The 53,688-nt window shown below is 42.4% G+C and overlaps 1 protein-coding gene across 1 annotated transcript; it reads right to left on the reverse strand.

Annotated features, from left to right (window-relative positions):
* Positions 1–8,872: 8,872 nt before the first annotated feature.
* Positions 8,873–42,119, reverse strand: chst15 (carbohydrate sulfotransferase 15). The gene is made up of 8 exons (XM_083994041.1): positions 41,873–42,119; positions 23,026–23,619; positions 20,992–21,331; positions 16,990–17,133; positions 12,731–12,887; positions 11,505–11,661; positions 10,045–10,192; positions 8,873–9,321 (listed from the first exon to the last, which is right to left on the reverse strand). Exons 2-8 carry the CDS (start codon positions 23,464–23,466, stop codon positions 9,122–9,124), a joined length of 1,587 nt encoding a protein of 528 aa, XP_083850167.1. The 5' UTR covers positions 23,467–23,619; positions 41,873–42,119; the 3' UTR covers positions 8,873–9,121.
* Positions 42,120–53,688: the final 11,569 nt, after the last annotated feature.

Raw genomic sequence — 53,688 nt, forward strand, 5'->3', positions numbered from 1 at the left:
GAGAGTGATGGCTCCTGCCTCTCGCCATAATCTCTTCTGGGGAGAAAATCCCCTGCTGAATTCTCATTAATTGGACGTCAGTACCCAGAATGACAGGTTAGAGGCTCAGTGGCAAATACCTACCTGCTGCTGCTTTGGCACCTTGTAATTGATGGAAAGGGAGACCAGCTTCAGATAGCCTAGAATCTGAGTATAGGAAGAATAATGTATAGTGGTATTGTACTGTTCAGTAGGACACGGTGAGGCCAAGTTTCCCCTGACAAACAATGTGTAGTTTGTGATAACTGGGACTATTTCACACCAGACTCTCGCTTTTTAAATATAACATAAATTAAAGTTGGTAATGAACCCATAGTGGCTTGGAAATGTGGACTTACTTTTCTGTTTGCATACGAGGAGAATCTGATTAATGCGTGAAATTTCATGCTGTACACACACACAAAATGCAAACACCATTTGTGATCATCCATCAAATACAACCTTGAGTGTGTCAAACGGGCTCGCGGCCAATATTTGTCATAAATTCTGATCTTAAGAGTTCATTCAGGACAAACAGGTCGGCTTTGTGGTTGATAGGGACAAACCCGCGGCGTCTTATTTATTTATATATTTATGTCACTGTCCACCAAAATATAATATGACACATTTATGGATCCAAAACATGGCGTATTACAACCTTGGATTTACTACTTTACAGCATGTGCATTTCATTAGGGGACCGGGTGAATCTCAACTCCTGGCATCATTTATATTCCGCAAAAATCTGCAAGCAAAATCTCTGTTGCTGCAAGTCAACACAAGGATGACATTGTTGCTGTCAGTGTTTGAATTTTAAGTTGGTGCGATGTAAATTTGAGTGACATAGATAAAGAATTAGCACAGCTGCAATTTTCTTTCTATAGATTTTATCTGGGTGTGTAATTCTTTATATTTCATTACCCACCGAAAACAATCAGGGATGAGGTTTTATATTTGAAATGTTAAGATGTGTATTTTGTACATATACGTTTCCTAACTTGCAGCTATGATAACTGTATGATCCGAGAGGGTGGTAAAAGCCTGATGTTGGTTCTTATTTCTGCTGTGTCCATGGAAACTGTGTGAAACATGGCGAAGGTCATTGTGTGAGAGCAGCATGGCAAGTTTTTGTCAGCTTGTGTTTTTTGCGGTATCCTTCATGGAGCTCAGAAATGCCACCAGTCAAGAGAAAGATGCAAGACACTTTCATTGGTTTGCTTCTAGTCAATAAAAAGCGAGTGTTATAATGTGATTACGACTGCTGGGCTGCGTCACAGAACAGGTGTTGGTATTTTCTTCGTTGGCTGCTCTAACGGTCAAGCAGGCTCCAGCAGATGTTTTATGAAGAAAAGGTTAAGACCAGATATTACACTTTTTACCCTTTTCCTGAGTACTTTATTTGATTTGAAACATGTCCAGTTGATCCAGATTAATTTAGTTTTTGTAGTCATTTAAGTGCAGCACAGTGAGATGTTTTGTCTTCCCTCTGGTGACCATATACAGAATCGAAGCAACCTAAAGTTTTGTTAAATTAAAACTCTGGAGCTGTTTCTGCACAGCCAGCGATGAGTTATACGGTAATATTGAGACGGGAGATGTTTAAGTTATATGAAGTGGGACTTGGATATTCAAAGAGGCCACCGGCCCAGGGCTATTATTTTTACGCTTTGGCTTGTCCGAAATGGTAATTTTGAAGATGAATTTTATACTTTGATGTAGTGTTTGAGCAGATGAATATGAAGCAGGCTGACCTGGATGGACTGGAACTCAACTCTTATTGCCAAATATTCTACACACTACAGCTGCTGTAACCAATATTTTCACATTAACAATGGATCAAGGTATGTGGAACTGGTTGTCAAGATTAGTGACAGCTGAGAATGACTGCTTCAAATCTCCTCTCAATGCTCTGCAGCGTTGTTCCTGCTTGCAGTAGAAAGTGAGTAAAAACCCACAAAGTTAGCAACCAGCTGGTGAACGAACACAGTGGAGCGTTTAACAGCTGAGGAGTTGCAAATTCCCCTCTGGGGTTGGCGAAAAGCAAAAGAGAGATATCATCTAAGTGAATATTTGACTAAAGGTCGTCGTGCCTGAAACATGACACTAAATTATTGCTACCGGGTGCATAATTAAGCTACAGGTTTTCCATGTCAACATAGGAAGTGATAATATGTCTGTTTTGCAGTTAAAATCTGTCTCAGCTTTCCCCCAGGTGGCCATATAAATCAGTAAATGATGGTTTAAAGTCCAAAGATCAGTGAAAGTCAAATTGTTAAAGCAAATGTTTTTGTTGGTGTGTGAATAATATTTTGTCAAAGTGCACGCTAAGCTGTTTATTCAGGCCAATTGAGACATCTGTATTTTGAACTTCATGCAAACTACCTTTATGTTTTCCTACTTCTGCGCTGGCTCCCTCAAGTCATAACATTATTTTATGATTCCTGCAGAAACTATTACATTTGTCACAGTCCGACAATTGTGGACAATCTGTGGTTTTGAGAGGTTGTGCAGAATGTCTCCACTACAGAGACCCCTGAGTGATGAAAAGGCTTTCAATCTATTTATCACTACTTACTTAGATCCCAAACTGCACAGTAACATTGTCAGTTTTATCATGTGGTGGCCTGGGTCCCGCTGCTTTTCAACACAACCGCCCTCAGTTTCCTCACTAAAAATGTTCCCTTCCTGAACACCTGTGTTTCTAATTCTTTGTCCACGTTCACCACAGCTGGGACAGGTTCCAGCTGGATGTGACCGAAACAGACCAGATGTTTGCATCTAATAACAGTGACAGTTTCTAGTTTGAATGGCAAGTGAATCATGATTGAACCATTAATTTATAAAAGTTGATGCAACCTTAAGCTTTAGTTGTTTTCATGTTCTACAAGGTTTTACTTTTCCTGATTTGCAGGGGAAGTAGAAATTATCTATGAGCCTGGAACACAAAATGAAAAGCTTATCGATCTCTAAAACGCCATGGATTTCCTTAATGTGTCATCACAGATTTGGTAACACAGCTGCATGCAGGAAATTCACAGTCAAGCTGTGGTCCTGCATTGTACGGGCAACCCAAAGGACATCTGGCATTTTTTCTACTTGGAGAGGATGGTCTGCCCAGGCCCATATGTAACATTAAAATTCTGTACTGTCCGTGTTGTGAAATGCTTGGCTAGAGTCTGAGGTGAGAGCTTATGCAGAACAATGACCCTGGATCCACTGAACCTTGCTGAACAATGACACAACTACAAGGGCACAAGAGGCCTGTGAGGAGAGGAAAAACAAAGGAAAACATCTGGTTTTCAGGCAGCACATCCTCATTTGTTAATGATTTGGTATAAATAGCAGAATCTATTCATGGGGATTTACCAACGTCAAAACTGAACCATTAGGACCAATTATAGGGACACAAACACAGATCAAAAGGAGTTCTCAAGTTTTAAGACATTTCTAAAGAGATAACACACCATAAAGACAAACATGTTTTAAAAGAGCGCAAGCAACAATCTTTACAAGAGCAGGGAAAACGTTCACTGCCTGAAAACATAAAAATAACCGCAAGCTGTCTGACAATGCCATCACGATAGCGTCTCAACTAAGCAAAGCAGGGCAATCAGTAATCAGTAGCTTTGCCAGGGACCATTTCTATGTCTGCAATATGTGTCCAAAAGAGATAAAACCACATAGCAGTGTATATCATAAACAGATGTTTTAGGCTGAACCCTTAATAACCCACAAATGCTGGAAAAGACAACTGAATAGGACTTGCAGAACCATTCTGTTTAATATCCTCTGCTTACTTGTGGATTATGGTGTGAAATGTAAGAGAGAATAATCACTTTCACACTATTGACCAATCTCACCCAATAGAGAGACTATAGTTTTTGTAAAGATTTGTTTGTTTCCTGCATTCCTGGCTCACTCCATCACCAGTGGGCAAGACTGGGCCTCACACAGCCTCTTCGAATATAGCTGGCAAACTATCAGAGCACTCAATCAGCGTGATGGATTGCAAATGTTTGTTGCATAAACTTGTTTATTCAGATCTTTCTCTCTTGTTATCTCAAGAAACCCTCCATTAATCACTGACAACAATGAGACACAGATCCGTGATTCAAAGGAGGGTTTTTCAATTCGACTCAGCTCATTTGAAAGGATCATGAGAGTGTTGTGAGCGAGCTGGGGATGTTGTCCTTGTCACTTTGTTGGTGGTCTGGGGCAGCATATTCTACCCTGACTGAGATGGTCAAAGGTTTTAAACTTGAGAGACCAGTTTTTTTTTTTAAAGAGTCCCTCTCATTAAGAAGTCAGACACCGCAATGGAATTTCATTAAAGTTTAATTTGACAAGGGGCTAAAGTGCAATGAGGAGTCAGAGCACTGGAGTTGAGCGGACTTGATGAAAGTTGTGGGAGCGACATTGGAGACAGAGTCCCCTATGCTAAAGTCCTTATCCAAACCGACGAAGGAGAAACGGATCTGAGGACAAAGCTCCTTTCGATTACATCCAACATCCTGCTGTGAGTCCCATAAATGTGACCTGGAATGCCCTGCCTGCCTCCATGAAACATGTTCAGGGACTCCATCTTCAGACTCCTGGAATCTACACATGAGGTCTTCTCTTGTCTCAAACAAAGCAACATCCACATAGCAACAAGGACGAGAAAAGCAGCTCCTCTTGTTCCCAAATAAGGTGATAGCAGTGTTTCACAAACTCACAATGGTTCTAGCCTGGACCACTCAGGAACCATTTCGTCTTGAAATCAGACATTTCCATTTTTCAGCCCCTTAATTACCCCTTTTTGTCAGTAAATGGCATTAAAAGACACAGCCAAAAATATTTTAGTCTTTCTAACTATAGCGTGTCTGTACAACTCCTACTTAAGATGTACATTTAAAAGAGAAAAGAAAAGAAAAGGCCAGTTTACAGGTGGGCACTGTTTTCTTTTTCATTGCAAGGATAATGCGATTTGAGCAATGGGATTGGATATAAGCCTTATAAATCCTTTCACAGTTGGCTAGTGTCCAAAAATTAGGGTATTTTGCTCACAAACTAAAATGTGGGATCTGATAGGGGCCCCACCAATTATTTTTTAATATTTTAATAATGAAATCATCATGTGATCAAAAATTCATTATTTTTTGCTTATCTGGAGATAACAAAGCTGGTTTTCACATGATTACGGGTTATTTAATTTATCATCACAGAGATGATGTTATCACAAGAAAACAAAAGTTATTTCTTTCTTATTAGCCTACTTAGGCCTACTGTTTATGAAGAATGGGGAATACCAATAGCAGCACCTTGATAGCTGTAATTGATTAAACATGAAGGTGCCAGAGGAGTCCTACTGTACCTGTGATATCAAACAAAACTAGGCATATTAAAAACATAGAGCCTATTTATTTCTTGATTTACCTGCTGGTGAGTTATGAATCCTCCCCAACAGTCAAGACAAGGTTCTCAGATCTCGAGAAAATTTAAATAAATGTCTTTTAATCTTGAGAAACCTACCTTTTGTTTCCTGTGATAGGGAAATTATCTAAATCATGGCTAGGATGTTGTACAACCTATTAGAATCTATGTTATGTTTGGAAAACAATGCGGCCCTTGCCTCCCTCAGAGAGCCGGAGACAGTGTGGCCAATGCCATGCCCGTCATAAACAACAAGAAGAAACATGCAGGATACCCTCTATAGTAATTTCATAGTTGTATAGAGTTACTGACTAGCTATACAATCACCTCAGTGTTAGTAGCTTGTTCAAACGGACATCAGTAGCTCCGCTCACCAATAACAACCGGTAGCTCATATCGAACGCACCTTTCACAATGTGGCGGTCTATTTGAACCGCCGCTCCTCCACCACTTCTGATGAACGCCGACCATCCAGGCCGTGGAGCAGCTCTTTCCCTGACGAGTAAAACTATAATCTACATTTGAGTAAGTTTCAGTAAGCATAGCCTACTAGCCAATGCACCAAAAAGCTGGATGCCAACCGCCGTAAAACAGAAAGAAGAAGAAGAAGCAGCATACCTGCCAAATGTGTCTCTTCGAGGCGGATATGATGGAGAGACAACTTCTTTTTTGGCGTTCCCCGCCGCCGCCGCCGCCATTTTGAAATTCACCTTTGCAGGTGGACCCCCCAGGTGGCAGAAACCTCCTTTAAACAAACTCTGGAGTTTATTGGCGGGATTTATAACAGCAGAGGCCAGGACAGTCACCTCTTCTCTTCAGCAAGGTAAGTTAAATGCAAACACAACATAGCTACTGTATGGTTTCAACGTCTTTGCTCTGTTCATTTGCACTGCTGGCTGTTGAGGCTGTTGAGGCTGTTGTTTGTGGTCCCCAAGCTGCTAATTCCTGTTTTTATATTACTGTCATACTATTGTGAAGTATTTTAATTTGTTGGCTATTAATTATGAATGAATTAGTGTAGTCATTTTGGCTCAACCAGTGGTGTTTTGATTGCTGTTTGGCATTGTGATATTGTTGTGCTGCTGGTTTTTCATGCTGATGAATACTGATTTTTGTGTGTTGTTGTTAAGCAGTTTCTTGGTTGTTGGTCCAGTAAAGGATGATAATGTGTAGTGGCTGTAGGGATGTAAACATCACACAGGCCATGCATATAATTATTTCCTTAATTACTGGCCTCATGGGAACTCCTCATCCGGCTGTGTCTCACATTTTCTATACACACTTTATACACAAGTGAAATATTTCCTAACTCGAAACAAATGGTGACTATTTGATTTACTGTTCATGCTGTTATTGAATTGACCGAGCTGCTGTTTTGTGGTTTAAAGTAGATTTTCACATAGGAATAAATTTGTAATCATCTGCTGCAGATGAGTTATTGGTTGCTGCATTTAGATTTATCCAATTCAGTTACTATAACTTGGTCTGAGTGTTTTGCTGGGAGACAATGGCACGAAACTTGCTGCTTCTGCTGCAGCATTTAATAAACTCTACCTCCACCACATTATCCACCTGTACGCTTGGAGACCAAGTTCCTCAGGGGTGACGTTTATCATCATCACTCCGGTCTCTGCTATGATGAGCTTGGTGTTATCCTTGTGGGAAATGATGAGGTCAGAGTCTCGAGTAGATAGCAAATATCATCTTTGTATTACCATTTCAAATCTGTTCCTCATGAACTGGTTGACTCTGTCCAACAGACGGAGAGAATACCGCCAGCACCAGAAAAAAAAAAACACACTGTCATTTGCCATGACAACAAGTTGTATTTTTGGCAGACAAGAGGCCAAAATTCAACACAGAGGCAATGCAGAGAAATATGGACTAGCAGGATCTTTGGCTAAATGTGTTCTTTCAAAGCGTCTGTTGGGTTTCCTCCAACAGTAGCATTTGTCCATTTTCCTGTCAGTTACTGTATTCTGAGAGAGCACAGACTTGGATGAAAGACGCTTTGATAATATTTGTGAATTCCGAGGAAATTGAAGTTGGTCGGGGGCTCTCATCAAAACGGAACCTCTTCAGCCATCCAGATGGACCGTTCCAACTCCAAACAAAATATGCAAATGATTTGCAGTCACTTTTCTTTTCCTCCAGTCAGACCGTCTAGGTTTCAGTGAGAAGGAAGTAGCTGGCAGGTTTGAGACTGAGCGGTGAAAAAGCTGTATTCCCCTTCGAAAACGGCAACACGAAGAATGGCTCATCATGCCCTTCAATAAATCTTTGTAATTGCAGTTTTTCACTCAATTATAAAGGAGGGTTTTTATCAGTGGTATTTGGGTCAATTCGTCTTGATGTGTTGTTTTGGAAAGAAGCTGTAATGGTCTGCCAGAAAAGAAAGACTTAACAGGTGTTTTTGTCTTTCTCCTTGTTTAAAATCAAGGCTCCTCTTTGTTTTAAACACAAGTTCATCTGGATGTTGTTGAAACTGGAGAACTGTCCCTATTCTATTGTTGTTGCAAGTGTATATTCTTTGATACTGCCTGCCCTCTAGTGTAGAGAAGATGTATAACTGCAGCACAGACTGTAATTTCACTACGTCCTTAATTGAGATTGTTTAGAAATGTCTGACATGTATTTGAATTGAATCATAAGGTTTCGCTGTTGGTTTGTGCTGACTTGTCTCTTATCTCTGTGTGCAGCTGTGTCTCTAAGATGTTCAGTAGTTTTTGATTTAATCTGCCATCTTTGATCATATAAAATCCAATTACAAACATTTTAATTAAGCGTGTAGGAATTGTTAATTATTCGGTGCTCATGACAAACTCATGGAAAATATTATATAGGCTAGAGAAGACTTGATCAGAGTGCATGGATGCCTCCCAGAAAGCTCACACACTCAACTTCAGTCAAACACAAATGACCAGTTAGTTTTCCTTTAATCTACAGCTTCTTTTAACATCTTGATGCAGACCCTCGACTGCCCCGACTGAAGTTTATGTTTGGTGAAAGCCGTTTGATCATTTTATTTTAGTTTTTTTGGTATCTTACTGTTGGTGTCAGCAATTACTGAGGCAATTTTTTAGGGTTGCAACTACATATAACTGCCAGTAGAGGGTGGTGGTGTTTCATTGGTCACACAGATCACACACAGAGCTGCTGCTCAGCTTCTCATCACATGAAACTTTGGAGATACTGAACTTGAATTGTAAATAAACCGCAATCCATGTCTCTGTCATGTCGGATGAAAAGACAGAAACCGATGTTCCTGGTCTCATCTCCTCAGTTCTGTGAAGCAAAATATCTTCTGATGAATCCAACACAACACAGCTTTTAAAAATAACACATGACACTGTTTTTTATACCTTTGAATTCACTATTTAATTTTATACACCTGGTCACAAAAAGAATAACAATCAAGACCTGCCAACAATTCTTTCTTGCATGTATTTACTCACTCTCTCTCACTCAAACACACACACAAAATCACCACGCTCACTTGTGCTATTTTCTATCTTTGATTCATCTCTGCTTTTATAACTTAAAAAATAATTTAAATAAAAAAAAAATAACATTGATTTTTCATGGGCACTTGAGAGAGATGAAACTCAAATGAAGGGGCTGGCTGACATGTCAGTGGTTTGTTCTTTTTTTTTTTGTTTGTTTGAACTGAAATAAAAGGGAGGTGGATTGTTCAGAGTTTAGAGTTGTTCTCCCAGAGGAAGGAGTCATTTCGTAGCACTTTGGCCAGTTTGTCGTTGAATGGCGTGTAAAAGTCCCGCAGGATCTCTTTAGTGATGGGCAGCATGGGTCCCAGGTTTTTGTCAGCTGGCCTCCTGGCGTTTGATGCTGGACTTCTTGTGATATCTGACTCTATTTCCTTTGTCAGTGGCCCTGTAAAACACATACAAACACGTCTTTCACATACTGTCGTCCTTGGCCACAGTTATTTCCACAGTACTGAACAAATGGAATAAAATACAGCAAAGGACACCGAAATGTCACCATGTCTCAGCAGCGCTCTGAGCAGAAGATTTGACGGTCTGGGAGGTGATCGCACCTCGGCAGCTCTTTGAAGAGCTAAGTCTGAGCTTTGGGGCAATTAAACTGTGGGATGAATCAGTGAGACAGAACGGAAGGGGCAGACAGGGGAAAAACTGTTTTTGCACATATATACACTGGCCTGTTACTAACAGCAATCAGTTCAAGCATACCCAAAGGAAATGCTGGCACCTTTTTGATACTGAAAGTTTGGAAGAGCAGAACTGTATCTGAAGGAAATTTACCCTTCTTTTCGGAGCTGGCGGGCTCTACACAACTTGACACTTAAAAATCAGCAGAATATTCTAATGCAATACTTGCACTATATAGGCTGCCACACAAATGAAGAATAAAGACATGGTTTCTTTTTTCCGATTGATTCGCAATGCAAAGAAACTGAGCCTTCAACTTCTCAAATCTACCTTCGTATAGATTTTCAAAGCATTTAAATGGGTAAATCTCTGTTGTCTGTGTTACACATTTAACATTACGTTGAGTTTATTGATCTGTATTTGTATAGTATTAATCCAAGTCCCCACAGGAAATGACTAGAGTTGGAGTGTGTTGGTCACTCACCCAAGTTAAGGAAATCAAAGACTTTGTGCATGGTGTATTTCCTGTTAGAGGCATGGTCTTCCAACCTCAGGACCAGAATCTGTTCCCTGCCGAAGACGGTCAGCCAGTCCATTAGGTACACAATGTACAGGCCGACTTGCAATCTGACCTGAGGACACGAAACAAAGGAATCAATGAGAGGCAATCAAGGAAACTTCCTCCTATGCTGAGGGACATGATTGTAGTTGCATGCATGGTTAACTTCTTTAAGGTTGGGAGGGATGAAAAGAGGGAGGGAACAAATTCCACCAGCTTTCTTTTTCAAGCAAAAACATTTCCAAGCTCTGGTTTTTGCCAAATGTTTTATATAACTGTAAATTGAATGTATTTGGTTTTAGGAACGGTTGGTCGGAGAAAACAAGCAATTTGAAAATGTCAGCTTTCGCTCTGGGAACTTTATTTGACATTTTTGTAGATTGACCAGTCGCCCGATTCATTAAAAATATTTTTTATTTTCTGCCCCAAAAGAAAACCAGACACAGATCTTCTTGCATGAGAATTCACCAGGGCATTTGCAGGTAGCCTAATTATTGGTGAAATTGATTATTGGATTCCCCTTTGTGAGAGTTTATTACAGGGAGGTGTAAACCAGATGCCTTGATATTGGCAAATAAATGACCTGTGTCCTTTCACCTCTTTAGCAAAACCGAAAGTCCTTTCAGAGCAAATGAAACCCAAGCCAAGTAACTCTTGCTTTGTTAAATCAATTTTGGTACAACAGTGAAGGTCAGTCGTCTTCTCATGCTGGTGTTTATTCGTCTTTTCTCTCTGGACTCTCTAATCTGAGCCCTAAAACTTTTATCTATCAGCCACAGGCATGACGGACCGCTTGTAAGAACAGCTGTAATGCTTTTTCACATGGTCTAATAACTCTGAGGAGATATTAGTGGATGGACAATTAGGCCAGCGGCAGAGAGCATGCACGCTCCCGCAGGGCCATATAGCTTGTCAGTGGCAGTTGGAGAGGAGGATGTCTGAATACAAGGCAGCCTGGAGGGGAAGCCAAAAGAGGACGGGCCAGATTCCTCCTCCTCCTCCTCCTCCTCCTCCCCCTCTCTGCCAGTCTGCCTCAAGGCACTGTGGGAAAAGCTGGCCAGGGGCCCAACAGTGGGGCCCTGCACTGGCTGACACTAAGACTTAGTCTGTTTTGTGATTAAGGAGGAAGCTGGTAAACTAGGTTTTCTGGTACAAAGAGAGGCTGTGGACACTGCACTCCTCAGTGTCGCCAATCCTTTCATAAAGTCGGTTCAGCAAGCTTTAGCAGGTGTTAATGAAGTGTGGATTTCACTCCATCTGTCTTTTTCACCGCTTTTTCTATTTCTTTCTTCCCACCAGTTAATACACTGGTCACTAAATGCCTTTTTTATTTATTTATTTTTAGCAGGGCTGCAAGACAAAAGCAGGCGGGAGGGTTGACTCACTGGCATGGCATTGTTGACAGTAGTGTTGTACACACAGGAGCGCATTGTGTACTCCGTAAGGCACCCCTCGAATAACTGCAGCGACTCTGACACCTTCTCGTGGAAATCCTCTGCGGACTTATTGGCAATACCAAAGTAAAGGTAGTCAGAGTAAAGCCTGCAAGACAAAAGAGATGTTCTGTAAGCAAATTGGAACATAAGGCAGACAATGACATTTCACCTTTCATTTATACAGACTGTAACTCTGTTTTTGGTTCTTAGATACATTGTTTTGTTTTTTTAAGAAACAGACAGGTTAAAACCTATTTTTTACCCATATTTTGAATCATGAAAAAATAATGCTTCGCACAGCAACACAACAGCTATCACAACATTAAACACGGCGCAACTGCAAATGTTGACAGCTCAGAAAAATCTTTCCAGTAGTACAAAGTAGGAAAAAAAATGGGAGAAAGCACAAGTGAGTTGCTGATTATGCAACAGTGACTTGAAGGGGGGAAAAAAACAAACATGATATATTCTTTATTCCGAAAATAATGAGGCTTAAAAGTTCATGTGTTGACAGTAAACTTAGATCTCGGTGAAGTTTTTTCGTTTCTAGATCGCTAATCTCAGCTCTAATGATTTAGTAAATGCGTCTCTGCTGCCTCTTGTAACAAACCAAAGGCCAAAGCTATTTGCAAGTGTTATCTTACTGATGTCAGCCTGTATTAAAAAGGAACGCCGGAGCCCCGTGAACCATATAAAGATAGACAGTGTCTGTACCGAAAAAGATGCTAGGCTTGTAAACAAGTCCCGAGTCATAAAAATTCATTTCCCCTAGAGCGGCTGTAGGGAAAGGTTGCACAGACTGTGATTTGACAGACAAAGGCAATTATAGAGAGCATGCTCAGACATTCTCTTAAGTAAAAATCAACATTAACAGCATAAAGTAATCCCCAGTTTGAAGCAAATGCCTCGCAGGCATCCCGCAGTAAGCTCTCCACGCGTCTGATAAAGGCATCATAATGAAACTTATGTGACAGCCAGACTGAGTAAAAGGCAGCACATCTCCTGTGACCACAGGTCTTTTGTTGCCTATAAACGGGGAAAAAGTGTCTGTCTGTATCTGCACTATAAACAGTCATGATGGAGGCACAAAGGCAGCAGCGAGCATGTCAGAACCGGCAGGGTGTTTTTTTTGTTTTTTTGTTTTTTTTTAGAGCAGTGAAAAGGATCACTCCCACCTTTCAACTGGGTCCCTGAGCATAACGATGAAGCGGGCATCAGGCTGCAGGGCGTGAACAAAGTCCTGGATAAGAAAGGGAGGCTCTCCCTCTGTGGTGTTGTCGTAGAAATACACCCAGGCGTTGTTATCCCACATGGTGGACGCGCTGGCTTCTCCTGCAAAAACACACCCACAGTGGTTCAGGTTCACACACAGCCACAACCTAACAAGCACACACACACACACAATCAACACGGAGACAAAACAAAATGCACATGGAGACACATATTTTCCTCTCCTTCCCCAAACCCTTTGCTTTGCATTTGATGTGTGGAGTTAAATACACACTGTTTCCAGTTTTTATAGATTGTGTTTTCAAAGCGGAAGATTGGTTCAAACTACAACTGAAATGACTTGGATTCACAGAAGATTTTATGCAACTATTTGATAATCAACTCATTCTTTTGAAGTCATTTTTCAAGCAGAAGTGGCAAATATTTCATGATTCCCATTCGCAGCTTGTCTTCTCTTAGTCTCTTTCTTGTATATTATATTCAGGTTCAGACAAAACAGATGATTTCACTTCAAGAAAATAATCTGTGGCGATAGATGTTGATAGCTGCAGCTCCAAGTACAGTATACCAACTTTTTTTTTTCTTTCCCTAAAGGTTTCTGAAGCATGCATGAAAACAACAACAAATGGTTAACCTGTAAATATTTGCCCTACTAATATTTACCTTTTTTATTTGAATCATTGAATGTTTTGTCAGATTGTCAAACATGCAAAAAAGTCTATACAAACGGATCAATTCATCGAGTTGAAAACATTTGACAAATATTCTATAAACGTATGGAGGTTTGTTTCAACGTGCTTCAATAATTGCCTCCTCATTGACGGTGTAACTATCCGACACAGCGTGTTCTCCGCACACATGCAACAAGTCAATAAAAAAAGATTCTCGAGCAAGTGCACAAACAAAAGAAATGAGAGTAATTACATCTCCAGCTGTGAACCAAATTGTGGAACGACTACAACCCACACGATGACCGTAATGGCGCGCATAACAAGTCAGAAGACATAGTTTTTCGTCAAACAGTTTGAGAGCCGAAACTTTATCAGGCGTGTGCTGAGAAATGATATCCAGGATTCATTAGGCTGTCTGTGCCTTCATTATCCTCTTATCTGTGAAGTGAAGCTGTGATGTATTTGGAGGGAACACAACGCGGGGCCTTATCTGCCTCCTTTTTCCCAGAGAAAGGGGATGATAGCCAGGACCTATTTTGTGTCATTGACAAAGGTGAGAGAGAAACAGGATGCATGCCGGCAATGCTGTTATGCCTAAAAAATGATATGCACCGTGCTCAGGTCTATTTAAAGGTCTCCATGCCCATTAAAAGGGCTCCTTTTGCGCCACGGGGGGGAGGCCGTAATAGAGCAAACAAATGGAGGAGCCAGACCGGCGTGCCTCTGGTGTTCCTCAGCGGCTTGGTCTTGGCCGGCAGGCTGAGGAGAGTCAAAAGCCCAAGATCCTGGCCACAGGCCTGCACCTTGCTGGGCGCTCCCAGGGCATGGTGTGAATACTGAGCGGGGCATTGGCACACCACACCCCCCCCCCTTTACAAGGATTATTTATTTAAAGAGGGAAACAAAACAGGGCGGCACGCTAAGCTGCGTTCAATGCACCAACTCAGTCCAGTGTGAAAAGACTATTGTTGAAAACTTAAATCAGTTTTTCTTCGCAGCTGAGCAGTTCTTTGAGATCGCCTTCGGAGGACGGGGAAAGACAGAGACAGATGGAAGCAGAGGGGCTGGAAACAGGATATGCAGATAGAGGAAGGAGGTTTGTAAGACTTCTCCACCCCGCTGTGGATATTATTGCTATCCAGGAAAAAAAAAAAAAGACAATAATTCCTTTCTACGGCACTTCAGTGAAGTGGCTAAGTGAGGCAGAAGGAAGTCCAATATTATTAAGCTGTTCGACCTCTCTTTAGGGCTGAGTCACTGGCTCTCTTAAAAATCACCGTCACCCTCTGGAGTGAGAGAAGCTGCTACAGAGCGGCACTGTGCCTCAGCCGCGCTACCTGCTGCTTTAATAGCAGCTTTGTAATATTGGAGGCGAGATTACAAGTGAAGTTGCAGGGAAGTGTCGGGTCACCTCCGAGCCAAACGCTATTGGCTGCAGCCCGATGAGGCCACGGAGTACTGTCGGCCCGCGTTCCTCACAGATCACAGCGCTGATACATGACCTGAGTAACTAATCTGAATCAGCAGAGGGAGGAGGAGGGCTAAAGCTGCTCTCTGACATGATGTGACACTTTGACAAAACAGGAAGGCAGAAATTATGCTGAACAGGAAATATCTGTGCAGCTTAAAACCGCTGGGAGATCTGATTAGCAAAACAGCAGAGTGACAGACATAGTGTTTTACAGGCTATCATTTGTATCTTGTTCTCGTAGCTTCATACTAACGCATTTCCTAAGATAATAGATCAGTAGTGGTTCATTGAAGTAGAAATAATACGTCAGAATGTGCTACTTGGAATTTGATTGATTTGAAGTGAATTGTAGTGGGGCATTGCATGCTCAATGTGAAAAGTTGTTGATATTTTATGGTTTTATTATTTCTTATATAACCATTATTTATCCAGGGAAAAGATCCATTGAGATTAACAATCTCTTTTCCAGGGATGTCCTGCCAAGATGAGCAGCAGCACAGTGTGCAGGAATACAAACAAGTAAACATTAAACAGATGTATTAACAACAAAATAAAAATTAATTGCAATTGCCAAAACAATTCTAACTATGAAATACCAAAGCTTCAAAACTATAAAATAGATATTAACACAATGATAATCCTTCACAGCTAGGTGTCGCAGGTGCAGCTGGTGACTAAAACCAGACAAAGGGATCAACCTAGACCTGCAGGTCAGTCCAGGACCGCGGCCCAGAATAGACAGGGTCATCCTCCCTGACTCTGTCCACACAAGAGGCACCTTAAACCGCAGCCAGCTGCTGGTTCTGAGACTCTTTGTGTTCTGGATTTAAATTTATGTCAAAGTAAGGATGACAGATAATTGGAAATTGGATAGTAGACTGGAAATAGATGGAGATCAGTGAAGGGCCATTAGCATAGGGCTGGTGGAGTCCAAGGCTGTGTTCGAAACCACATACTCCATACTACATACTTCCATACTGCATACTTCCATACTCCATACTACATACTAATCGATCATACAGTATGCAGAGCGTTCACACTGCTGCGTACTATGATAACCCACAATGCATTTCGCTCCTGCCCGAGCCGAAATCAGCCGCCCTGAAGCTGATTTCACTTAAGCTCTAAACTCTGTAAATATATAACTTCAGCAACATTTGAAACATTTTCAGGCGAGAAAGTACTACTTCGTATCCCCATGGTGTTGAAAAAATGACAAAATAACACCTATTTACAATTTTAGTCGGACGAAGTCGGACTTCTCTGGCGTTAGTAAAACCAGCCGTAGTGAGCACTGTACTTCCGGTTTCTGTGTCAAAATAAAGCACCCGTTGCAATTGACCATAAAGAAAGCCGTTACAATGACGTCAGTGCTCTTACTTTATAAACAGGAAGTGAACCTGTCCCCACTGTGGCTAGCTTGCTCACATTTGTATTGCTGCCCCTCCATTTTTCCTCTCGTCCGCTCGGCTCCTCCTTCTCCGTTTTTTTTTTTTTTTTTTTTTTCGCGGCAAGGAAGAGGCGGTCCTTGACGTCACGTTGCGTTGCATCTTGGGTAGTTTGAGTATGAGTAGTGACCTCATGATGTATACTCAACATTTCGGCCGAATCTAGTATGCATCCGGGAACTTCTCGCCTACTGCAAATCGCATACTGCGCAGTGTGAACATACTGCATACTCAAATCGTTAGTATGAGTAGTACGAGTAGTAGGAGAAGTATGCGGTTTCGAACACAGCCCAAGTCTTTATTCAAAAGTTCACAAGCATTTAATGGCGTTGATGTGCCAATATTTCCGTGTTATGACAGCTGTATAGCCTTTAAATCTGACACCTTATTCCACACAAGCTACTTGATCCAAATACTGAAAGTTTAAAGGTTTATAAGCTCAGTATATGAACAAAATATTTTCAATATTAGTTCTTGTGGTCCTTTTGGATGTTAAACTCATCCATATGGACAGAAAAGTTGATAAAATTGCTGCTTGAGGGGAACAATTTCTAATGGCATGTACTGTATTATTAAATTCAACCACCAGAGTAGAGGAACTGGCTGCTGCTTACCTATGATGACGTTGGGCTGGCTGGGGCTTCCACTGGCATTTGCTGTGAGGTTGCCCTGGATTTGGTAAGCAGCCTGATCGAACAAGTCCAGGTAGTCTTCCACTGGGTATCGATCATGGAAGCCCTCGCTGAGACGAATAATACCTGGCGAGAGATGAAAGCAAAGGGTCATGGAGGCGCTTCATCGGGTCAGGTTCCGTTTCAACTACTTTCTTTTCCTGGCGAGTTATCACTTATAATATTGTGTTGGAAACGCTCCATCTCAGACATGGTTAGGAAGAGAATCTGCTGCACTGATGTCAGTGAGTATCAGTCAAGAAATGTTTTTTATTCCTGGCAGCCCTCGCCCGTTCCCCTGCTCCTGTGATCACACTAAAGACGGTTGTTAGCATTTCTGTGCTGTCCTGCCTGCAGGGTGACCTAATAAAATCAGATCCAATCCAAAATTCAGCAGGGAATACTGTCTCTGCTCAGCTTTCAGTGTTTCCAATTAAGGGCCAATGTCAAGTTAATGCTTTAAATGTAAGACTAGCAAAATGTGTTTTCCATCCAAGCTCCTGTGGTCTACAGAATAATTACAATTTACTAGGCAATTGTGGTGATTCAGTGGACTTAGTGGAGTATCCATGCAGCATAAGGATAATGAGGTAGCTCAGGCGTCTGCTACTCTCAGTGATGCTTTGATGGTGTCGCAGTAAAATACCTTTCTCTAGTTAGAAGGAAAACATGATTAGAAAACTCCAGTAAACTCTTCTCACAGCCAGCCTGCATCATTATTCATCCAGAACGGTCACACTCGTATGAGGTGTGATGGCGCTGGTGTGTCTCGCTTCAGGGCTTTTTCTTTCATTCTTTTTATTATTTTTTTTTTTTTCACACGCGTGCTTTTTGATATGAATGAAGCGTCAGACAATTTTCAAATAGCCTGTGTTTCTTGATGGGTATACTGTATGAGGCAGATGCATCTGTTTAAGATTCAAACTGTTCCTCTAAAGAAAGTTATGCAGCGCGGGTAGCATCAAATCACCTTTTCACAGCGCTGGCTGAGTGGAGCCTCGAGGGGGAATGAAATAAATAAATACAAAACAAGACCATTTGAATTTGGTGTTCTCTACGGATGTCTTAAGAGAAAAAGTGCTGATTACCAGCACAGAGCCCTGAGTGCCACACCAGAGGGGATGGAGGGAATGAAAGAAAGTGACAGCAAAGATGAAAGCATGGGGAATGAGGAGGGGTGGTGGTGGTAGTGGAGGGGGGGGGGGGGGCAATAACTGAGAGGGGGACCGATGTCCTTGGGATAGAGCTGCATTTCCTGCTCCGCAACATCACAAGGCTGCAGAAAACACAAGCGCGAGGCTGGGCGAATCAAGACGACAAACAACGCATCCACATCCCGCAGCTTTGTGAGGTCCAAATAATTATCAACTAAAACCGAATGCGGGACGGTAAAATAAGTACTGCATGCTGACTGATCAATCCACCAATTAGGGGTTTGCGAGTCTCGGAGGGATTAGGGGCATCGTCAGCAACTGGATGAACTTCAAAAGGATCGGTTCGGCTGCAACAGTTTAAGCCTCCTTTTGATATTCGCAGTGAGAATTTGGATGAAATTTCCAACAAACAACAACAACAAAAACATGTACTGTATGTCATACCTCCAACAGGTATCATGCCAAAACCCCCTTAGGTGGAATTATTATTAAAATCATTAAGTAATTTTTAGATGGGTAGCTCCAGGCAACACAAAATGTGTGTATCACTCATCGCCGAGCAGAAGAATAGTGCTCATCCATAAAGAGAAATCACCATGAAAATTGAGTCCTCATGCTGCGCTGATGCGATACTGCTGCTGCTCTTCTTAAAGAAAAATTATGAGATTATCTCCACACTGTATGTACGCATCTTTCAACTCCCTATAAAGTCATTATCTAATCTGACTTCATTGCATAAGATGAACTGACTTTGAACAGAGCCATTAGACAGATCTGTGCTCTACAGTTCACAAACCGTTGCTCTCTGCGTCACATTTTTTCTTGTTCTTGTTCCTCCTATACCTATTTGCAAATGCAGACAACCTGGAGTGATACACACACATACACACACACAGAGACTGACTCACACTGCTGATGCCTGCCTCTTGAGCTGCTGAAGATACTCCATTATTCATGAGCCTTAATGGCTGTTTCACTTATAAAAGAAACAAAACAAAAAAAAAATCGTGTAGGTATTGGGAATGATTTTCTTTCTTTTGGGAGCAAAAGCCTAAGACAAAATTAGAATCTTAGCCTACTTTTAAAACTGCTACTTGTACTCTGGACACTTAATTATCAACTACATTTCATTTTGAAAAAGATCTTTCAGATCTAAGGGGAGAACGGATTAAATTGCTTTTTTTTCTTTTTTTAGCATCAATACAGAAGTCCACCAAATCAGACTAAAGAAGTAATAACACAAAGCATACGTAGGTTAAGTGGGGGGTTGGATTTGTACGATATTCTGGGCAAATACAGTCTCTCACCCAGATCTCGCATAGCTTTTAATCCCATCTGTGGTGGTGTGGCGGCTCCTTTTTAACATCACAGATGCTCATGGTTCAGGAAACGCACAATGTGGCATCCACACATTTAGATGGCAGAACTGCCGCACAACCAGATGTCTGCTGCGAGGCGGCTTGTACCTCTCAACGCACAGGTTGAGGGTTTATCTCTTTGTTTGAGTAAATGACACACTGCCACCTGTTCAAAGGCTGACAATGAAAGCAGACAGTGAGCAAGAAAGATGGTGGGTTGCATCTTTAAAAAAAAACTGAACTGAGAAAAATGTAGTACTTAATAGATAATGTTAAAGTGTAAACCAGCTAAATACAGAATAAGACTGGAAATATGGCTCTAAGGATTTGTAAAACATGCACAGCTCCCTCATAAAATGATTTGCTGTCTAATGAAATAAATTATTGCTGTTTTAAATGAGAGTATAAAATCCATGATGTGCAAAAGGGAACGCTATAAAACGAGGCGACAGCTCGCAGCAGACGTAAGCAGTGGATCTGTGGTTTGGAGATGTGTTGCGCATGTTACCTAAGTGTTTGCTAAGCGAGCACAGGAAACAGCGCAACCAGACACTCATGCAGGTTCAAAACAAGTGAGGCTGCACCTTTTTTCTGTTGTTTCGTTTCATGTGCTCCTTGCACATTTTCAACCGCAGAGATAAATCTGTCACAGATGATGCTGATGTGTCTAAATCTATCTGCATGATAACGCAACTGCATGAGCTCAACCAACCGCCTATGTATCATATGAACACTGCAAAGCACACAGAGGAAGGAGTTTATAATGTTGACTGGAGGAGAAGAATAACTATTGTAAATACAGCACATTAGAGGTGTAAATTTGTGGCTAAGAACTCTCAGGTAGAAAATAAACAGCTTATAAGTTTATTCTCATGCGCAGCACAAGATGGGGTCTTGAAAATTCATTTCTCGGTTAATTGCATTGGGAGATTGAATTGCGTGCATCAGAGATACTTAATTCATATCACATTCAGGGCTCACATCCAGCTAGGTAGAATATTTGGAAAAAAGACGTTATTGTTACAGTTTGCAGTATATTTGATGAAGGAAAAAAATCAGTTTTACAATATGAAGCTGGCTGTCAATACCATAAAGTCTTTCCTGCCAATTAGCTAGTAAAATATGTAAAGATAATGGAATTCAATTAAGACAATTACATCACATCTCACAGCTGAACAATAGGATGATAAGTGAGAATACATGAGGTGAATTTAATTATGCTTGTGAAACAGACAGGCCTGCCTTTGAGGGTGAGACCCCTTCAAATGTTTGTCACTGCATGCGTTTCTGAGGCTCCCTGAGGTAGGATGCTGCCAAGATGATACACTGCAGAGAGTCACATTTCACACGTCTAATACTCTTGGGCTCTGTTTCATTATTGTGTAACAGCTCGGAGGCCTCCATCACCACAGATTAGAGTTTGCTTTACTCACCAAACCTCTTGCGGGTCCACCAGTGTGGCTCTTTGAAAATGGTGAACTTGACATCCGGGTGCAGCCTCAGTCTGTCGTACAGGTCCGTTGTGCCGCACTTTGGTTGGCCAATGATATAGAAATAAGGAAGGCACCGCATGCGGTAGAGTTTACCGTCACGGTGAAACAAGTGCTCTCGAAAAGTGTTCCTCAAGTGCTGAAACACGGTCCGGAAGCGCTTTGAATAGCGCGCATACAAATTTGTCCTGTATGGGTCCGAAGTGATATTCCCAGTGTAGTCCTCATACCAGCAGGGGTTCTTGATGCCAGGCAGGAATTTGCGGGGGATAACAGAAAACATCTGTAAACGGCAAAGAGAGACAGCTGAGTTAAGCCGCTGAGTCAACATACTTCCCAAATAACAAGATAAAAACATTCCAGGCAAAGCCTCCTGAGATTATCATTGCAAAGGCGGCACAACACAGGATAAATACAGTCCAGTCATTTCACACACACAGCAAAGGAAGGGGTTTGTTTGACCAATTTAAAAACTTTTTTGTGAGCGGGCCACTCACGGCGTGGGACACAAGTACACACTCAGTTTGTACAGGGGAATAGGAGTCCTTAATGGGGCTGACTTGCAGTGAAGTGGTTCTAGATACAGCACACAGCTACATTTACACGCGAGGTAGCCCCCTGTTTGAGGTTATTTACACCCAATCAGTCTAACATGCAGAGATCATGATCATTTTAATACACTGAACCTGATTAGATAATGAAATCCTTTCTGAAGAGTGCATTCAGCGGACATCAGCAATGTCTTTTCTGTTAATGCTCTGTCTGGTTTCTATTGCAGCCATTTCCTCTTTCCCCTCGTTTTGAGGGGGCTCTTTGCCTTCAGCCTGAAACAAATCATTAGTTGGATTGCACTGCTGATTCACCGTCCTGATCCATAATAAGACAACAGGTCCCTCATTGTTTGCCCAGTATGGATGTACACACCCACAACACTCAGCCTTTTGTGGTCTTCATCTGAGCTAAATAATAGAAAATTATAATTGGCCATATTTCAGTTCGAAAACTTGTGGTGTTGGACACCTGCCTCACCTCAACTTGGGTCGTATCCAAGTTATCAACATCAATTTATTCTGTTTTAAGACATTTTCATGGCCCTAAAAACACAAGAGACTGATAACCTTCAACAAAATAATGGTATTATCATTCATCGTAATAAAGGTAAAAGGCTGAGGTATAATCCTGCTCTAATACATTCAGGAAGCAGTGTAAAAGAAGCCACATTCAGTCCAGATTGAGTCCAGTGAAGCTGTTTCATATTCAGTAGAGTAGAGTAGAGGCAACACATTTCAGACTTACTTTCCTACTCCCGTTTCAAAGTGTTTCTTTGGTGATCGGATACAACAAAGCCCCTCATTGTGAGCCGCCTGTGAGACACGGCTACTTTTAAGAAAGACAATTAACGCGAGATCTGTCCACAGATGTGGTATTGATCGTCCCACGGTCACACTCTCCTATTCATTAGCTTGTTCAATAAGAAATTAGTTGTGTTGCAAATAGCCCTGGCACAAGTCATTATCATTAGGATTAACAATTAATTGAACCAGGCTTTGAGGTGAGACGGACACTAAGAGAAAGCCACGGGGGGCCAATGTGTTTGATGACTTTGAGCTTCAAATCCCCCTCTGAAAAAAAAATTAGGTAGAGACATAGGCTATATGCAATTAACTGCTGTGACATGAAGTGTTATACAAGGTTTTCAGAGCAGGTTTATCTCTTTATAAATTAAATTAGAAACTGCAGCCGGTGGGGAATTGCACTAGTGTAGCTGTATTGAACCCCCATGTAGACAGCATGTAGACACGAATACTGATCTGAATCACCTTTTCACTAAGCATTTAATTACACCGCGAGACACATCTGTGATTGTCAATTAAAACAGAGATCAATATCATGCTGGGCTTGGCTTCTATCATGATTGAAAGAAGAGAAATAACATTTACACTGGAAAACAGTTGAGTATGTTTTGGCTGTACTCACATGGGGTTCACTGTTCGCCAGCGCCTTAAACTCCGGGATCTGTCGACTGCTGCGAAACTCCACCTTGGATGTGATGGACTTGACCACTAATTTGATATGTGCATAGTCCTTCACCGAGGAGAGGTTAAAAGTGAAAGGTCCCGGGCTGACCAGGCTGCTGAAGTGGTAAGGGGAAGGGGTTAGGAGGAGGCCCTTCTTGTCTCCGGTCAGAATATACGAAGCCATGATGAGGAACGTGACGGCCAGGCCGAACAGGAAGCTGTAGAGACGGATCTTGCGAAAGCAGCCCAGGGTGCTCCAGCGCCTCGGCAGCTCCCGCTTCACCTCCAGGACGGCGAACAAGTTCATGGGCGTGTCGTCCACCTGCAGGAGCAGCGGCCTCTTGCGGTAGTCGTCGGCCGCCGAGCCCAGCAGGCTGTATTTGTAGTCCATCTGCGTCATGGTCGTCGGCTGAGTCCCCCGAGTGTCACGGCTCAGACACAGGGAGGCGGTAAGTAGCAGGAACCAGCCAGACAGGAGGTTTTGAGATGGGGCCAATAGTTGATATCCATGATGGGTTGTGGAGAACAGCCCACCTCATCCACTGACACTTTCCTGGAAAGAGGGGGGAGAAAAAAAAGAAAAAAGGAGAAATGAGAGAGATGACCCGCTGTCATGGCTGGGCTGATGCAGCAATTTCCAAGAGATTTTTTTTGAAATGGCTCTTTGTCATCACCTACGTTTTACTGTGTAGCTGAGACTCCCACATCTTCCCTATAGATGTAAGAGCGGTCAGATATTACAGAACTTCCACTGATGCAATAATGTGGCAAAGAATAGATTCTCACATCCTGTTTAAGTGCTGACTTGCACTTGGTATCTACTTCCTCTGGGAACCAGGTTAGCACCGAGGCCTGGATTACATTTTTTTTTCTCACTCTACATTTATACCTCAAGAGGACGGCATCACATCCCTTAGTCTCCGAGTAATCTGAAAGCTGCCTCGTGAAAGCGGTGAGATGATCATGCAGCTGCGTTAATTCAGTTGTCCTAATATAACCTCATGTTGTGGAAAAGAGAAATAAAATGACAGCAATGAGAAACGGTGAAAGAAATGTGTCCGCCCTGAATATTGACGACTTGGACAAACTGCTAATAAGAAGTCAAGACTAATAAAGGTGGGGGGGGGAAAATGACATTATGCGAGGATAAATTGTATCACTGACTTCCTTATGTTTCCTGTTTTAATGGGACGGCATAGCAACACCCTCCCCAACCACAGTCCATCTTCCAATCCTCCCCGTGCGTCAGAGTCACAATGTGGAGGGAGCGATAAGGAGGACGGATGCATTCAGCCTAGTAACTACCAGGCTGTATGTCAGACTCTCCTGGGGAGAGACACGAATATAAGAGATACCCGGTCCGGACTGGAGAAGGGATTATATTATCAGAAAATGGTATTCCTCACTGTGAAGTCGCATGGATCAACAGTCGCCCACAGATAAAAGAAGGGCCAATGTCTAAAGGGTGAAAGAATTGAGGATCTTTAATGATAATGCACCTGCAGTAGCAACGTCTAGTTTTATCCTTGAGGCTTTCTTTTATGTCTGGAGCCGAGCCAACACGGTGGCAGTGAAATACAATCTAGCGTAATGACAAAAAGCCAACAGAGCTGAGGGGCTATGGGGTGCCTTTCAGAAGATGAGAACACTGTTTGGGAATATGGCTGAAGCCTCCGTTAATGTTTCACACACCGTCACACTTGAGACATGCATATACAGACATGAGGTTGATGAGTGCTGTACCTGCAGCCTGCTCCAGCTTACAGCATAAGATAAGGGCACGGTGAGCCATCGCCCCTCCTCCTCACAGCTGCTGATATTGTCTGCCCCCCCCACAGCCACCGCCCCAACGCATACACCCCTCGCTCATCTCGGTATTCCTGGAGCTTGTGGCAGGGCTGATAAGATGGCAGCTGGAGAGCACCATGCATCCTACCTGTTTAAGCAGGTGTCATTTACCCTCAACAACACACCACAGCAGTGTATGAAACAGTTGGAGGATAAAAAAAACAACAAAAAAACGGCACTGCTGTGAATTATTTCTAGCTCTCGAGAAGTTTGTCCAACTGTAACTTCAGTCTGTGAAAAAGAGAGCGCTGAAGAACAAAGGATTCACTGCGAAAAAGCTGAAACTTCAGTCAGATTAATATGTTTTTTGTACGCTTTTAGCCAGAAAACGAACCTATCTTCGGCAGCAGGATTATTTTTTATCACTTTACAGAAGAGAAATATGAGAGAGAGAGAGTAATGGATTTAAATTACGATAGCTACTTCAATTAAAGTTATGCTCACACATCTTAGATGGTGCATCAGTGCTTCTCTTGCATCCAGTTCACCAGAAAAAGCATGCACTTCTTGTTATTTAAATACTCCGTAATTCCGTAATTTTCCAAAGCAGTAAGAGCTTCAAAGACGACTAAAAGCGTTTTTGCTTTTAACAGAACTGTAAATGCACAGCAGGTCAGATGTCATGTTCCATCACACAGATGGACACTGCACGGAGTAACCAAGGTGCTAAAAGTAGAATGACATTTTCAGGATTGTACTTGGGTAACAAGATGACTGTTTGCTATTGATGAATGTACGCGCTCATCTGTAGTCGTCATGCCATTAGCACTTATTGACTGTCTGCGTCCTTCATCAAGTGAAGTCAATGGGGTGCTGCTCACGCTCGAGGCTATTTAGCAAAGCAGGAAGGAAGGGGAGGACATGAGGGTTAAAGATGGAAGGAGGAGAAAAAAGAGAGAACAGGGGGATGGAGGGGGAAAATAGACTGTGTCATTGACGAGAGAATGTCACTCTCAAGGGAAGTCGCATCTAAATCAATCAGTCAGTTAACTGTAGCAGTGGGCGACTGGCAGCTTGACAGACCTTGCTCTATTCACAAAAAAGCAAATACGTTGCTCCTGTCCGTCAAATATGATGAAATAGCTTAACTCGAACAGAAATATTTGGCTGCAGGGCAGTGGACAAAGAGGACTCGGGGTTGCATCATCCAGCGTTTTCAGCTGACATGTGGATTTAAACATTTTCCTCACTGAAGAAGGATGTTTACCACATTTATTCCCACACCTCCAGCATGCGCTCAGATCAGTAGTGAGCACCGAACATTCGGGTTGCCAGGTTGTGAAAAATCCCTTTGGTTATTGCATCTCCTCCTCAGGCATATTGTGCTTTTTTTTCTTTCCCCCCATAGAGGCTTTGTATTACTATTATTGTTGAATATGAGATTGGGATTGGATTGAGAAATTGGATGCTGGTCAATATTTGTTTTTCATGAAGATCCAGTAAATGTTGCACCACGTCTGAGTGGTGATTCCAGGGATCTTACAGAAACTTCATAGCAAAAAGAAACATAGAAAACTGTTCAGAGTGAGCTAAAAGTCAAGTTGACACTCATTCATGAGCAAGCACATGGTGACTGTGGTCAGGAAAAACTCCCTCGCAACAGGAAGAAACCTGTTTGCCCTGTCATTCAGAGATAAATAAGAGCAACAGGCAATTGAGCAGATTCTTCCTTCTTCTTTGTGAGTCAGCTGCCTGCTCGGCTCCTGGCTGTCCATCTCTGCTCGGGGTAAAACCATCCAGCCTCACACACTGGAAGCTAATTGCTGTTCTCTGGTGCACTTTTTTTCTTCTTGGTTTAACAGTTCTTCTCTTTGTGTTTACCGCTGCCTGTGCGGGGTGATTGATTTACTTGAATGAAAAGCCGCAGCGTAGATGGACAGATTATCTTTTGTTGTGCTTAATAGAAGCACCAGTTGCAATCCATTGTTGTTATCCAGCATTAAGCTGTTTTCTGTTGTAAATCAACTTTCAGACAGGTTACATTTTTGTTTTTTTTGCTGTTTTGCTTCATGCTGTTTATGAAAGTGTTTTTTTTTTGGCATTGATTGATTGACGACAAAAAGGGACCAAGTGGTGGCACAAACAGACGAGTATTGTTCTGTTTTTCCTGCACTGTCCATCAACTGTGTTTATGTTCCATAATAAATGCTCTCGCAAAATAGGAATGACAAAAAACCCTCCACAGCTCTTTTAATCATTTATTCCTCAAATGACAGCAGTGAATGATTATTATACCTGGCTGGAGAAGGAGTCTGTGTTGTGCAGAGCACAATGTCCTACTTCCTTGCCTCTCTGGTATTTCAAATGGAGGAAATTAATTGCATGGCCTGCTGATGGTCTCCTGAAATACCCCTCTTTTTTGTTTTGATTCAAAGCAAAGGAGCCAGCTCTCCCGGGCTACAGAGAACACGCTGCTCCATATCACATAAAATAGTTAAAATATCTTGGTTATCCTCACAGACCTCACTGCGCTGTTGTCTCCATCTTCGACTGCTGGGGAAGATTAAAAGGCCCTTTTTACTAGTGGGCATAACCCAAAACCCATTTATAGTGGAAGTCAGAAGTTTCCTGCTCCTTTTCTCTTTGAAAAATGGAGCCAGGAGACGCTGTGTAAGATAGTTGGCCTCAGTATGTGTGTCTGCCCTCAGAGAAACCAAAGGAGGGAAGTCCTCGTAAATGTCAGAGCACCTTCTTTTTAGCCTTGGCACCTTAAGCTTCACCTATGTAAAGGTGCAACCGGCGGATCAGAGGTTGTGTTGGACACTGCATGGGACACAGTGGACTAGTATGAGGTGATAATAAGCTCAAGCAATGCAAATTCATATCAACATAAAGAATCAATTGACTAAAAACTTGCTGCCTAATTATAGTCACAAATCAGTGATGTGAGAAAGAAATCAAGATGTAACTGGACAAAAAAGAGGAAGCATGCACAATATCCAGTTCAGAGATTAGACACAGAGTTGGTTATATAATAGTGACTGATAAAGGAGAACGCAGTGTAAACAAGTGATTATCTCTGATTCATTGTAAAGTCATACCGTGTCTTTGCCGCTCTGTGCAGCCAGAAACATAGCATTTACCTGCAGACTGTTATTTATCTGAGATGCTAGTAAAAAAAAAAGAAGAAAGAAAGAAACAACAACAGATGAGCACAAGTGGAGGGTGCACGGCATAAACAACAATTTGCTGCTGGCCTGCCTGCACAGCCACAGAGCTGGAGGAGAGGAACAAAGCAAGCAAGCCAACTACTTTTGGTTCATTCATGGAAAGAGAGCGAATATAAAACATGAGCACTACATGATGGAGTGGAGTGAAAAGCCTGCGACGAAGGGACTTTGGAGACCTTGAGAATAGAATAGCACGTTCTGTCCACAGAGTCTTTGTGCGCAGCTACCCAGGAGTGCTCTCGACCTACTCTTCACAAACTGATTTCAACCACCCAGCGCTACCCTGGAGAAACAGTTTGTCATTAAGGAACATGTCCGTCCGCAAAGCGCCGTCAATCATTTTCCCCTTAAGCATCACTTACGGATCTTCAAATGCGAATCAGCAAAGAAAAGGGGGGGAAAAACAGAGAAACCGGGGAAATTGCTAATGACTCAGTTCAGACTGTAAGCAGAGTGTCAGCACTGCCTGCAGACTCAGCCAGTTTCACAATTTGTTGTTTTTTTTTTTTCTTCCTCAGAACAACTGGTTGATGAGCTGTCTGTGGGAAGCCAAAACTGAGCTGAAGGGCTGCAAACAAACCTTTTTTTTCTGTATGTTCTACTTCTGAGCAAACCTCACTCTAAACCCCGACCTCCGAAAACATCTCCGAGAGCCGGGAAGTGGATTTGTGGTTGAAGTCCAGCAACAACACAGGAAGCACTGTTAGGGCAGAGGCAGTCGGGAGGGAAGAACAAAGGGGGTGTCATCACTGCGTCAGCTGGAGGAAAAAAAAATGTTTTTCCACCAGGCCACTCACAATAATTAAAGTTCAGCGTGGGGCCGCCGCGAGGGTGATAACAGCCGTGAGACTCGGCCCGACATGTGACACTGAGGCAACCTCATGATTTGTGGAAGAGGGCTGGAGAAATACAGCTGCCCGAGCGAGCACGCTGACCCTGCCTCCTCCAGTGTCCAGGCTATTTTAATTTGCCTGGCAATCTTACAAGAACCAGAGCTCACTTTAATTATTCACTTAACTCCTTCTTAAGACCATACACTCTTTAAAAGCCATGACCTTTAAAAAATTATTGGCGTGTTTTATTTGCTGTCACCTGTGGTTACCATAGGAACAGGAAGTGTGTTTTTTTTGGGGGGGGTTGTTTTTTTACACTAAACCAAACACAGAAGCAAGTGACACAGTTTACCACACAACCAAAACAATTCACACTTTTTAATAGAAAAAAAAGACGATGGCAACAGAGATGTGATTTCACACTGCACAGGGCCTCGAGGAGTTTACTACAACAACAGCAGAGCACATTCAAAGGAGTGTGTGTATGTGTGTGTGTGTTAACGCTGGTGTGGTGAGACCTGATTTTCACCCAGTTTGTTGACTTAACTGAAATCCCATTTTTCGTCATCAGAATAAATACGGATCATAAATACGTGATAAACACAAATTATGAGCCTTAACTATGGAGTATCTGCGTAAGTGAATGAAGTCAATTAGATAACGCGTCATTGGTGGGAGTAAATGAAGCGAGAACCAAAGCGAGCTGCTGAAGCATGAAATTAATCCTTACAGTGGCTTGGGAGTACAAGAGAAACATCTGGAAATAGGATTGCATTGTGCGACATCTCGACAATGTACCACAAAGCCCCCGCTGATAATAGAGCGAGCGGGAGCCATACGACCTGTCAAAGATGTAACTTCCTCCTCCTCCAAAAAAAAAAAAAAAGGCCCTCAGGGGACCGGCAGCCCAATCCAATAATGTAAATCACAACCATGTAACACAAGCAAGACAGACACTGTGACCCGGAGCGGATTCATAGATCATACTACCCAGGGAGAGGACATCCATCACACACACACACACACCCACACACATCATACACTCTGTTGACCAAAAGATCAAAATCAAATCTCCAGGAAGCCGGCCAGTAGCCCCCACCCCTCTCACCTCCACACACACACACACACACCCCAAGGAGACCAGAGACACCAGGAACTGACCGTCACCTGACCGACGACCAGCCCGCCAGGTCAGATTATCAACACAGCCCTCAGACGCTCTCGCTGCAGAGGAGGGCGAGAAACGTGACCTCTGCCCTGGATTCATAACTGCTGCTCAGCCGGGATCTCGCAGGCAGAGTCCCAGTTCAGCACTTTCTTCTGTCTTATCTTTTATTCATTATTTTAATTTCGCTGGCAGCCTCCCCAACCCCACCACCACCGCCGCCTGCACGGGCTCCTTTTGTGAGGCGGATAAGTGCTTATGACGGTGTCATTAAAAAGTGCAGAAAAACAATGGCTGCCATTTAAATTATTGATTTTTTGTAAATGGATATGTTGTGAAGAGCACCGTGTGTTCCGGTCTCCACACAGAACACACACAATGCAGCTAAATTAGCAGCGAAATTTTTCAAAATTCAGACCGAGGCGAGGTGAAAGGTTATCTGTCTGCTCTCTAATGGGAGAACACTTTACATGAAATTATGAATAAACGATGGCGATTTCATTGGAGGAGCCGCGTCTCTCAACACAATAAACAATCAAGGATTTCTTGTGTGAATGAAACAGCCTCAGATTTGAGGTGCATATGCAAAACAGTGCTGTGTTCGCAGATCAGCTCGCAATGAATAATTTATCAGGGTGAACTTAAATGTGATGTGTGTGTAACTTATTATTTAACTTTAGAAAATGTATACCCTGATGAATTCAAATCACCCGTTGTGTATTTTAATACTGTTCCCATTCTAGTTGTAGACTGTTATTTTATTTTTTAAGCATAAGATCTTTCCATCAGTGATCTTTCAGTTACTTTAACTCTGCTCCATTTTATCTCTTGTCTGGTGTTTCATGATGCCGTGTCTAGATGTTCTTTGCTAGTGAAATGTGAATCAGTGCTTGTGAGTGGGTTTGGGATGTAGGTTGAATTAAAAAAGGCATGGCAAAGACACAGTTTGAGGATGCTGACTGATGGAGGAAACTTATTGTAATCTGTATTTTAAAAAAAGGCAAAGCGGACGAGAAGTTGTGAAACACCACTTTGATTCACTTGTTTGTGTGGGAGGATCAGATGTTTTGGGGATTTGTGGAGGATGTGCCAGTCGGTTTCTCAATCCCCTAGAGGTCCATTGTGTTCTAAATCACCAATAATGTGGGTGGCGATTGCAGCCTTTAACATTTACATGGAGCGCCATTAGCAAACTAAGTAAATGTACTGCTTTTCAGGAAGGTGGATATACTAAGGCTGGCTGCACACAATGGAACTAGAAAGTGCAAGTGTTGAGAGCTAATATATACTTTTCTACTGCTGTGATAATGATAATAGTAATGATAAGGCACAGTGGAGACAGCACAGCTGATGCTACCTTTACCTAACCTGACCTTCTTCCATGAGACGACCACATCTTCATTTGTTCAACACCGACACCTGCTCCCGCTCGCCTCCGCGCTCGCTCGCTTTACTGGACCTGACAGGCAGGCTCCCTACATGTGGACCAAAGTTCAATCTACTGTTAATCTTCCGTTTTGACAAGACGCAGACAGACCTGGGGGAAAAGCAGTTGGTAATTAATCCAATGGGAATGTTAACTGTTTCCAGTGGAATGCCTCTGAGCCTACGGAGCAGCAGAAATGGCTCCGATCCAAAGCGGCTCACAGAAAATTTTGGGGGAAAGCCGCAACACTATTAAAAAAAAGAATGAAAAGAAGGAAAAATGTTGTGGGTAGGAATCCTAGGACTATATTTACATTGAAAACAATATCGTAGTCGAAGGGGTACTTTTCCATCCACATGTTGTTGTCCATTGACATTTGTTGGACACATCTGTAAACACTGTTCTACGCTGTGGAATCGCTTCTAAGGTGGTAAACCGCTACTAAAATCCGACTTTATGGCCCATCTGTGCAACATATAAATACAGTAGATGTTTTGGTAAACACTGAGTGGGACTTTCATGAAAGCTGAACTAAAGTTGTGAAATCCAAAACATGGATCAGAGCGGGCATTAACAGCGATATTAAACATTTCGGTGGCTGGTATGACCCTTGGAAACAACTTAGAAAGAGGCATTGATTATGTGTGATCAGGGCCGTTGTATAGGGGAGAAAGGTGGTGATAATTCTAGGGGCCCAGCGCCCAGTAGGGCCCACAAAAAACCCCAGTAGTCTAATCTTTGTATAACTGAATTATTCTGCATAAGACCCTGACTAATACTCATAGTAATGCTGCACTAGCATCAAAACAAAGTAGGCTAAATAAAAAATTATAATACATACGTAGTCTAAGAAAAAAAGTGGAAAAGTCAGGGGCCCACTTTAGTATTCTTTCAGGGGCCCCAGAATTCCTAGCAACGGCCCTGTGTGTGATTTAAATCACTTCATTTGTGAGCAGAAGCTTTGACAATTAGTCTGTTGGATGGGGAAAAAAGCAGCAATTTCTGATAACAGATTCTTAAGTAATCAACATTTGTGGCCCTGGATGAAATGAAACGTAACATCAGCATGTTTTTTTGAGAAAATAGTCGGCAGATTAATCAACAATGAAAATAAGCTTTCGCTACAGCCTCACTTCTGACCCCTTAAATGAAGACACGTTGTTTCGTCCCCTTGTGTCCGGCTGCGTGTGCCTTCAGGCTGGAAACCACTTCTACCACAGATTGACTTGGAAAGGTTTTAATTGAAAGAGGAGGCGAACTCACAAAGTAATCCACAAGCCAAACACAAAACTTGGAGAGAAAATTGAACCTAATTTAATTAAGCAGAACTCGTATGTTTACATTTCCTGTTGGTCATTTCATTTATCCCTTCAACGTTTCCGTGGTTGTAACGGATTTGTCTTTATGTTAAAAAAAACATTCTAAACATACAGACAAACCACAGAGTTTGAGGGTTTTCACTGGACAACAGTGAAATGAAACTCAATTAAGACGGTTTCTTCAGTGGCTCCATGCTCGGGGAGTTTAATTCAATCATAATTTAATTGTTTAACATCTATCACACTTAAGCCTAATTAGCAAACACTTTTCAACGTGTTAGCAGCCAACTGTGTGATTAGAAAGTTCTGGACTACATATCACCGCTCCCTTAGGTTAACACAAAGATTCAGCGACGTGTCGAGGTGTTATTAGTCTTGCATCTATCACCACGAAATGAAGGAGACGCTTGGGATGTGTCATGTTGGCTGTAATTTATTGTTCTCAGTAGATGCATGTGTTTTATAACCTTCAATAGTTGCACAGTAGGCAGATGAAGATGCTGATGATGGCACCCCAGACTCGTATAACCTGAACTCCGCGAGGACCGGACGGCCGAGTATGGAAACTAAGTGGAGTTTATTTGTTAAATGAAATTAGGCTTGACAGGAGCTTTTACAGCTGCTCTGCTTTTTCTAAACTTCCATCAAATAAAGTTGGCTACTTAGAGCTATAGGAAAAACAGAATAGCTACAAAAAAAACAACTGTCTTCCTCAATGCAGAAGGTGGAAACAATCAGTTACAGTTACACTCAGGTAACTTGAAAAAGTCTGGCTACACCTTTCCACGTGTGACTTCTCCAAACATGATGAAGAGGAGCAGCAGAAGCACCCCGAGGCTGTGATGTGTTTTCAGAGAAGCTTCCTGTTTTGCCTCTAATTCTGCACCTTTCGTAAGGTTCTCCGGGAGACGTGTAGTAATCCCGTGCAGTAGCATTTCACACCTAGTTAACACTCGGAGCTTTATCTCTAACCGCTCGGCGCCTCCTGCCAGATAGGGGATATGTGCACGGATTGAGTGTTGGCCTATGACTGCCAAGAAAACGTGTGAATTAACAAAACGTTTCGCTATTAACCGAGCAGGCTGGCTCACCGCTCGGCTGCTCGAGAGCGGGGCCTGATTCAGGCAGTTTTTAGGGAGGCTACTCAAGGGCATCCCAACGGATCCATAATATTAACTTGCCCTTCGGATTCTCAACTTATAAGATGCTGTGCTTTATCTCCTCCCTGCTACATTATGTGACTCCACTATAATGAAGGCTTGGACACATTTTTCAGGCTTAATAGACAGGCAGGAAAATTAAGGGTTAGAATAAAGAGGCCTCCTTTTAATACGATTAATTGCACAGTATCTTCATTTTTTAAGGCTGCCAATATGGTCCACCTCCTTCACAGAGGAATCACTTGCACTGTAATTTGAGAGTCAGGTTTAGCATAAATCAGAATAATGCATCTGCCCTGTTCAGTATGCTCTGGAAGTAGTAAAAAAAAAAGAAAAAAAACACAGTTTAATCACAACCCTGCCTGCTAAGAGCACCTCCACCTCTCACTACATTTATCAGGATATGGCTAACTACAACAGCACATCCATCTTGCAGCTTGTGTTGTGTTTGTGTGTGTAAAAGGAAAAAAAAAATCTGTAGTTGGCCAAAAGGTTCACACTGGCACAGATATAAAACTCCACAGCTCCAAATTAACTTGGCAGGGATTATCCCACAAAATGATAGCTGCAGCAACTGAAAATAACATTTGTACAAATTCCTAGTGACCCAGGCCAGTTTGGAGTGTGTCTACTCACTGCCAAACACACACACACACAAAAAAGGCTGAAAAATGTCAACAGTCCTGCAGGTGCGTCTGACGCTTCTCCTTGACATTTCAAGGCTGCCTGGTAAACGGAACTCGATGTTGACCTTTGAACTCAGACAGACGCACGGCTCGGTGGCGAGTGCATGCGAGTGTGTTATGTTTACCACCACAGCTCTTGTTGCGGGGTTAACTGAGCCCCGGGCGCTTCCTGGCACTGATAATCACAATCTTAACCACGCATTGGAGTGACGTTACTCAGAGGAAAAACAGAAATTGAACTTGTCTGCGGTTCAGCGATGACACAGAAAAGCGGTCGGCCGTGAAAAATTATGATAAACGATCTCAATGGTTATGAGATGACCATGGCGTCGAAAGGTTTCACAGTTGCTCTTTTTGTAAAAAAGAAAAGAAAAGTTGTTCGTGGTAATTGGAAAATAACACCCTTCACCGCAATACTGTACATCGGTGAGGTCCCCACAGGTCTGTGCCGAGGCCCGTTAGAGTGACATCTGGAAGACAGATACTGGACACACACACACACACACACACATATATACACCACACATACATGCACAACCACTAATACTGGGTCTTTCTGCTAACCCAACCTAAAATAATAAGCCTTAACTAAGGGATTCCATGACAACACATGAAAGCATCCATGACCCAGCGGTGGGGGTAAATATAGATTTTAAAAGTCATGTGTGTAAATTTTCCAGCAAGAAGGAATAACCAAAAAACTCTGCCTGCTTTTACATTAGTACCAGATTTGACTACAAATGGGGCTTCCTTCCCTTCCCTTCCTTCCTTTTTCCTTTTGTGTCTTTATTTGACAGCAGCAGTGAAGAGGAGAGGCAATCCAGGGAGAGAGAGAGAGACAGCGAGGCAGCAACGTGCAGCAAATGGTCCGTCCAGTCGGGAGTCAGGAGTTTCTTTCTTTTCAGAAAATCTTTTTGAGTTCTAAATGCCCCTCATTTACAAATATGTTTTCATATCACAACAGTAACAGCGGTTGTTTGTCAGTGTCTTCAAGAAACCCACTCATATGTGCATTTTTCTAAGAGAGATTGTGGTCATGGTTGAAGGACACCAGTGTTGAGTGTTGGAAGGAGGCAGGCTGCAAATTACACTCTCTACGCCCAGCCATCTTTTCCAACCTCGTCCCTGACGGAGTCTTCTTTCAGCAGTGAGAGACTGCGAATCCCCTTCAGACAAAATTATCATAGTTGTTTACATCTTGGCACCATTAAAGTTTGCTAAATTAACTCGTAAGCGTCGATGTGCAGACAGCTATCACCGGATTAATTTGACATTGAAGAAAATGTGATGTTTTTTTTTCTGTCCATGATATCTGAGCAGATTTATTGCAGTTAATTTGCAGTGGACATCAGAGATAATGATTCTCAGAAAGCAGCAGTCCTGCCGGAGCTTAAAAAAAAAAAAAGAAGAAAAATATCCAAAACGTGATTTCAGAGATGCCTCAGAAGGATCAGTGTTGACGCAAATTTGGCGAAATTGGGCGCTTAGGGTTTTAAAGTACCATAATTACCTTTCACCTCACGCTGCATCTCTTTAACTTACATCTCTCCCTTCGCCCTCACTTCCCATTTCTACCTCTCCCTCGGCCCCCGGGGCAGACAGCCATGCCTTGCGGTGTGAAAACCTCCTCCGGCTTAAAACCAATCAGCTTATGGTAAAAACACATATTAATAAAAATTGTAAACATAACAATTTTCTCTGCGCAGGTCAGATTGCCCCCATACCACAGTCCAATAAATCAAAAGCTACATGAGGGGACCGTCTTCCTTCGCCAGACTTGCATCTATATGGCACAACTGGGTACAGATGGTGAGGGAAATAAAAGCCAGTTTAGTTTCCCATGCGTCATTAATACAAGCAATGACCCCCAACTTGGCAGCTGCACACAGCAACTCTGGGATGCCAGATTTACCTTCTTACTCAGCACCACAAAGTCCCAGCTTCACAGCCACATTACACAAAGGGTCTCATGTTATTGGAAAAACGTGTCCTTGAGAAATGCTTTGTATAAACGGTATATCCTGTGTGGTCTGGATTTACATGCCGATTCTTAGGTGTAACTTAATTAACGTTTCGTCTCTCTCAAAGGGCTGCGTGCTGTTACAACGATTCTTCCCTTTTGTTTACTAAAGCCAATAACGTTGAAGAAGAACGCAGTGCAAGTCGTTCATGAGATAAAGCAGATAAATGTCCGTCAGCATGTTGGCTTAATCACCGGAAGCTCATCAGTCACGATGACAAATAGCCTCAGACCGCCGCTTCAGACAGACGGCATCTTCTGGAGTGGTTTGCTCCTCCACCGCCACATAAATCCGGCCCGGTGTGATCCACTACTCTCATCAGCAATACATAACAAAACTTCATTGGGGGGGATCAATCCATCATCGGGACCCTGCATGCACCAAAGTCCAGCTCCCACGCCCCGATAACCGTCTCCCTGTGCAGCTTGTTGAGTCTAAAACTCGTTCGGATGTAAACTCACAAACATGTCACTCTGTCTACAAGCCATTCATGCCACAAAGGGTTACCGATGACAGGCGTGAAGCTAAAGATGGCATCTTTAAAGAGTTGACGTGTTTTTGATTGGCTGCTGAATAGCCTAAGACTTAACTATTTAAATAGACACAGAACAAAACAGCATCTGACAGGCCTGTTTGTTTGTGTTGATGCAAACACTCTGAGTGCATACTGATGAGAGACGTGTGTATCTTCTAGTCGGTGCTTCACTTTGTTAACCGCCAATGATAACCCTGAAGTAACAGTGCTGTATCCATTATGATTAACTAGTCAAATCAATGTCATGATTCTTTTAAACTTCTATTACCATTAATGAGCAGTTACTTTGGTGCTTATCAATTTCTCTCTCTCTCTCTCTCTTTTTTTGAGCCATGCAGTCGCTAACTCTTGTTCTCAAAGTGATTAAATAAATAGTTGGTGTTAACCTTGGTAGCTTTCCGTGTTGCTTTCATCATCATCTGGTAGTTTTTGACTGATAACACCAAGTCAGGAGATGAGGCGGGTGTGCGTGTGTCTCATCATTTCTCTTTGTCTTTGTTTCAAACATGGCGTTTTCAAACTGAATCAGTTTGTTTTAGGGGCTAGAAACATAAAAACGGCAAAAGTTATGTGTTTAAACATATTACCCAAAAGCGTGTTTGTGTGTAATTACCCTTGATGCTGTGTTTTCCATTGCTCCAGCAGCTTCACTTTGGTTTAACTAATGTAAGCTGGACAGAAGTGGAGATGTGTGACTGGACCTGAGGTTGTTTGGGGACAGTTTGTGAACACACATGTTGTTGAAAGTATTAATGGAATTAACCGACGCGCACAAGATTAAGTCAGTGAGAGGTTTGGGGTTTTAATACTTCTTTTTTTTGTTAATTGCCCAGCTCCTGTTCTAAAAGGATTCAATTTAAAGTTATTATAAAGTGGGCGAAAAAGCAAATCCTCACATTTCTGTTGATATTGGACTAATTATTTCAGCAATTACCATTCATGTCTAAGCACTGAGGGATTATCTGACCCTGTGAGATTCATTTTCAAAATGCACCCAAATACAAACAGGAGACGCCATCAAGTGCAATTTATGACAGTATATTTGTTTTAGTGCCAACATTTGGTATGCAAAAGCAATGGAAAGGCCCATTCTGAGTGTATAGCCATGAAATCAGAAGGACATGATTTGTGAAACAGACAGCTAACCTCATTTTGTGTTAATGATGTCTGCATTCATATAGACTGATGGCCCATATGGACAGTCTGTACGCTCCGTGCCCCGGAGGAGCCCTGTCGAGCTGCACGCTGTGGCCCTTTGGTGAACATTTGACACTGAGCTTCCTGCAACAGTGACTAAAATAAAGGACCCCTAAAAGAGAGGTCAAATGCTTCATTTGAGAAACACAGAGCGCTGCTTCAGGCTCTCAGGCTGAAAAAAGGAGATGTAACTCAAACAAGGAGGAGAGCAAAAAAAAAAAAAAAGTGTCGGAGTTATCAGAGCAAAGCCAGAATATGTGAGTCAGTGGGAAAGCGAGGGAGTGCAGGGCATCTAAAGGACTGGTCAGAGGGGTGAGACATTGGGGCTCTGGGACGGTCAATTGCCCTGTCTGGTGCAAAATGTCCCAGACAAGCTTGTGTTCCCACAAAAAAAAAACAAATGAAGCAAATGTGGAGCACAAGGAAGTTGGCAGCCAGTCAGGTCATGCAGCACATTGTTTATCATTGCTTCTGATTTCTAGTTAATTTTTATGAAGCATAACGCAGCTCCGGACCTTGGCGGAATATGAATCTAGATGCAAATAAGCGCACGTTTCTGTAAGATTTATGGACGGTAATAAAGACGACGTTCTCCTTTTGGAAATTAAAAAGTGTGCGAATACACAGGAGCACCAGTGTGTTAAATCTATGTGACATTAAACACGCGTGGAAGTCTTGGAGTGTCTCTACTAATAACAGCTGCTCTGCTGCACACAAATACATCCTGTAACAACATGGGAACAAGATGGGCCAAATAATGCCAGCTAATTCCCAGAAGTCTTCATCCCCTCCAACAACCAAAAAAAAAAAAAAAGAGTCATGTTATATATTTGAACTCCCACTAATCCAGTCGGTGGTTCTTCATTTGGCCAAACATGAGGATGCGTTTTATCACTGTCAGTGTCTAATGACCTGAAATCCATGAATCTGAAAAGGGCAACAGTTTGGTTCGTGTTTGCTGCCAAACTCTCCCCAGTTCTCATGATGAAGTGGCTTTAAAAAGGGGCATTTAAATTGAAAAGCCTTCCCTCGAGAAATCTCCAACAAAGATTTCAATAACAAAGACGTCCCCTTCTTTGTCTGTATTGCAATAATTAAGCGTCTACAGCTGGTCTATTACCGAGCACAGCATTATCAGTGGAATCGCTAATGAAAACCAATGATGGAAATTGTCTCCTGAAAGCCACCACTTCCTGCTGTGATCACATTTACATGTAATCAAAGTCCTCTTTGAAAAACTCTCACATCTTTATGTCATAACTTCTTCTATCGGTTACGAAAAAAGAAACATAATTCTTTCATGGCTCTGTCTCTTCTCGTCCCCCGCTCTCTTTTATGTCGCACGGAGCCCCTCGTCACACGGAGGTTTGACAATGTGTGGCAGTGTGATGATTCATTGTTTATTTTCCTTCAAGTTCTTTTAAATGAATACTTCATCAAGCTGCTGCAAAGACCCAAGTTAGCTCTCTGCATCTACATCGTCACCAATCAGCCAGAAATATCATAGCTCAACTTATCTCGGACGGAGCGATTCATCAAAGCGCTTCAGTCAACTCCAACGAGAAATCTGCGGTGGGGGAGATAAAAACCAGCTCTAACACAGCAGCGTGCTCTGCAACAGGCCGTGCGCGCTCCACCCAGTCGTGGCATTTAAATCATTCCAATCATCCATCCCACTCGCTGCATAATAATATAGTGCCGTGCAAGAGGATCCCCCACCACATTCACGACACCTACGTCTCGGCCTCCCACTCACTCTGTGTCAACTTGCAAAGCAAAATAGCGACACGCTCAAACATGGCAAGCACACAGAGAGTACATATTTAACCATGTAAACAAAACCTGGCCATCAAACACCACAAAATACTCAGTTTGCACTGCAGTGATGCATATCAGAGAAAAGCAGGCATAATGAGACATTTACATTGTAGATTTATTTCAAATGATCAATTAGAGGATACTCTGCTCCAAATTTCCACCACTGGCTGTTGTTGCTTGTTGGTTTTTCTGTTAGAAACCCTACTAGCGAGTGAGCTTGGCATACAGCAACCATGTGCTTAATTGAAGAGCTCAAGAGTAGTAATTAAAATCCCCTTGTATTACTCTGCACATTAACTTAGTCAACTTGAAAGTGAAGAGGGGAAGAGGGGTTAAAGTGATGGGGATGCAGCCCGGGGGCACGTCTCAACAATTACCAAAGAACTTCTCACCTCTCGCATGAGTCCATATTGTAGCAGCACACATGGATGCAGATGTTTCTGTGTGGAGATGGGATGGCACATGGCTGCAGCTTGGCTCTGCTTTGTGAAAACTGCTGGGAGGCACTGACTGGAGGATGTCGTGTGGCGTGAAGTGAACTGTGGGAAGTTTTAAGTGGCAGGTGCTTTATTGGCACCACAGACCCTCCACACATCAGTCCTCGTTAGATATTCTGAATGGAAACAATGTGGGGTGTGTGTGTGTCTATGTGTGTGTGTAACCAGGCAGAATAATAACCAAAGAGAAGAAAACTGAAAAGAAAAAAAGACACATTAGCCGATATTCCCACTCTGCCTTGTGTCTTCGTGTCTTGTGGTCTATTTGCTGTCTCAGGTACAGGACAAAGAGAAGAGAGGACCACTCCATCCCCTCCTGAGGCTTCTCGTGCTCCTATTGGTCAGCAGGAAATCCTTTTGTTTTGGCTCTCACGGGCTGAGGAGCCCTAACAACGCATCTCATGAATAGAAGCCAAATATTTCTGCACAGTCACAAAGAAAACACCCCAGAAAAAAACGACTATAGGTAAATAGAGAAAAAATGGAATATAGAAGCACTGATGGTGATTGGATTTTTTTTCCCGATAGCCTATTGATTTGATTACTAATCTCTTCGCTTTATAATGTCCACGATGGACAAGTCTGCGTGATGTTAAAGCTCCAAGCAGCAGCAGCAGCAGCAGCTCCTCTCTGCCACTTAAAACCCCAGAAAACTGAGTCAACTCTGGAGTTAGATTAGAATACATAGTGACCCATTCATTCTCTACGGGCAGCGGGAGCCTCTCCGCTGAAAGGAGCCCGTTATATTGGCGACGTCTCCCGCTTTTATACAGGACACACACACTCACTCATACACACACAAACGCACAGACACACACACACACAGAGTCAAATCACCCAAAAAAAACTTTTCCATTTCTGCACCCACTCCCTCTGAAGACACCCAGCCATGCAGACTGCAGAAACCGAGGGCATGAACTTCAGACGCACGGAGCCAGTAACACATATCGCAACAACTAGAAAGAAAATCAAAAAAAAAAAAAAAAACAGGAAATGAAATGAATGCACTAACCGAAATCAACCATGCACGCGGCCAAGCAGCGTGGAGAAGACACACTGTGAGATAATAAACATAATGATGATAATGAAAATCTTTATTAAAAAAGAAAAGAAAAAGAAAGAAAAACCTACCATGAGTTAGTTCTCGGTGCCGGCAGCGCTCACACGACCACCCGAGACAAATAACTTCTTCTAGCCGGATCGTATGTTTCCATTCCGGTCACCGGTCACGCGATGAACGGCATCTGTAATTCCGTGTGATAATAATAATCGGCTATTTATCATGAGTAGTTTCCTCTTCTGCTGCGCCGGTGGTTACACGTGAACAAGTTGTGGACTCCACGCACTGACAGCTACTGCTCCTCTCTCAGTCTTCACGATGTGAATGGTGGGAGTCAGTCTCTCTCTCTCTCTCTCTCTCTCTGTCTCCCTCCCTCCTTCTCTCTCCCTCTCTCTCTGCTGGGGGGGTGTTAGGGGTGAGGGGTGAACGGGAGCAAAAGAAAAAGGGGAGGGAGCAGCTACCAAACTGTGTGCGCCTACCATATAGTCTCTATACTAACAGGGAAACTAGTGTCTATTATGCATATAACATAATGGAAATAAGCGCATTTAAAGGGTCAGTTCACTCAATTCCCCCCAATAAATAAATAAATACATAAAAATCAAACAACAACAGCACTTACCCTTTGTGGTAGTCATCTGTTTGTTTTTAGGAAGGGCTGTCAGTTTCAGATTTCTCACTCCACCCCTGATATAATGGAGATGAATGGAATTTAATTTCATGGTTGTGTACAAGATTATTTAGCTTTATTTTCAATGAAGCAGGATATTAAGAACTGGAAACAGTGGGCTCGGGGGCTGCAGAGCCGCAGTCCGAGGTAGGAAAGTAACCGAGTGATGAACAAATTGATGGCTGGTTTTATGGGATTCATCCAGGGGATCCCAGACAGACTGGAGAGGTTGGAAAGTATTCAGAGCAAGGCTAAAGCATTTTTTTGGTTTTGGTCTTTTCATATGATTTGTCGACCATAAGAAAAACAAAGCAATGCCAGCCTTTCTCCTAATGTCATTTATCAAGGCCATGAGCAGCACAGATGGTCCATTCATCACCTCTATTGTACTTTTGTGGACAGAAAACTTGTAAAATCAACAAAATTTATATGTGCACCCACTATATATAATAAAAATATATAGTTTTCAATTTTGGGTGAACTGAACCTTTAGACTGAGTATTTACTGATCTCATCTTCAGCTCCTACACCAGAGGCAATATAGATCTCTGTATGAACTAAGTAAATACTAGCACACCATAAACCTTCTATTGCCCAAGTCTCTAGTGGACCATCATTGGATTATTGTGGAGCTTTTTTTTTTCTCAGAGCGTATAGAAAAGGGGTTGGTTAAAGTGGGGTGGGTGGGTGGGGGGTGACTGTGGGGGAGGGGACGGAGGCCACAGAGACAGCTAGACAGCTGCTTCTCACTGGCTTTATAAGGGGCCATATTGTGCCTGTTCGTTTGTTAGGGTTTCTCCACTCAGCTTTAACTTTTGCAGTGAGCCGCTGGTGTCTACAGTTAAAACTGCTGGAGCTCAATATTGGAGATTTCAGCCCATTTCAAAGCATTTTGCCTTCCAGACAAAGAAATAAAACCGAATGCACGGCAATTATCTGGCAAAGCATAGGTCAATAATCCCACATTCATTTCATGATCTCTCTCTGTGTGTGTGCGCGGTTTTATCTGTTGATGTTCCAGCAACACACAGACATCAACTATGGCTTGATGAGGTCCAGCAGGGAGATGGATGCATGTGGACTGGAGATGGGCGACGTGATTCATCCCGACACATCCACTCAGCAGACACACTAATCAAAGTTCGACCGTGGTGCGGCCGCGGTGGTTCTGTCTGCGCCAGGTGGATGGGAAATGTTTCGTCTCGTGCCAATGTCTCAGCCAACGGCACGGCGGGTCTGTTAGCTGCAGTCGCTGAGTCAGTCGCCGTCATCATCATCATGAGCATGGGGATGGCTCTCATTAAGTTGCTGTTTTTCCACATGCTAGCTTTCATCATCCATTACTGCCAGTCTATCTCCCTTGGTTCGCAGCAATAAACAAGTAGCCCAAGGGAGGTTATAGATTTTCAAGAATTTCATCTTCTCACCATGTGAATTTCTTTTGCAGTCAACTAGTGAGAGACCTATTTATTTCTGATGAGGGTATAGTGATATGTGTAATGGCTGGTGGTCTCTTTCAGCATGTCATACAGAGCATTTGAGTCACCCCCCACCCTCAGCATGCTCCGTGTCTGCAGTCAGACATGCCTCTAAGCAGCAGCCTGTCTCGCTTAAAGCCCGGTGGAAATAACAGAAAAGGAAACGAATACAAAAAAAAAAAAGTCGCCACTCTTGTTTGTTTTATCTCTGTGTGTTTTGAGCTTAGAAAATTGCATTCGCGAGTTCCATTCACACACATTAGGAAGGCGACGGTCAGTGTGTGCCTGTTCCTCAGACCCTTGTGAAAGTTTTTTTTTGTTTTTGTTTTTGTTTTCACCTTCAAGCCAATTCCAGAGAACTAACTTACGAGATATTTGGAACAGAACCTTAAGGTAATTCAGTCCGTCTTTGTCTTTCATTGCTTTTTTCATCACATACGTTCCTGTGTGGAAAGAAAGAAAGAAATGCCAGAGATCAAAGTGCTAAAATTTTGCAGTGTCAGATGAGTGTCATCATCACTGCATAGTATTGGTGGCCAGCAAATCAAATTCATAGAGCGGCGGCAGTTTCCCTCGACACTTCTGGAGTTTTAAGCCTCTAAATTTGATCAAAGAACCACAAAATGGTCCGTGAAGTTAGTTTGTCCAAGGTTTCACATGTCCTTGAAAATGGGGCTAAAATGAATCAAAGTGAAAAGCTTTTATTTTATAGTTGAGTCTAAAATGAATCTGTAGTGTCAGGCTGATTCCCTGTAATAACTTATTAGTGGCAGTCAGGTTAACATCCATCCATCCCTGGATTTGGGAAATTTTAGGTTTTTTTTAGTTAGTCTTACCTGGACTGACCTTACTGTGGAAACTGTATCCACCCCAATTTTCAGCACAAAAAGAGTCTCTGAGCAGAACAAGACCCCCCACAGTTCCTCTGTTAGGTAGTATTTTTATGACCAGCGCCACTGTCAGCTCCAACACACTTTCTTTTTTCTTTTTTTCTGCATAATGGGAAGAGTTTAAAATGTTGTGGGGAACCCAGCAGGACAGTCAAATGAGATTAGAAACTGAACAGTTTTCCACAGCCCTGTTGGTGAGAGGGGTTGGAAAAGATGTCTGATAAAATCATGGAGGGGATTTCTAAGGAAAGAGCGAACGCTGACCTCATGCCTAAGTGATTCACTGCTTCCATTGAAATGGGATGAAATGTCTTTATTTTTGTCCTTGCAAATGTGTTTTGTTGGGTCTGGGTTGAACTCTCCGTGGCTGCTGCGGCTGCTGCCTTGTGTTTCTTTCCAGCTAAGCAATTGTCGATCCCTTTCATTTCCCATGTTGTGAGTGTCAAGGCTGCTGAACAGTGATTAGTTTGACCCTAATGATATTTGTACACGCTATTCAGCACCACTATAACAACTGTACAAAGATGACAGAATGCCCTTTTAGAAATAAAGAAGTGGACAGACTCACCTTACAAAATACTGTGTGTATTGAAAAGAATCTGGCGATACGATACGTATCATGATACATGGGCAACGATACGATATATTGCGATACTGGAAGATGATATATTGCGATGTTTTTCCTTTTTTGACTATTCCAAGTTAGCTAACGCCTTAGCGTGAATGTTTGCTTGTAAATTTTTAATAAAAAAAATAGATACAGTGTTTTGGAATATCTATACAGTATTTCGAAACAAAATATTACAATATTTCAGTGTATCAATATTTTCCTACACCCAAAAAATACTGTGGAAGATGGCTGCTCCGCTTTAATGTAAATACTAACTAGAAGATTTCCTGGTTCTGCTGCACCAGTTTTAATCCTTTTGTTATCCAACAGGAGTCCTACAGTGTTAGAGGACTGCAAATCATAAGTACTTATTTAACCAAACTACTTTTGTTGGCTGAACTTGGTCATGCATATTATATACACTCAAAACAAACTGGCAGTATATAAATGGACTTTCTTGGGAGCTGGTACTTGTAAGTACAATCAGTTTATTGTGGATTTGGTTTCTTCATGTGATTTGTTGACCAGAAGAAGAATGAATATGACCAGCCTTGTAGTTGAAGTGGGTTTAAACCTGAGTGCTTTTAAATTCTCTCAACTCAACTTGGTAGAAAAATCCCCGAAAGTCATCTTTTGCGTTTTTTTCATCTGACAAGAACTAAAATCCTCAGATCTCATGGAAGAGACATGACATTACAGAGATCTTAAATAAACTCATATTTTTTTCAAGCCGGGTTTGATATGAACTAACGTCATATGAATAAATAATGCAAAATCCCCCCTATGGTCCGACACGGAGCGGACTAAATATATCACCAACTGTTAATGGTTTTCCTGGGGCCACAGTGGCTCCTCTAAATTCAGATGACTAAAGCTGATGTATGCTTAGTGTGGATCAAAAGGGAAAACATTAGCGCGCGTGTTAATCTGCTATAATCTGCTTTGAGATATTTGACTCAACAATCGGAGGGAGACATCAGTACCTGACTCTACAGAGAACAGTGCTGCCTCAGCACTTCGGCAAACAGGGACTTTCGATCGGCGCTGCCACACTCCATCATCTTAGTAATACCTCTCTCTGTGCGTTCCTGAGCCGCTCTTTTCGTATCAGTAGACGAATGGAAAAAATTAGATATTTCTGTTGCAATACTCAATAGAATCAATAAAACACGTCACATGTTGACTGAGCTGAGCTCCGAAAGTCACCGGAGGGGAAACGGAAGCGTTATCTCCTTGAAATACACATTTAATTTATGCGGCGCCCTGTTTGTGTTCGCAGCTGCTTCTTGTGGGAAAAGTTGCGTTGTGTTATTTCTGTTTCCCGGCGAGGTCCTTTCTCTGGAGAGAGACATCACAGTCTAATCCTGCAGCGCTGGACAGGATGCTGTAGGCTACATCAGTTCACCTGGCAAGGTCAACAACACCCAAATATACGCACTCCTCAAGGGTTTACAATGCGATATTATACAATAGAAGGTGGAATATTAACCAGTTAATTACTCAGAGATAATGACTCTGCAAAACAAAAACAGTCTGGTGCAGTGATTTGCTGTTTTAGCATACTAAATCCAATGTTTTCAGGTTGCTTGGAAAAATAAAATCAAAATGAATACAAGCTTATGGCCTATATAGCAATTCCTCAATATTCTTCAATAATTTATAGCGTGGATGTATAACTGATATTTCATGAAAATACATGGCAGATCAATATTCATCAATGATATAATAATAAACATATATAGGCCTACAACATAATAAAATACTGAATTGTTGTTCAAAATGACAGAATATTGATCAACTGCAATTTTGAAAATAAAAAGCCCAGTATTTGTTGATTCTAGTTTCTAAAATGTGAGCACTAGTTGGTTGTTTGGAAAATTGTGACTTTATTTATAATGCCATTCTATGAGTTTAAGTCAAACTGATAATTGTTAGATTAATCAGTGAAGGAATTACTCATCGTTTACACCCCTAAGCCACAACATCCTCTTCTCCACTGTCTTTCACACACCCACACACAACTAAGCTTTTCAAAAACAAACTTTGGGCCAAAAAGAATATTCTCACCCTGAATGTGTTTCTGTGCTTTAAAGTGAAGTGATGAAAAGGCTTTGTGGTGAAAACCAGAGAGGCCTGTTCGTTCATGTGTCTGCACAGACTGATGTACTTTACAGGCTTCAGGAGTTTGGTGAATAGAAGCAGCCTAATTGTCAGCGTCTTAACCTTGAGTTCACTCTTCTTTCAAGACTTTAATTGTCTGGTTTTGCTCTGAAAGGGGAAAAAAGGCACGTTGGAGTTTCCAAAGTACAGATAACACAGATAGTCGGTACGAGAGCTGGAGGGATGGAGCGATGCCGACTGAATGTATAACTTAGTAATGATAATGTCACGATTTCCTGCCTTTCACAGTGCAGATATTATTATTAAAGGCCCAGCCAGCCAGCATACAATGCTCGTTGTCTGTTTCCGTGGTTACAGATGAATTTATTTTCTGCTAACGCCACAGTTTCGTATGTAATTATATATAGCCTATATTAATATATGTTATTGTCATATCCTACAACAATCAGCATCAGCACTGTTCTTTTAATACAATGATAATATTATGGCCAATATCAATTCTCCAGGTTATTGCTGGGATGTATTAGAGAGGGGCGCTTTCACAGGAGATGTGAACGTTTCCATATAATTAGAAATAAACACCGTTAGCGGACAAGAGATTTCTTCCTCCAGCACCGCATGTGTGTCTGAGGAAAATTTTAAACACGATGCCAATAAGGGAAAAAAAAAAACCTCCTTGGTTTGGGACTGAGGATTTTAATGAGCCAACAAAGGAATTCAAATGGCAACCAATACACGAACATGGGCTGAAAGATGGCCAGAGGTAAAGAGAAGGACATATAATTTGTTGGGGGGTTTTAATGAGATTTTTTAAATGGCACGGTCATGTAAATAAACTGTAGAGTCTAAGAGGGTCACGGTGAAGTAATTATTACAGAGTAATGAAAACCTGCCAGTCAAAGCTGCTGGTATTTTATTCTCCACCATTCTCCGGTTCAGCATCTCTTGTTTGACAGGCAGCATCAGCCCCGGTGCTGCCGGTTTCAGACGGCGCAGACGCGGCTCAAGGAGAATATTTTTGTGATGTTTATGTTTGAAGTGAGGGAGAGACCACGTCGAGGCTTTTTGAAGTGATGCCGAGTTGTGAATTTTGCACTACGTTGCTGTGTGCCAGAGCGTGGATGCACATGTTATTTTTCATTCAGCTCACTTCAAATCTTGTGCTCAGTGTTTCAGGGTGTACGCCGCAGGGGATCACATTTCCTCTGCTTCATATGAAAACAGTTTGATAGCGTATCCGGTTTTGATATCCTCACCTTTGCATACCCACACCCTGCTGGTCGAATTCACGCTCAGACGACCCTCACACTTTGTTGTGCTTTTTTTTTTTTTTTTTTTACTTCAAAATCACACCCACGTCTTGTGATTGTTGGGGGAAAAGGACAGAATAAGAATGAACAGGATTTTTTTTTTTCAGTGGGCACAGCCGTGATATAACGCGGTGTGGCCTTTTCCACCAATCAAAATCCATTTCCATGCAAATAAGAGTGATTAAAGCTGATTTCACAGCCTCGGGGCCTCTCCGTTGTTCCGGCCACAGATCAAACATATACATAATTAGTTTAATGCAAAAGCTTTGCACCTTACATCATAATTTACAACCGCTCGCCTCCACACTTGACCATGGAGAAATGAACATGGTTCTGATGAGTTAACTGCACGTATGAGATAGCCCAGCAGAGTGGCTAACGGCAGCCATTTCCATCAGACCTCGTGGCCCGAGTGCGTGAGCAGCCTAAATTGGATTTTTTTAGCTCCATGATCACTTGAGATTTTCAAAGAGCGTGAGGTCATAGAGCCGGTAAATTTCCCAAGGAAATGTAAGATGTAGATTGAGCACGAAGATAACTTCCATTAAAGTGTGTACTTATGGACCAGAGCAAGCTATTATATCTCTAAATGACAAGTAAAGTGAGAGCAGGTGCCATGTCTATTGTGCACAGCAGCACATGAAATTGAACAGGCTTTCATAAGGACACTCAACAAAAAAAAGACAAGACAAAAAAAAAACCTTTACATGTTTTCTCTTGTTCAACAAAACTGAACATATCTGATCATTTGCATCACAATACAATGCAGAGAAACGCTGATTAACACATTGATGCTATATTTCATTAGCAATGAATAGATATTCTACTTAACATATGCAAATCTGCACATAAGAGAGTTTGAACCGCACAACTGTTAAGCATAACATTAGCATGTTTGATGAATTTCTTAAATTATCCGTTTAAAGAAATCTGTCGGTGAAGATTTTCAGTCTGTGTATCGATTCATCGTTTCAGTCGCTCAAAAATTCTGAGCTCAAACCCAAACACACTTCATCATTCAGAGTCGGTATTTGAACCATTGCCAAGACAAATGAGAAGTGACTTGGATCAGCAGGTTGACAGACAGTAATCCATTCATGGAGACGTGAACTGTAACTTTAGATTCTGAGCAGAATGGAAGAAAATGGTCCTGAGGTTAAGGATTCGTGAAAATAAAGCCATTCATATCCACGCAAGGGCCAAAAGCAACCTCTGTGCAACAGATTAGTGGATCGAATCACAGCAGATAATACATCCTGCTGAACTGAGGTTGTGCAGCTGATCAAATGAAGATCTATTAAATAAAAAGAGGCAAACGGCTCTTTTGTGTGATTCAACATTCGAGCTGAATTGTTGAATGATTTAAACGCACGTCTGTGATTCTCCTCAGTCGTAGAAATGGAAACAGGGTGGATGTTTTCCAACTGGGCTCCACTCCACTGGTCTGGAGTGGGAACACAGGTGAGTAAATCTGCACCGGAGCGGGCGGCTGACTCAAAATGGCTGTGAGGCTGATGGTGGCGGAGATTAATTGAATGGCCTGTATCCAGGTCGCCGTCTGCCCCGGCTGTGTGGCTGCCTGTCCGGGTTCCCAAGCTGCAATCTGTCAGTCACAGACAGCAAGACAGCTGCTCCAATCCAGGTGCCAACCTGTGTTGTCGTGCCAACGGGGTGACTTCACATCCTCCATTAACACTGAGTCCCATTCATTCACAACTGAAAGAGTATATATCGTTCAGGAGGGGAGGGATGGGGAGGATCAGGCAAGAGTTAAGCAAAAAGAGAGGGGAAGGAAATGGAAAGTGGACACAGAGTATTCATAACAAAAAACTGGCAGAAATACTTATTGTGCTTCACTTTCACCTGTAAAATGGAAAATACTGGTAAGACAGGACGCCGCTGACCATACTGAGAAGTCAAGATCGGGCAGCAAGTCGTGATCATTTTCATTTATGATCCCTCTGGAGAACATTAATTGGATAATTACTCAGTCTCTAAAATGTCAGAAAATGGTGGAAAACTCCAATAACAAGTGCACAGAGTCTAAGGTGACGTCTTCACATGCTATTTTTGTTCAGCCAACAGTAAAAAAAAAGAAAAAAAGAAAGAAACATTTCAATTCCCACTTATGTAAAAGTTTAATTGCCGTCTTAAACGCACAACTGTTAAAGATCATGAGCATTTTTTTTCTTTTTTTGATCAACTAATCTTCATGCATCATGTCTGCTTAGTTCCCATTTATTTGGGTCAAAATGAAAAATCCCATCTGAAAGTAAAGTCTGAGACAATGACCTCTCAGACAGATGTGACTCCCCTGGGGATGGTAATTAAAAACAGCTCCAATAAGAAGCTGCCGGGGGGTTACTCGGTCTCCTCATCATCAAAAAACAACCTGTCTTGTTTCATTCTCACGTGCTGGCTTACTTCAAGTAAGGGCAAGCAACGGGCAACCGCAAATCTGCGCACACACACTCGCAAACCACACACACACACACACACACAGGCACCTTGTCTCTCCTGAGCATTATTGTGATAGCTTGCTGTTTCACACTCATTCAGGTGTTGTAGCAGCAGCACTCACAGCAGCAGCAGCACACAGTCTGCTGAGTGAAACAGACATGGGCACATGTCCAGGGTCATTATTCCCTTCCAAGCTGCTGTTTCCAAAACACAGGTTCTTGCACAATTCCTGCACCAACTCATATTTTTTGCTATCATCTCTCTATCTTGACTCTTGGGTATTAAGACTCGAGTGTGACACCCAATTATCATGATACTTCTGACAAAATGTAATGAAAACAAAGTGGGTTTTTTTCTCTCTTTGTTGTAAGCTCTACTTTTGTGCAAAACATTGTAAAGTGGACTTTAAATGAACCTCATTTTACAGACTGATTTTATATTTCAGGGGAATGACAGCTACATTTTCCAACATAAGCCAGTCTCTAGCAGTTAAATAATATATTCAGCTTAAACGTTGCTTTATTCGCACAAATTTGGCTGCTGTACTCATTGAGCTTGTACTTTGACTGATCTGAGATATGGTTTCAATCTAAGTCTCAGACAGAGAGAGAATAAGCCTATTTCCCCCAAAATATTGAACTACTGTTTTAATATTGTGACCAATCATTATGCTGCACAATAGATACCAGCACATTTTAGTGTCGCAGTATGTTGTTACATCTCTCTTGTTATTTCCTCTCTAATGTCTCCACCTTTTGTTTCAGTTCTTTGTCATTTTCCAGACCCTCGTATGTGCAGGCAAAGCCAATCGGCTTCCACCGCTCATTTTCCCTTTCATAGCTGTGAGCTTGGAGAGTCCTCTCAACCAATTAGCTCCGACAGCAACAGTCTCCAACATGAGCCGGGAGGAGGGCATGTAAAAAAGATTTACAGCTTTGAGAGCCAAATTCGCCCTCACGACTTATCTCATCCCCCAGGGCTTTGGCCACCATACAGCGTAGCCAAAGGCTTTATTGGCGGATAATAGCCGGTCCGAGCCGCTTTCATGGTGGAAACAGTGGGAAGATGCCTGCTGTGTCCCGCTGCGAGAAACTAGGGCATAAAGTTCAAAGTGGGCTCAGCTCTGTGCCCCACAACACAGACAGAGTGGGCTCGAACTCCCCTCGAACTGCCTCACATTTTCCGTGCAAGAGTGATTCAGTTTACATATACATGCACATTAAAAGCCTGTTTGTCAGCGGTTGAGTGGTTTTAAGTGGGGCGATTACTCCTCTGATGATATTACTTGAATCAAATCTGATGAATCTCTCTCTAAAAAGGAAACCACATCTGTGACACGTCCCGGCCTCTGCACCGTTCGTTCGCCTCTTTGTTTTCTGCTGTTTGTGACGCAGAGTTGGTTTACATTTCATTTCCGCTGCGTACTTAGCAGTTGATCTGTCTGAGATACTTATCCTTATCATATAGCTCCTGCTGGGAAATGATTCAGTTTCTGTTTACAAGTAGACGTGGTTGTGGTGGTGGGGTGTGGGGGGGGGCAACACTGCTGAACCTGCAGCCAAGAGACGCAGACAGACACATTATGCACCGACTACAGGAGTTATAGCTATATTTTGTGGGAGAAACGAGGATCAATGGAGAGTATTGGTCCAAGACGAGTCTGTTTAAATAAATGTATAGCTGTTGGTGCAGCATCTCTGTGTAATTACACCCAGTGTGATAGCTACATCAGATCTCTTTGCGGGGTGTGATCGATCGACTGTGCTGCAGTGGCCTGTTATGGTGCGTTAATGGAAACAGGTCTGCATGCAAACCTGCGAGAGGCTCTCCTGCCTGTCAAGGCGATTTCAACTACAAGAAGACGTGGGGTTTTGAACCTTCTGTGTGCTCATGTATCTTTTAATGTGGAAAGTATGAAGGCCACATTCCGCTGGAAAGTGCTTTCTGGTCAGCGCTGATGCCCTTTCAGGTCGCCAAGTTTTTTTTGAGTAGTCGGCACAGACTGTCTCAGAAACATCCACGCAGAGTTTCCTGTTGAATTCATCCTAGGAAAGGTCAGCGTTGTGTTTTGCAGCTGTAATGGCAACACTCCCGCGCTTGTGAATTTCTAAAAACAAAGTAGTTGGACGTGTCAAAGGAAGCACATCGAGGAGGAGACAAATTGCAGGATCGACAGACTTGCTTGTTTGTGAAGAAGAAAAAAAAAAAAAAGTTGGTGCGCTTGTCTCCTCCAGCCTGGCTCGCTGGTGGAAAACATCTGCACGGCTTTTGAAAAAATACGGGCACTTCTTGCCTCTCATCATGTTCTGAGGGAAACTGTGCCGACGCTGCTGCAAGCTTGGTAAAAC

Source organism: Trachurus trachurus (genome assembly GCF_905171665.1).
Source record: "Trachurus trachurus genome assembly, chromosome: 19".
In the NCBI taxonomy this organism is placed as follows: domain Eukaryota; kingdom Metazoa; phylum Chordata; class Actinopteri; order Carangiformes; family Carangidae; genus Trachurus; species Trachurus trachurus.

Bases quoted from the DNA above. Each gene is read 5' to 3' on its own strand.
- chst15 (XM_083994041.1), bottom strand. From the start codon at position 23,466: ATGACGCAGATGGACTACAAATACAGCCTGCTGGGCTCGGCGGCCGAC. The intron at 17,134-20,991 runs GTGAGTAAAGCA...ATCTCTCGCCAG, and splicing joins GTGGACCCGCAAGAGGTTTG to GTATTATTCGTCTCAGCGAG. The intron at 9,322-10,044 runs GTGAGTGACCAA...TGTGTTTTACAG, and splicing joins CTTTGATTTCCTTAACTTGG to GGCCACTGACAAAGGAAATA.